The 72089-nt window shown below is 38.0% G+C and overlaps 4 protein-coding genes and 1 pseudogene across 4 annotated transcripts in view; 4 read left to right on the plus strand and 1 right to left on the minus strand.

Moving 5' to 3' along the window:
- Window positions 1-8005: 8005 nt before the first annotated feature.
- On the minus strand, window positions 8006-20317 carry LOC140549558 (NLR family CARD domain-containing protein 3-like). The gene is made up of 6 exons (XM_072673298.1): window positions 20198-20317; window positions 18262-20038; window positions 17530-17703; window positions 15325-15498; window positions 8737-8910; window positions 8006-8180 (listed from the first exon to the last, which is right to left on the minus strand). The coding sequence occupies exons 1-6, from the start codon at window positions 20241-20243 to the stop codon at window positions 8006-8008; spliced, it is 2520 nt and encodes an 839-aa protein (XP_072529399.1). The 5' UTR covers window positions 20244-20317.
- A 12179-nt stretch (window positions 20318-32496) lies between these two features.
- LOC140549560 (uncharacterized) lies at window positions 32497-36051 on the plus strand. The gene is made up of 2 exons (XM_072673301.1): window positions 32497-32567; window positions 34317-36051. Exon 2 carries the CDS (start codon window positions 34336-34338, stop codon window positions 35833-35835), a length of 1500 nt encoding a protein of 499 aa, XP_072529402.1. The 5' UTR covers window positions 32497-32567; window positions 34317-34335; the 3' UTR covers window positions 35836-36051.
- Window positions 36052-38482: 2431 nt separating this feature from the next.
- LOC140549566 (uncharacterized) lies at window positions 38483-47444 on the plus strand. Its single transcript, XM_072673312.1, has 2 exons — window positions 38483-38530; window positions 43433-47444. Exon 2 carries the CDS (start codon window positions 43528-43530, stop codon window positions 44689-44691), a length of 1164 nt encoding a protein of 387 aa, XP_072529413.1. The 5' UTR covers window positions 38483-38530; window positions 43433-43527; the 3' UTR covers window positions 44692-47444.
- A 3013-nt stretch (window positions 47445-50457) lies between these two features.
- LOC140549749 (uncharacterized) lies at window positions 50458-55430 on the plus strand (annotated as a pseudogene).
- Window positions 55431-59587: 4157 nt separating this feature from the next.
- Window positions 59588-72089, plus strand: part of LOC140549580 (uncharacterized) — an 85765-nt gene continuing 73263 nt past the window's right edge. Inside the window, 2 exon segments of the mRNA XM_072673332.1 lie at window positions 59588-61784; window positions 67744-68784. Coding sequence (XP_072529433.1) covers window positions 60116-61784; window positions 67744-68784 — 2710 coding nt within the window. The 5' untranslated portion in view covers window positions 59588-60115.

Genomic DNA, 72089 nt, shown 5'->3' on the forward strand with positions numbered 1-72089 from the left:
AATGTCTATAATGTAAAAGTCTAATCCCTTCATCATGCTGCACTCGAAACTGAAAAAAAAAATGGAAACTATTATGTATCCATTCAAATCATAGGAATTAATAATAACCATCAATAATTAATAAGTGATTCTCTGTATAACGGTGGAACAGGTTAATTCAGTTTCTGAAGATCCTGGACGTCTTTACAGTTCTCTTAAGCAGCTACATTTAGAAAAACACTAAAATATTATTTACATAATTTTATTACAGTTCAGTGATTAGATTAGATATAAAATATTCATTGATTAATTCATTTTATTCATGTATTTTCTGATTAAACATTAGAAATGTTAAAATATAAAATCAAACACTGCAATTATTCTAAAATAAGGACTTTATTTAGGAGATATTAAACGTTTATTTTCAATAAGATTTAAGAGCTTTAAGAGATAAAACCGTTAGTATAGAAAATAATAATCAGTGAAAGAGAGCAGATCTTTGTACTGAAACTTTATTCTGAAGATCAAAAGATCAGATGAACATTAGAGCATTAAGCAAAACCATGTTTGATTACACTGAAGATCAAGAGGAGCTCTAGCAGCTCCAACACAGGCGTGGATGCTCACTGCCCAGTACATTGCTCTCTCCTCAGTGTTTGAGTGACAGGACTGTGAGAGGCCATGCTGGCCTCACAGCTCACTGTCTTCTTTAGCCACTGCTCCTCTGGGAGGGTCACGGTGCTGCTCCAGCTGTAGAGGCCAGTGTCCTTCTGTAAAAGCCCGGGGCTCTGGCTAACCTCCGAGCTCCAGCTGCTCCCATCCACCTTCCAGCTCAGCCTCCAGTCTGAGGGGAAGCCTTTGTTGGCCAAACACACCAGTGTGGCCTTCCCCTGCTGCACCTCCACACTGGAGGGGGGAAGGATTGTCAGGGTGGGTGGAGTCACACCTAGGACACACACACACATACACACACACACACACACACACACAGGTGTGAGTTTCATTTCTCTTATCTGTAACAGAGCAGAACTGAGTTCAGTGATGCATTAAAAACCACACTTTAATTCTAATCTTAAACTGAAGTGTTTCAAATATAAAGTCATATTTAGAATTACATTAATAGCTGGATTTCATTTACATTTTTATTCATGAAATAGAACTTTTTCATTTCATTCTTTAAACTCTGATATTTTCAACATCCTGTGATGTGAAATATGATCTGGAAGATGATTTGATTTCCTCCAAAACAATAAATAATCAATAAATGAATGAAGCTGCAGTCTCCATGTACTTTGACTTCAAAGCTTTAGATGAGAAAACGCTGCTCATAATAAGCTCCACATTGTGGTTTACAGATGGGGACAGAATTACTGTAATGGAGCCCAACACTGACACTACAATCCAGCTCTCCATTTGATCTTCTCCAAAAGAAATATCATTCCTGAACACTTCACAGGAAACCTTTAGGAAATATTTGTGTTTGAAAGAAAAGAAATCCAGTTCAGAAACAGGCGCTCATGGTAAAGCCTAAAGCTCCAAGCTCGCCACACTTCAGAAAAGTTCTAATGAAATCCATTCAAATTTGGATCATCATTTATTTACAAGAACATCAAGTTCATCTCTACTGTTGTCCAGAATCATCTGAATAAAAGATTCCTTCTGAATATGGAGGAAAAGTGGACTTACTTCCAACTGCCAGTTTTGTTCCTCCTCCAAAAGTGTACCACAGTGATACAAACTGGTTTACTGGCTGTACAAAAACCTCCTGCTCTAAACACAGCACTCTCTTCAGCTTTTACACACACTATTTCTGACCTACAACACAATATTAATGGATTCTACAATCATCTAATAATGGGATCAACTCCAAACTGTAGATCCTACACACCTTCTGCCTTTTATTCCCAACTAGGATTATTTTTGAAGCAGTAAAAGATCTAAACCCAGCTCACGCTCACTTCTCTTCAACTTCCACAACAGACCAACATCCTGAACTGCCTAAAGCCTAAATCTCCACTTTTAAAAGTGTAGAATTCATCAGACTTTCTCTCACTGACTAATGGAAACCTTATTGGATGGAAAAATGTGCAGCTTCCAAAGTCAACATTATTTAACTCCATCCATTTCACACTAGACTTCAACAGAAAGGTTCAATAGAAGATCATTCAAAATGACTAAAAGTAGATTTAAACAGTATGTGATGAAATGGTTCTTACAGTTTTCATTGAGTTTCCTCCAGCAGAAAGTTATCCAACCCTGATCTAGACAGATTGGGAATCAGAAGAGATTTCAATTCCCCACATCTATATAAAAAGCTGCATTTTAAACATGAGATTCCAGACTGAGCTCAAATGTTTGATCCAACAATATCAAATAAATATGATCATCTTTACTCAGTGTTGTTAGAAAGATGATTTCCATAGAGAGGTTCCACTTTGCATTATCAGCCCATGCTTCAGTGCTCTGCTAGTGTTTATAGTCCTGTGAGTTTAACACTTCATGACTGAGAGCTGCTGCCCAGCATCTTCACCCACAGCAACCATGACTTTGATCTCCATCTTCATCTGGACACTCACCCTCTGGACTCAGGGTAACTCACTCATTTAGCTCTTTGAGAAATTATCCATGTCATTCAATTATCCACTTTTTTACCATTTTTTACATTCATGTAAATAAATATTAATAACTTCAGACTTTATTTAATTTCATCCAGGATCCAGTGGTCAGGTGACTGTGACTCAGCCAGCAGTGAAAACTGTTTCTCCAGGAGACTCAGTTACCATCAGTTGTAGATCCAGTCCTGCAGTTTATGGTGGTACCTACTTACACTGGTATCAGCAGAAACCTGGACAAGTTCCCAAACCCCTGATCTACAGGGCTACCAGCAGACAGTCAGGAATTCCAGCTCGTTTCAGTGGCAGTGGATCTGGATCTGACTTCACTCTGACCATCAGTAATGTCCAGCCTGAAGATGCAGCAGATTATTACTGTCAGAGTCTCCATGAGATCAGTAGTAGCTGGGTGTTCACACAGTGTTAAAGAGTGGTACAAAAACCCCCTCAGTCAGACTGCACAGAGACTGCACTGCTGCAGCTGGACCTACTGCAGGTGCTAAGGGGGAGGATGATACACACACTAACACACTCTGTGGAGGAAAGGATACACACCTCACTAACACACACCTCAACATACACTAACACACTCTGTGGAGGAGAGGATACACACCTCACTAACACACACCTCAACACACACTAACACACTCTGTAGAGGAGAGGATACACACCTCACTAACACACACCTCAACACACACTGACACTCTGTGGAGGAGAGGATACACACCACACTAACACACACCTCAACACACACTAACACACTGTGGAGGAGAGGATACACAACTTACTAACACACACCGTCGACACACACACACACACACACACACATACACACTTACTTTCACAGTGGGTTATGCTCCAGGTTCAGTAGATTTTTCCAGCAGATAAATCACCAGACAGTGCACAACTCTAACTCCCAGTTCTCCCTATCTATTTAAGGACACTTTCACGTGTTCAGTCTAGTGCTGAGAATGAAGTTCTGCATGCTGGGGGAATGTTCTTTAACCTGGATACAACATCGGACCTCTTGGAGAAACAGATGTTGGTTTTTCCTAGTTATTGTTGAAGGTAACACTGTTCAGATAAACACCCACATATTCTCCCACCCTCTCCAGTATCTTTTCCATCAACCATTTGATTTGGTCTGGTCTGTTCACTCATGTAACCCAAAGCCATCACTATAAACTTTTACATCCCATATAGTTCTAAAAGCTGTTGCTCAGGTGTATCATTGTGTGCACTCAGGACATCAGATATTAACAGTATGTTCAAGTTTATTTTAAATGTTTAGTTTAGGTGTTTTTGTATAGTAGGAACATCTTTTATTCATCCATTTAAAAGTCTAGCAAACACTCATGTATTTTTATCCAACAGTCGAGACTGTAAACCCATGGGCCCCTACCTCCCCTGACTTTAGTTCATTTTAATATGAAGACTTCTTTAACAGAGACACTGTGAAGTTATGCATTTTCTGAGTTCACTGGAGCCTTTCTTTTTATGCTCCAAATTTGGAGGAGACAAAAACTGAAGAGATTTGCATGGTCTTCTGTCATGTTCAGAGATGAGGAAACTGTCTGAACATTTGCAGAGCATTTGTGTTTCTCAGGAACTCTTTTGGAGGGAAAGGCAGCTCTTACAAATGATAAACTGAATAATAGCAAAGAAGAACTCACACCTGGTTCCTCAAAGAACAATGCTCACAAAAAAGATGTAATGCAAGTATGAAGACCTTTTTACAGTCCTAAAGAACCTTTGCTTGCTTTAAAGGCTCATTACACAAATAAAATCAAATCACGTTTATTGTCACATCACATTACACAGGTGTAAAGGTAAGTTAGCATAAAGGTAAGAGTGCATCATCCCTCACGGTAGTAAAAACACATATTTACAAAATACAGAATACAAGCAGGTAACACTGACTGTCTTTGGAACAGGGACTATGGTGGCCAGTTTAAACCTGCTGGCTTGACTGAGAGAGCAAGAGAAGTATTTAAGATGTCCATAAAGACTCCAGTTAACTGATCAGCACATGCTTTAAACTCTGTTCTGGGTGTTTATAATCCAGAGTGCAAATGGGGATTAGATGGGAATGGGACACCCTAACTGCACCCTAACATCAACATACTCCATTTTTGCTTCAGTCTTTGACATCATTCATCCTTGAAGCAACCTACCTTCTTAAACAGTGACTCTGATTATTTCAAGACAGTAAAGAAATAAAGTATTCTGAAACACCTTTTCAAACATTGTCTACAATAATTTATTCTGTGTCAAAATCAGTTGGCAGGAGTCTTCTGTCCATACTTCACTTTATAGAGGCACTTCCCATGCTATAAAAACAAGTAAATTCACTATTCACTCTACAGACATTTTCATGTAAAGGCTACCTACATGTATTGCTTTTTAACTTGGGTTTCATATTTAGCTTTTAAGGTAGGCTGATTTTTGAATAATATTTTAACTATATCCTGCTAATACTCTTGTCTTTGGGTTAACATAAAAGCTTGGTGCTCATTAGTTGATTGAAGTGCTGATCAGGTGTAGTTTTAGGTCAGCTAAAAGTGTGATGGGGTGAGAGGGAGTGATTGTCGTGACAGATTTGAATATTATTGGGGATGTAGGATCCCCAAATCTGATATAACCTTTATGTTCAACAAGCATAATTTGGTGAGTATTAAATAATTTATGTTTATAATAGAAATGGAGTGTGAATGTACTATTCATGAATATAAGATAAACACTAAATGTATGTAGATTTACTGTAAAATGTGAATATAAAAAGATGTCACATCTACATATTATTTATTATTTCCAAGATTAAATTATCAGCTACATTTAAAGAATCATCTACATTTAGTTTAACTGAAATATTAATTTACATTACAAATATTAATATTAATTAATTGATATATCTAATTGTCTATTCAAGCAGAGAGATTTTTGTATTGAGACACTGAATGTATTTATTTTCTGATCAAACATTAAAACTTCAAATCTATATTCAATCACTGCAGTAATTCTGAATTGAAGTCTTTATTTAAGAAAATTTAAAATTTTCAATAAGGTAATTTAAGACCTGAAACACATCAGTGTGGCCTTCCCCTGTTGCACTACCACACTGAATGGTGGCAGGACTGTGAGAATGGGTGGGTTCATGCCTGGGAGACACATACACACATGTGTAAGTTTCATTTCTCGTATCTGTAACAGAGCAGAACTGAGTTCAGTGATGCATTAAAAACCACACTCATTCTAATCTTAAACTAAAGTGTTTCAAATATAAAGTCATAAAGTCACAGTGATATTACCAGTCTCTGGATTTGTAGTGCTTTGTTGTTGTTTCTTTCTGGTTTTGACCCTCAGCTTTGTGCTTTTGTGACATAAAAAAGTGGAGTTGTTGGAGATACAGCTGCTTACTGATTTGAAATTTCTTTATACAGGAGGAGAGTGTAAGAACTGGCAAACCTGCATAATGTAGAAATATAACCTGATACTAAATCAACTGGATATTTCAGAGCCACAGACTTTCCCATTTTGCCTTTGACCTCCATCTCAAATGATGAGAGGGAGAGGAGAAACTGATAAAAACGTTAGCAGGATAGGTTTAATCTGGTTATGGCACACTGAGAAGAGCTGTGGTATAAAGGAAGTGAGGAACTGAGCTCATTTCTAGGCTGCATACTGTAATCAATGGTTCATTTAAAATCATGATATATAGAAACACATGAGGATCATACGTTTAATGAAGACTAATGTAGCATAGCTAAAGAACATCAGCACATCAAATTCAATATTATTATAAACACAGAAAGTATTAATAATCAGCATAAATAGAGGTGTTATAAATAATCTGCATAAACACAGAAAGTATTAATAATCAGCGTAAACACAGGGATTATTCATAATTGTCATAAACACAGGGATTATTCATAATCGGCATAAACACTGGGATTATTCAAAATCATCATAAATACAGGGATTATTCATAATCAGGAATCTGGGTAACAGAATCAACATGTGCTAAAATAAGTCTAAACTAAACTAAGCAGCATTTTCAAATTCTGGGTTAAGCCCTGTGTGTGGTGGAAAGTTGATGGAAGATAAACTACAGAATATAAAAGTAGATTCAGAGCTCTCTAAACCAGATTCCACAATTTAGACCACAGCCCTGATTTAGAGCACAGGGTATTTACCCAAGAGTCTGAAAATGCTGCTCTACCTCTCTCTGACTTTCAGTAGGAATGAAGAATCTTCTGGAACCAAAACATCATGGGTGAAGAGTTCCTGACAGACAAGACCCCCACTGTCCCACTAAACTACACACCATACATATCAAAGCCCCCCTGTTTCCACTGTTCTGATAATGAGCGGTTACTGCTTAGTTCGGCTATTCCAGCTACTGAACAGCAGGATCTCACTTCAGCTCATTTGGACATTTTTAAAGCAGGTGATTGGACACTTCTAGACTCCACAGAAGTTTTGAATGAAGTGCTGATGAAGAAGTGCTGACATGGTGTGTGTGATGAATGAAACCGGAGCTGTAGTCACTAGTAAACCGGAAGTGATATCAGTGAACTCAATTTTGACCAATAGGAGCAGATCAGGTGTTCAGATACTGTAAAACAGAAAACAGTACAGAATGATCAGACATGAAAACACACTCATCGCAGTCAGTACTCAGACCACACACACACACAGTATCAGAGTGTGAAAACCTCCACAAGCAGCAGAAATCCTATAAAATCCTCTAAATATAAAACTCTCATTCTCTGTCTGACTGAAATACTCTGAGCACAATTCCACACACAAGGTGTTTTAGAGAAGCTTTATTAAACAAACTACAGCTTAAACCTGTAAACCCACACCTTCACATATCACACACTTTACACCTCACACACACTGTAGGGGTGGGCACTCTGGGCCATTCTGTGGTCGAGTTCTTAAAAAACAATGAATCAGTTACCCAAAATGAAAAAGAACAGTCTGTGATGGGCATCAAATTCACACTGTAATTTATTGTAAATTATAAATTCTATAATTGAGAGATTCATGTTTTTTCCTCCAAGGTAAATTAAGTGTCTGATCAAAACTTATATTCAAATGATCACTAAAAAACATCACTAAAACACCTTCCTTTTAAACAGGAAGTTATTGGTCTTGCTGTGATGCAACTCTCCTGACTCTCAGCTACAAGCAGTGGTAACTTAGCAACACCATCACACCATATAACTCAGTTATAACTTTAAACCCTGTTTCTTGGGATCAAGATTCTTCTTTGATCAAAGGCAGAGCAGCATTAATCTGTGAATACTGAGTAGTATTCTACTAGTCTTCTAAACACAGTATTTACTTAACGAATACTTACGTGTGTGTTTTGTGTGTGTGTGTTGCAGAGACAGTAATTCAGTAACTCACTACAGTGTCTCCAGTTTTAAGTGTGGATCCTTCTGTAGATCAGAGAGAAGCCTTACTCCTGACTTTCCTGCTTCATTGAAGTTCAGATTCAGCTCTCTCAGGTGGGAGGGGTTTGATTTCAGAGCTGAAACCAGAGCAGCACAGCCTTCTTCTGTAATACTGCAGTGAGCCAGTCTGCAGAGAGAATGAGCAAAAAGTACAACAGATGAGTGTACAGTTAAAATCACACACGAAGAAAACAAATTTACACAATCACTAACATCCTTTAGTCCAATCTGTCATCACATTTTTAAACCTCTAAACACCTTTAGCTCATCATCCGTCTGTTAAAGATTATACCTCTCACACAGTTCACATTGTTTTCACACAATATGCAGTATATATGCTGTTTCTATAATTTTCTGTACACACAAGTTCACCCAACACCCAAACTCTGGATATTCTTTGTTTCATACACAAGTGCTTGCACACAGCAGGTCAGAAATAAAACCTAACGTTCAAAACTACAGAGACATATATAGTATACTCAATTATACTACAGAGACATGTACATTGTACCAGTGTACAACCCAAACACATTGGGTTGTGTATTTCATACAAAGATATGAACACATCAATGTATGTTATTTTAACTGAACTGAATCACTTCTAATTTTGTAACATAATAACAATCTGAAAAAGGCTCAGCAGGCAAAAAGTTTGTGAGTTTGTGTGAAGGTGATGGTCTTACTCTAGTTTCTCCAGTTTACAGTGTGGATTCTCCAGTCCAGCAGAGAGCAGCTTCACTCCTGAATCCTGCAGTTTATTATCACTCAGGTTCAATTCTCTTAGACTTGAGGAGTTTGAGCTGAGAGCTGAGGCCAGAGTTGCACAGCTTTCCTCTGTCAGATTACACCAACGCAGCCTGAGAGAGAAATTATGATCTATCTTAAACACACACACTGACGCCTTATGGAGGATGAGTAGCGAATATACATGTGAGAAATTTAATAATTTGTTCCAGGCTGTCTTATAATACCAGGGTGTCAGTCATATGCAGTGCTATAAAAATCAGAGCGTACATTGTATACCTTACTGTTTACTACAGAGTGTAAACAGCATATGAGGGGTGTTACAATAAGCATGTTAATGTTAATTTTTCAATGCAGATGTTGAGATGTTAAGCAAAGTTTGGGCTGGAGTAGTTCAAACAACAAAATTCAAACATAAAGGGTCAGCTGAACACATATTTGGGGCACAAGAAAAAGTGTATATGACTATGCATCTCGCTGACCACAAAGAAGCTGATCAGTTGAGGTGCATTACCTCCACCAGCTCAGAACCACCAACTGCTTTGAACCCCTCAGCATTTAAGCACTGGCCCTATGCCTGGCAGCACAGGTCCCTTCTATCCTCAGAAGATCAAGAAACCCCAAGTCTAATACTGAAGATGGACTTTGGCAGCCTGGACAAAACAGTGAAGAAAAAATTGCCACTTCTCAAGACAGTCATCTCTGCACCTCTTCTGATGTACAGGCAAGGAGATAAGTCATTTAGCAGACTGGCAGTGCAAACCTTCCACACAATATGCTGACCAGATCCTCAAATTTTTTAACTACTGGAACTTTTTTTGGGGAAGACACAAATTTTCACACAAATAGACCTTACCACAGTGGGACTGGGGCAACTGTTCAACTGTTCAGATTACCTCACCAAAGCTCTCCAATGCTTCCGCTGCCACTGCTGATGTTCTAGGTCATACTTTAGATGTACTTTGTGTTTTAAGGCAGTCTGATGAACAATGTGGTAGGGAAAAAGCAGGGAAAATGTATTGAATATGAAAACAGGAGAGATGCAAAAAGCCATGAAATGTCATGACACCACATGAAATCTATCAGTAATTAGAAAGAAATCCTGCCACTTAGTGCAAATTAATATCAGCTGCTTCAACTGATGGCCCATGAAAAGGAGTCTTATTACCCAGGTGCCGCACAAGAAACCAGTGAGCTCTTTCAAAACCTTTACAACCTTATTGTTGCAAAACATACTGATAGCAATGGTTAAAGAAGAATTTCTAAACTGAAGGTTCCAGTGAGTGCCTTTGGGGCCGTAATCCAGAAGTGGAAATAACATTATTTCACCATAAACCGACCACAAACAGGTCATGGACCATAGGATGAAGAAAGGATGACTGGAGCAATGTACCAAGACATTCTTGATACAAATCTGGTGCTCTACCAGGATGATGAAGATGAAAAGAGGGTGGACATTTTAGCAAGACAATTCTAAAACCTCAGCCAAGGAAACTCTCAACTCAGAGAAATAAAAAAAAGCTGCTAGAATGCGGCACCATGAAAGCGGCCTGCTAGAATGCGGCATTTTTGAAAAACAAAATAAACAAACAAAGGACACCAGGGGAGAGCTGGCTACCTCTTTAACACTAGAGGGAAATACAACTAAGGGCAAAAGGATCTCCCAAAAGAAACCAGAAAACTGACACTCCTGCCTTCCTCTGTAACACTAGTGTATGTGTGCAAACACACACACACACACACACACACACACACACACACACACGGGAAGACAGACACTCCTGCCTTCCTCTGTAAAACTAGTGTATGAGTGCTACACACACACACAGACACACACACTGCACAGACACAGGGAGACAGACTCGGGAGAGACACACGAAGGGGAGTGACACACACTCAGCCTTCACCTTGAGATCTACACAGGCACACAGACACACAGACCACCAGAATCAAAAGATCCAGCAGTGGGGCAACTTGATCTGTGTGCCTATATAGCCTACTGCCCAGGTGTAGGGAATTGGGCTCAATCACTAGCTGGGGTGACTCGGGGCCTCCCCCTGGTGGCAGGAGGAGGCCTTGCCCTAGAGCTACCCCTTACAATAAGTGGCTGGAAAAAGGAAATTGAGCATATAAGGAACAGCTGGAAGACCAATTAACACTAATTGACAACTGACAACATGATTGGGTATAAAAAGAGCTTCTCAGAGTGTCAGTGGCTCTCTGAAGCCAAGATGGTAAGAGGATCACCAATTCCACCATTTTTGCTCAGAAAGATGCAATACCAGAATGGTGTTACCCAGCGTAAAATAGCAAAGACTTTTAAATTATCATCATCAACCGTGCATAACATCATCAAAAGATTCAGAGAATCTGGAACAATCGCTGTGCGTAAGGGTCAAGGCCGTAAAACACTACTGGATGCGCGTGATCTCTGGGCCCTTAAACGTCACTGCACCTCAAACAGGAATGCCACTGTCAAGGAAATAACAGAATGGGCGCAGGAATACTTCCAGAAATCATTGTCAGTGAACACAATCCACCGTGCCATCCACAGTTGCCAGCTGAAACTCTAAAGTGCAAAGAGGAAGCCATTTCTAAGCAAGCTCCACAAGACGTTTGCACTGGGCCAGGGGTCTTTTAAAATGGAGTGTGGCAAAATGGAAGACTGTTCTGTGGTCAGATGAGTCACGATTTGAAGTTCTTTATGGAACACTGGGACGCCATGCCATCTGGACCAGAGAGGACAAGGATAACCCAAGTTATCAACGCTCTGTTCAGAAGCCTGCATCACTGATGGTATGGGCAGCTTGCATGTCTGGAAAGGCACCATTAATGCAGAGAACTATGTTCAGGTTCTAGAACAACATATGCTCCCATCTAGACGTCATCTCTTTCAGGGAAGACCCTGCATTTTTCAACAAGATAATGCCAGACCACATTCTGCAGCAATCACAACATCATGGCTATGTAGGAGAAGGATCCGGGTACTGAAATGGCCAGCCTGCAGTCCAGATCTTTCACCTATAGAGAACATTTGGCGCATCATAAAGAGGAAGGTGCGACAAAGAAGGCCCAAGACGATTGAACAGTTAGAGGCCTGTATTAGACATGAATGGGACAGCATTCCTATTTCCAAACTTGAGAAACTGGTCTCCTCTGTCCCCAGACGTCTGTTGAGTGTTGTAAGAAGAAGGGGGGATGCCACACAGTGGTAAAAATGGCCTTGTCTCAACCTTTTTGGGATTTGTTGACGCCATGAAATTTTGAAACGACATATTTTTCCCTTAATTTTACATTTACTCAAATTAAACTTTTGATCTGTCATCTATGTTCTATTATGAATAAAATATTGACATTTGCCATCTCCATCATTGCATTCAGTTTTTATTCACAATTTGTTTAGTGTCCCAACTTTTTTGGAATCCGGTTTGTAGTACTCAACCAGGTGGTCCGGGTTCACAGACTCCCCTCTGACATTGTGTCAGACCGTGGGCCCCAATTCACCAGCCGGTTCTGGGGTGCGTTTTGCCGACTGTTGGGGCAGAGGCCAGCCTCACATCTGGTTTCCACTCCCAGTCTAATGGCTAGACAGAGAGGGTCAATCAAGACCTGGAGCGTACCCTCCACTGTCTGGCCTCCTCCTCACCGTCTACCTGGTCTGACCAACTGATTTGGGTGGAGTACACACATAACACTCTCTGGCACTCGTCACCCTTTGAGTGCAAGTACGGGTATGCTCCGCCCATGTTCCCAGGATGCGGACGGGAGGCGAAGGCTAGCTCCGACCTATCGTCCTGGGCAACGGGTTTGGCTTTCGGCTAAGGATCTGCCCTTGCATGTTAATTCCCGCAAGTTGGGTCCTCGTTATATCGGACCATTCAAGATCCTTTGCTGGATAAATCCTGTTGCCTACCGCCTTGTCCTTCCCCCTTCAGTGCGCATTAACCCCACCTTCCACGTGTCCCGCATCAAGCCCATCTTGTGTTCCGTGGGTCCCGCCGATCCGCTGGGCCCATGGACAGTTGGCGGTGCGCCGGCATACACAGTCAGGCGCCTTCTGGATGTCCGGCAGGTCTGGGGCGGGCTCCAGTACCTAGTAGACTGGGAGGGTTATGGCCCAGAGGAATGGCCAGGGTGCTCTTCCCACCACACGCAGCTGGGTTAGGGATGTTGGGGCGGGGTCCTGTAAGGGGTAGCTCTAGGGCAAGGCCCCCTCCTGCCACCATGGGGAGGCCCCGAGTCCCGCCAGCCAGTAATTCAACTCGACTCACAACACCTGAGAAAATGGCTATATAAGCACACAGATCCAGTTCCCCCACTGCTGGATCTTTGACTCTGGTTGAGTGCATGTGTCAGCCTTTGGTTGCCATTTTCCTCAAGCTTTTCGAGGTAGCCAACGTTCTCCCCTGGCATCCTTTGTTTATTTTCCCGCCTTTTCCCCACGTTAGACACAACGTTTGCTTTGTTTACACACGTTATTAAATCCACCTCTTTAAAGTTTCGTTTTGGCTGCTCTGAGATTAAGTGCTCTGCAATTGGGGCCATTCGCCGACCCGCCAACGTGGCGGCATGGTTTCAAACCCCGCTGTAGGTGAGCACCACATTACAGGCAGTCAATGAGAAGTGGAGGCTTCGTAGTTAATGTCATTAGCAAGAAGTAAATATCAAGTCAATATATCTAATGTTTAAAGTGTGATTATTTTGTAGACTATTGTGTAGACGTTTTGTGTAAATATGTTATAAAATTATTTAGAATATTAAAGTCAGTGAAGCTTAAAGTTAGTTTCTTTTTCTCTTTATGGCGCTGTTATCAGAAGTTCTTTCTCCTTCATTGTAACTAATGTAACTCTATCAGTCCATAGGATGGTACCAAGGTGGTACCCTAGGGCTAATCTTTAGTAGCTTTACGTAAAGAACATAGTTGTAAATAGGCCTGTGTAATACGAAAAATAATTATCTTGATATTTTGAGAGGTTTTGTTCATATTAGTAAGTAAACAATACTTTGATATCCTTTGAAAATTTGTTAGTAAAAGTATTTATTGCACTAGCTCACTCTTGTTAACACGACAATTGTTGCTTATTAATAATATGAATCGTAACTTACTCACTCATGGTAGTCACAAACTGGAGCATTCTAGTAAAACAAAAACAAAAACACTGACACTGACATCAACAAGATTGTACTATTTGAAAAAAAAAATGTTGCGCTTAACTTATAATCTGTCAAATACTGTAATAAGGAAGCTTCCCGCCAGCACAGAACACATTTACATTTATGTAAATAAAGTCCACAATTTACAGAGAAAACAGTCAAATAGTCATTTCTAATCTAATTAAGAGCAGTCACTAAAACAGACAGAGGAAACAGGCTTTCAGTAACTTAACAATGTAAATTTTTTCTTTAGATTTACCTCAATTTGTGTGACAAATATACCAGCCTGTCCACAGCCCCTGACTCCACAGCTCCTTGTTAAAACACTTCCTCTAGTGCTGAAAGCCCTCTCTGAAGGGTAGCATGAGTCAGAGCTGCACATGGTCTGCAAGTTTCTCCAGTCTGCTTTTTTAATGGCAGAGTGCAGAGACTGTTCTCATCATAAGGCGCTTTCTCTATAAAATCACTCCACTAAAGTTTGCTGAGTGTGTTTGTGTGCTGGTACCCTGGCTGGTTTAGGCTGGCTGTGGTCAGCTGAGTCTCAAAGCTTATCATGTTCTTCATATTGAGTTGAGGTTAGTTCACAGATGCTGAATCAAGTTAGCTGTAGAGTTGTATTAAACATAAATTGTTCAGACATTGTGTGCAGATTGACGGCTTTTGAGCAACATCTGTCTTTTCAGAGTCCAAACCACCTCATTGTAAGTGAAGAAGATCCATGTCTATCAAATAAACCTAACAATGTAGATTCTGAGACCAGAGGTGTTCTGTATGTTGTCTCCTGGTCCAGTTCACTCCCTCTTTTTAACTCCAGTAATGCCTTTTTCGCTAGGCTAGCAGCTATGCTAGCTTAATGTGTTTAGTAGCTTTAGTTATGCTAGCTTAATGTGTGGTGACCATGTATGCTTATGTGAGTACCCTGCATGAACTCTCCATGCACATGTGGAGTAGTCTATCCTACTACGCTACAGGACACAGCAAATGCACAGACTCTCAAGGTGTGTTTTTAAATGTTTTTCCTAAGTGGGCGACCTCATACTCCATAATATTAGTTTGCATATCCTTAAAATAACAACTAAGACATTATTGTAGACGACACACATCACACATTCATACTGTATCTTATTCATTTACAGCTGTAATTTACAGCATACTCTGTTTACTCTGTCTGACTCCAGCACTTGTATTCTATTTTTAAAAAGATTGAAGCAAATGTCTCCTGGGAAAGTGAATATAATGTTCACTACTGGACATTAAGGACATCTGAGTGGACATTTAGATAATGTGATCCTTAGTAATTAAAATGTACAGAACCTTTCCATTCTGATAGTGTACAGTAAGACCACAACTATGTGTGTGAGTAGTGATCTTACCTCAGTTTCTCCAGTTTACAGTGTGGATTCTCCAGTCCAGCAGAGAGCAGCTTCACTCCTGAATCCTGCAGTTTATTACCACTCAGGTTCAGTTCTCTCAGACTTGAGGAGTTTGAGCTGAGAGCTGAGGCCAGAACTGCACAGCTTTCCTCTGTCAGATTACAGTTCCTCAGCCTGAGAGAGAAATGATGATCTATCAGAAACACTCACATCTCAAACACACACACTCTCACACACACACACACACACACACACACACACACACACACTCACAGCTGTGTGTAACATAATGGTTTTAAGCTGATTCTGATTCCTTTATTAATACATTATGACTGATTTGTATTCATTCATTTTTTAAAGAATCAGACATGAATAGTTTATTTAGCTGAAGCTCAAACTCTGCAGCTTCATCTAACACTGACCTTTACACTCAGATACACACACATGCATGTACTTCTGACAAAGCCCTCAGAGGAGAACACGCTTCCACAGAGAACATGCTCTACTGACATGCTTCTTCTAGCCTATAGGAATATATCCGACTGGTTCCCATCAGCTTTCTAGTAGAGATCAGTTACTGTGCAGCGTAGAACAGCAGAGAAAATGCAGTAATGCAGGAATATTTACAGACTAAATCCTTATATCACACTGCACAACTCCACCTCTACTGAACCAGGACACATTCTCTATCTGAGCCCTGAGAACAATGATACTAATATTTAACTCAGACTCAGTCTAGTCAGTGTGTCTGATTCTCCTTATGACACTGTTACACTGTTATAAGAATGTTATAAGAGTATTCAGTCTATTAATGCAAGGGTCTGTGATTATGATGATGTAAATATCATAATAGTAAGTATTTTTCTCCTTCACTGTACCTAATGTAACTCTTTAAAAAAAAAGGCCCCACACTGTCGCTGGGTTGGTACCCCTTAAGTTACTAGGGTTATACCCTCAGGGCTACATCTTCAGTACCTATACTTAGGAAACACTACTGTACCATATTCATTTACAGCTATTTTTAACTGCATACTCTGTTAACTCTGTCTGACTTAAGTTTCCTTCAGTGAAATGATAATTGCCCTTAAATGTCCTTTAAAGATATGTGTGTTGCATAAGAAATGTTCATAAACCCTTAAATGTTCACTTAAGTATCAAATGTCCCTTAGGTTCTCCCTTCAAAACTTTTAAGTATTGTATAAAGTTTCTTTTTAAAGTTTCTTTTTTATGGTATGCAAAGCCTTACTGTGATCATGGAGAATATGGCTGGGGTTTTTCTTTTTTTTTTTGGAGGTTTTTGAAAATTACCATGTACCTAGGCAAGTTGTTTAGAGAAAAACCTTTAAAACAGACTGAGTGATGAACTGCTATTAAGCTTCTTTTTCTGGAGCTGGAGAATCTCCTTCTGCAAGTCTAAAACGACCTTCTTGAACTGTGGCATGATCAAGATTGGTTGATTTTCTAGAACACATTCCTTAAGTTAAGTGGGTATATTGTGTGTAAGGAAAATGTAACAAATCCTCATTTAGCCCTCTCTTCAAAATAAGTATTTTTAGTATTGCTGGAGGCAGAGTCACTGCCTGATGTCCTGAACAACGTATTGAGAATTGATCAATGCATTATATACACACTCGTAACCAACAGTTAATATAGGCAAGATAGCTAAGTAACTATACCATGTGTGATCATGCAGTTTCTGTAGCTCAATCTGACTTTCTAGTCCACCCTCAATTCCAGTGAGACCGGGCAAATCTGCTGTGATTATTTCTCTGACCAGTTTTATGGTGTCTGAGAGCTTGGCTGGGGATGACCCTTCTCCTTTAGTTACAGTACATATTTCTCACCTGAACAAACTCAGCTCTTTTTTTAGCAAAGACAAACAGTTTTTTTAACTACCTCCTGTAGGGTACATTTTGTTTCTGCAGTTTATTTTTGTGTTATTTCTTGCCACATGTTTTTGTTTGTTTTTTGTTGTTCAGTTATTGCTTGATTGAATTGACTCTTTAAAATTGCCTTTCTTTCTAAAATTACCATTAGGGCATCTTTTAAACAGCGCTTTTTCCCAGGCAATGTCATGATAACAGTGGAACCGAGAGAGAGAGAGAGAGAGTTTTTTGTGTGTGTGTATGTGTGTGTATGACTGTGTGTGTGTGTGTATGTGTGTGTGTGTGTGTGTGTGTGTGTGTGTGTAGGTGATGGTCTTACCCCAGTGTCTCCAGTTTACAGTGTGGATTCTCCAGTCCAGCAGAGAGCAGCTTCACTCCTGAATCCTGCAGTTTATTATAACCCAGGTTCAGTTCTCTCAGACTTGAGGAGTTTGAGCTGAGAGCTGAGGCCAGAGCTGCACAGCTTTCCTCCGTCAGATTACAGTCCCACAGCCTGAGAGAGAAATGATGATCTATCAGAAACATTAACATCTCAAACAAACACATAAACAGACAGACACAATGCATTACAACCAAATGAACTTCAGCAGCCATTGTGCCACTGTAGGCTGTTCTGTTCTGTAGGATCCTTCAAACACAAAAATGTGTCCTTCATTTCTGAGAAAGTAAAGGATGTAACTGGTGTATCCAGTGACCCACAATTCTTCACTGGCAGCACAGAATTGTTTAAAAGAGTGGATACCTGCGTGAGTAGTGGGAAACTGCAGCAGTTTGTAGAGGAATTTTAATGGATCAGACCGATATACGTGTGCTGGCTAGGTCTGTCAATTGATTGGATGCTTAGTAAATGATTGACAGGTGTCTTTGAGTATTAAAGAAGTGGGAGAGAAATATCCAGCCCAGACAGAAGAGGAAGGCAGGTCTCAGAGGGCACGGAGAGTGAAGGAACACAAACTGGTTCTGGTGATTTGTTATATAATATGTACTGAGAGGGAGTAAACCATCAGTAAACCAGTATAAACCAGAAACACATAGGAATAAAAATACTCACTCAGCTCTTCTGGATAATCTGACCACTGGCATCAACCTCAGAAGAAATTCCTCTGATTGATCATATTTCCTCAGCTCAAACTCATCCAGCTGTTCTTCTGAATTCAGCATCACAAACGCCACAGCTGACCACTGAGCAGGAGAGAGCTCAGCTCCACTGAGACCACTGAAACCTCCTCTGTTCAGGTATGTTTGGACTTCCTGCACTAGAGAATGATCATTCAGTTCATTCAGACAGTGGAACAGACTGATGGTTTTCTCTGGAGAGGGGTTCTCCCTGATCTTCTGCTTGATGTACTTGACTACTTCCTCTTTGCTGTGGGAGCTGTTTCCGGTCTGTGTCAGAAGACCTCGTAAGAGAGTCTGATTGGACTCTAGTGATAGACCCAGAAGGAAGCGAAGGAGAAGGTCCAGGTGTCCGTTCTCACTCTGTAAGGCCTTGTCCACTGCTCTCTTCAGGAAGTCAAACATTGTTTTCTTTTTGGTGAAACTAATTAATCCAGAGTCTTTCTGTTGCAGCACATTAGTCTTGTTGGAGATGAAGGACAGGAATGCATATAAAGCAGCCAGAAACTCCTGAACACTCAGATGCACAAAGCTGAAAACCTTCCCCAGGTGCAGCCCAGACTCCTGTCTGAAGACCTGGGTGCACACTCCTGAGTGCACTGACACTTCTCTCACATCAATGCCACACTCTCTCAGATCTTCCTCATAGAAGATCAGGTTGCCTTTTTCCAGCTGTTGGAAAGCCAGTTTTCCCAGAGCCAGAATAATCTTTCTAGTCTGGTCAAGATCAACGTCACTGTTTCTTTTGTACTTCTGGCTGCTGTGTTTGATCTGAAAGATCAGGAAGTGTGTAAACATCTGAGTCAGAGTCTTGGGGATCTCTCCTCTCTCTGCTTCACCCAACATCCTCTCTAGAACAGTGGCTGCAATCCAGCAGAAGACTGGGATGTGACACATGATGTAGAGGCTTTTTGAGGACTTCATGTGTGTAATGACTCTCTCAGCAAGGCTCTGATCACTGATCCTTCTCCTGAAGTATTCCTCTTTCTGAGGGTCACTGAACCCTCGTACCTCTGTTACCTGGTCAATACAGTCAGGAGAGATCTGATTGGCTGCTGCTGGTCGAGTAGTTATCCATAAGAGAGTAGAGGGAAGCAGGTTCCCCTTGATGAGGTTGGTCAGCAGCACATCCACTGAGGCTGACTGTGTTACATCAAATATGCTCTCATTGTTCTGGAAATCTAGAGGGAGTCGACATTCATCCAGACCATCAAAGATGAACATGACTCTGTAGTGATGATAGTCTCCTGGTTTTAAATCTTTTGTGTCTTTGAAAAATTGATGAAGAAGAGCGAGAAGACTGAGTTTTTTAGTCTTCATCAAATTCAGCTCTCTAAAAGGAAGTGGGAATATGAAGAGGACATCCTGATTGGCTTTTCCTTCAGCCCAGTCCAGAATGAACTTCTGCACAGAGACTGTTTTTCCAATTCCAGCAACTCCTTTAGTCAGCACACTTCTGATGGACTGGTCTTTAAAGAGGTCGTTGCATTTGATTGGTGTCTCATGTGTTGCTGGTCTCCTGGATGCTGCTTCAATCTGTCTGACCTCATGTTCATTATTGACCTCTCCACTCCCTCCCTCTGTGATGTACAGCTCTGTGTAGATCTCATTCAGAAGGATTGAGGTTCCAGGATTTGCGATTGCTTCATTAATTTTCTGGAACTTTTCCTTCAGTCTGGATTTGAGCTTCTGGTGACAGGAAGGAGCCAATTCTTAAAAAAAGAGGAAGTAAAAACTTAAATATTAAAATGTAGTTTTTACATTGCCACACATGTAATCACTAAAGACTGTTCATTAAATTATCATAATTAAAATTTCTGAAATTTATTTACTAGTGATAATTAGTAATCACATGACCCTGATCTCATTACTTGTCTGTAATATGTTAGCGAGGTCTGTCAGGTTCATGTTCCTCATGGCGTGTAGTGTGATCTTCAGCGCCCCCTCTCTGACACCACTCTGATCGTCCTCATCCTCCAGTTCTCTCTCAGAGCATGCTGGGTAATCCAGACTCAGGAGCTTTACAAACCTCTTCAGCTGATTCTTTACCAGAAAGATGACTTTGTTCTCCAGCTCCTGATTAAATAAATGGTAACAGAAACAGGGTCCTGTTAACCAGCACAAAGACATTTACTGAAAGAGAATTTACTGGATGACAATTTTAATGAAATACTTATTATTTTATTTAAAATATTTCATATATACTATTTTATATATAAAATAGATTGTTCTCATCCTAAAATTTGATTGGCTGAGCCCTGGCTTGCTTAATGGTAATGCTAATGAAGATCTATGGCTCTCCTTTCTGTTTGGCCAATGTTACATGCATTTTGAGTTCTTGAAGCTAAATAAATGAAAGACGTGTTGAGAAAGTCAACTCGGACTCACATGCACACATGCAACTGTTCCTAATGAAATGGTGAATGAAACTACGAGAAGACAGCACAGTTCAAGCAGATCAGCTAATGTTACGAATGAGGGCATTACGAGAGAGTAAACACAAAATAGTGGAAGTGCAGAGAGAAAGCACCACCACAGAAGCCAACCTTAATGCAAATTCCACAAACTATAACCCATTTATGTCCTTGATAACAGTCAGTGAAAGTCAGCATCCACAAATGAGCCGTCACAAGCAGCAGAGTAGTTCTGACTGTGAAAATTCTAAGTTTAAATGCTCCTGCAACCCTTTCATTGAGAAGCTAGATTTCCCCATGCACAGACACGCACAGAGAGAGCAGCCTGAGCTCTTTTTAAATGACAGAGTTTTGCCCGCGCACTCACCATGTGCAAATCCCTTCATTGTTGGCACAGACATGGATGTAAACAGCCCTAAACAAATGTAACCTGACTGCAGAGTGTTCGAAGCCCTGGTCACTGTAGAGTAGTGCATCCAAGATGTCAGCTAGCAAAAATGCCATGCGCTCTTGGTGCCAACCCTTTCACTCCCGTGATGTGCACATGTAATGCTGAAAGTACACACATGGCTTACCTTGATGTGTCTGGCCAAAATCCTCTAACTGTGTGCACGAGTTAAGTGGCATGCAAAATCAACATGTACTGCCACCTGAGAAACTTAGTTGTCCAACATGCCAAACTCATCCACCTCAAGTCTGCAATAATATGCAAGTCGGATACAAATGCACCCCCCATAATTTAGATTGTTCCACCTTGTGTAATAAACCACCTAGTTAGCTACAAGGTGACAGGACCCCCACCAGCAGTGGTGATGAATATAGCAGCCAAAAAGAAAGAGTTCCTGTTTTACGCCCAGGGCAGTTTGATGGCTCTTCCTCATGAAAAGAAGGCTTAACATGCTCTCAGAGATGACATTTACAAGAAAGTGTCCATCAGAGTGCTGGTGGCAAGAGTTGTTGTAAAGGCTCATTCCACTAATCATATTCCCATCTGAATGTACAACCCTGGAGCTTCACCTGTTACAATAAGGAGGGGTGCAGTAGCAGGGGTCCTCCAAACTGCAAAGGTAGTTCAAGCCCATTCTACTATGACCAGAGTACCAGCCAGTTAGTTCAACTGTTGTTCCAGTACATCTACAGAATCTATGACGGTGTATCAGTGTTAAGCCCAGAGGAAAAAACAAGGCTAGCCCAGCTCCTTCAGACATATGGACACGTCTTTTCTACCGGATCTGGAGACCTAGATGTGTGGTATCTCATCATAGATACTAAGTGAGTCAGAAACAAAGTGAGGAAGTTCCTACTCTCCTACGAAGGTCCCTACTTCATTCTTGACCGACTTGATGACTTAGTGTATGGAATTCAAAAGAGCCCTAAAACAAAATGGAAAGCAGTGCATCACAATAAATTGAAAGCTTATCACTCCTGCGAGCTGCTGGGTTTTTAAACAAATTGAAACATGGAAACCAACAGAAATTCCACCACCAGCACCTGATACAGAACCTAAACTAAATCTTTCCCACTTGTTCAGAGATGAGCAAACCGAGCAAGAACCACCCAACCTCACTCAAGACATTGAACAAGTCTCAGCAGACAACTTGGACAACTCTTTCAACAGCCACCGATCTCCTACAGGCAGTGATGCAAAAAACCCACAATGGTCACAGAAATAACTTGAATCTGACAAAAGTAATAATAAATAAAAATGCTATGAAAATTACCCAATGAAAGTCAGACATTGTTTTTCAACCGTGCATTTACAGAATTAAAAAAAATAAATGAAACAGGTCTGGACAGAAATTATTGTTCCCTTAACTCTATATTTTGTTGTACAAGCTTTTGAGGCAATCCCTGCAATCAAACAATTCCTGTAACTGTCAATGAGATTTCTGCACCTCTCAGCAGTTATTTTGAGCAAACTCCTCATGAGCAAACTGCTCCAGTTGTCTCAGGTTTGAAGGGTGCCTTTTCCAGACGGCATGTTTCAGCTCCTTCCAAAGATGCTCAATAGGATTTAGGTCAGGGCTAATAGAAGGCCACTTCAGAATAGTCCAATGTTTTCCTCTTAGCCATTCTTGGGTGTTTTTAGCTGTGTTTTGGGTCATTATCCTGTTGCAAGACCCATGACCTGCAACTGAGACCAAGCTTTCTGACACTGGGCAGCACATTTTGCTCTAGAATCCCTTGATAGTCTTGAGATTTCATTGCATCCTGCACAGGTTCAAGAAACCCTGTGGCAGATGCAGCAAAGCAGCCCCAGAACATAACAGAGCCTTCTCCATGTTTCCCAGTAGGGACAGTGTTCTTTTCTTGATATACTTTACTTTTTTCGTCTATGAACATAGGGCTGATGTTCCTTGGCAAAAAGTTCAATTTTTGTCTCATCTGTCCATAGGACATTCTCTCAGAAGCTTTGGGACTTGTCAACATGTAGTTTGGCAAATTCCAGTCTGGCTTTTTTATGATTTGTTTTCAACAATGGTGTCCTCCTTGGTCGTCTCCCATGAAGTCCACTTTGGCTCAAACAAAGATGGATGGTGCGATCTGACACTGATGTTCCTTGAGTTTGAAGTTCACCTTTAATCTCTTTAGAAGTTTTTCTGGACTCTTTTGTTACCATTCATATTATCCGTCTCTTTGATTTGTCATCAATTTTCCTCTTGCGGCCATGTCCAGGGAGGTTGGCTACAGTCCCATGGATCTTAAATTTCTAAATAATGTGTGCAACTGTAGTCACAGGAACATCAAGCTGCTTGGAGATGGTCTTTTAACCTTAACCTTTAACATGCTTGTCTATAAGTTATTTCTAATCTCCTGGGACAACTCTGGTCCTCTGGTCCATGTTGAGTGTGGTAGCACTAAAGGTAAGGATAAAGGAGCACGTATTTGTCACTGTACAGTGTGCACTGTACAGCGAAATGTGTCCTCCGCATTTAACCCATCTGGTAGTGAACACACACTCACACACACACACACACACACATGTGTTAGGGGCAGTGAGTACACACACACACCCAGAGCGGTGGGCAGCCAACTCCAGCGCCCGGGGAGCAGAGAGGGTAAAGGGCCTTGCTCAAGGACCCAACAGTGGCAGCTTGCCGAGCCCAGGAATCGAACCCACAACACTGTTATCGATATCCCGGCGCTCTAACCGCTGAGCCACCACTGCCCGCAGTAACTACCTGTAGCCCTATATATAGGCCCACTGACTGCTTACAAGATTGTAGACACCTGTGATGCTAATTAGTGGACACACCTTGATTTAACATGTCCCTTTGGTCACATTATTTGCAGGGGTACCATCATTTTTGTCCAGGCCTATTGGGTTTGCTTTTTAAAATAATTCTGTTGAAGCATGGTTCAAAATTGATGTCAGATTTTCATTTGTTCATTTTCATAGAATTTTTATATACTTGCTCACATATTGAGCAAGTGGAGTTTTATATCACACAGGCCCCCCATCTTCAGATGGTGTTGGGGTACCAGATGGTGTTAATTGAACTCCATAACCCTTGCACTGACTGGTGTACTAGGTCGGTGTATGCATGGTGGCTAAACTGCAAGGGAAATTGCTTGGGGTTTTCAGCACGCATGTCCAAGGTAAAGGCCCCTCAGTCTCCTGCTCCAGCTGACAGCTTGTGTTCCATAAGTGTACTGGGACCCTAAGGAAGTGAAGCAAAGAAAAGGCCAATGCTATACCTCTACCTCCACATAGGCAGTTTGATTGTGCCATCAACCTTCTTCCGGGCACCACACCACCCAGGGGAAGGTTGTTTGCTCTCTCACCTCCTGAGTGTGGCGCTATGGATGCTTATGTCTGAGAGGCTCTAAAATTTGGCTTTATAACAACCTCCTCTTCTCCTGCAGGGGCAAGCTTTTTCTTTGTAGTAAGGGCTCCGCCCTTGTATTGATTACCATGGTCTCAATGCGATAACAGTTAAATACCCCCTTATGCCCACTGCCTTTGAGGCGCTCCATTTTAATTTGCAGCCAGTCCCTCAAGGAACAAGCAGGACATAGCCAAAGTCAAGGCAGTTATTGACTGGCCACCTCCCTTAGACAGGTCCAACATTTCTTGGGGTTTGCAAACTTCTTCTGGAGGTTCTGTGCGGAATTTCAGTTCTGTGGCAGCTCGCCTCACCGCTCTTACTCAGAAGACCCCAGGATCTTTCCCTTGGACCACAGAGGCTCAGAAGGCCTTTGAAGATATAAAGGTTTGGCTTACTTAACCACCAGTTCTTCAACTACTTGACCCAAAGGACAGATTCAGTGCTGAGGTAGATGCCTCAGATAGTGACGTAGGTGTGGTGCTTTCCCAGTGCCAAGGGCCCAAACAGAAACTCCACCCCTGTGCCTACTACTCTCACCGGCTGAGTGCAACTACAGCATCAGCAACTTGGCTGTTAATTGGCTTTGGAGGAGTGGAGGCATTGGTTGGAGGGACCAAACACCCATTTGTGGTCTGGACTGACCACAAGAACCTAGCCTATATACAACAAGCTAAGCGTCTCAACTCTTGGCGTGCCCAGTGGGCACTGTTCTTTGGTCGCTTTAACTTCTTTTTGTCATATAGGCTAGGTTCAAAGAATGCTAAACCTGATGCCCAGTCAAGGCAAGGGGAACCACAGGGTTCTGCTTTTTTGCCAGAACCCATCCTTCCCACTTTTGAGATTCGAGCGCTGCCCAAACTTCCTTCTGCCAAGGAGACAGCAGAGACCTCCTTCTCCAACAGGGTTCACAGGATGCCTAATGAAGTGGTGTCTGACAGAGGGCCTCAATTCAGCAGCAGATTCTGGAAGACCTTTTGCCAGCTCATGGGGGTCACCATGAGTTTGTAATCTGGCTTCCACCTAGAGTCCAATGGTCTCAATGAGTCAACCAAGGTCTGCCCTGCTCTGTGTATTATTGATGGCACCCCAGCCTTCACAGTCTGCCACCTGCTAGACACTCGCCGAGTTCGGGGCAGTACCCAATACCTTGTTGACTGGAAAGGCTATGGACTTAAGGAGTGGTTGTGGGTTTCCACCTGCCACATTTTGGATCCAGAGCTCATCCGTACTTTTTGACGTGACCGTGCTGCAGACTTGGGGACTTCTGGAGCCTTGGGGTGGGGGGGTCCTGTATGGATTCAGTTTACACCGCCAGTCGCTAGCAGGGGGCCAAGGCGGTGTAGTAAAACAGCAGCTGGGAGCAGATCTGAAAATTTCTATTCCCCAAGAGGGGCAGATGGTAAACCGGTAAAAAGAATTAGAATAAAAGAAAAGGAAAGGAAAAGATATTAAAAAAAAAGAAAAGACAAAGAAAACTAAGAACAAGAAAAAGTGGAAAGAAAAAAAAGAAAATACAAGGCAAGTGAAGTCTTGATTTAGGAAGGAAACTGTGTAATAAGGCTGTAACTGAAATGTTTTACAGAAATTAATAAACTTAAAGGCAGTCAGCTGAGCCCTTTAGCGACAAAAGCATTATTGAGGTCAGGATGTTGTATGATCCCCACCACAACTCATTCCCAACTCATCGTAAAGGTATTGGATAAAGCACCAACATCATTCCAGAGAACACAGTTTTTCCACTGATCCACAGCCCAATGCTGAGGGACTTTTTATCCCTCTAGCACACGCCTGGCATTGGAAATGGTGCAAATAGATTCATGGACTAGACAAGCCATGTGTGTGTGCATTTGTTTCAGCTGAGTTCAGTCATTAGAAGGGGTGTCCACAAACATTTGGGTACAATGAATATGTATGTGCTTTATATTAAGTATTTAGACATATAAAGAAAGTTTGTAGGTGAGAGTGATCTTCCATGAAATAATTAAGTATAATGACATAAAACAGTTGAAATAGTGGGAGAATAGTGAGATTTTTCCTGATTAAAGTAGTTTATCATATAAGGAGAATCTGGAATCACTGCTCTGTACCACACATTAAACTGAACATTACTCTGCAGTTTAAAACTTTCTTAGGAATAAAACAGTGTATTTCTGTCTTAAACAAACTTGCTACAAACAGAACCGTCAGAAAAAGTGGGAATTCAGCTTTCACTGCAATTATATTATTTTAAAACCGTTAATATTAGTTTCACACACACACACACCTTCAATATGAATTCCATATTTTTTCTTGTGGTGTCTGATGCCTCCTGCTGGTCTCTGTTGGTAAATATAACATTGTGTTTATAGGTAGAATATTGAGGATAATGACACATTAAATACACTCTCACATATTACATTATATTCATTCCAGCTTTCAGCTCCAGCCACTGTGCAGCATACCATACTTGCATTATACTATTATTAGTATCATGAGTGTTAGATCACAGCGTAGATCATTGTTAGAGTTCACAGCTGTTTACAGTCTGACTGTAGATGACAAGATTCAGTATAAACTCAACAACATCCAGCTGGAGGCTTTACCTCAGTTCAGTAGAACAGTCCTCCTCTCTGAAGGCCAGTGGAGGGTTCATAGACCAATCACTTTTCATGGACACATGGCTGGGCTCAGGAGAGTCTGCTCTCTCTCTCTGAATCACACTAAACCATACAGATGATGAACAAAGTCATAAATACAAGTAATATTTATATTATTGAGTGTAAAATGTGTAAATACTGGGATTTTAAGCTAAAGTTTGGGATGGAAAATCCTCTGTTTATGGTTTTAATAATAATACAGTAAATAGTTTACTGTTATTCTACATTATGAATCACACTGAATGAAGAGCTGTATGGAATCGGTCTGTATCTTCATTCTTTATGTAGAACCTGTTAGAAACTTCAGAAACTTCAACCATTTACTAAAAAGTATCTTCATTCTCCAGAGTCACACCATCCTTACCTGAGCTCAGTACAACTGTTATCCTCTCTGATGTTTATTTTTTGACCCATTGACCAGTCACTCTTCATGGACACACAGCTGGGTGATCTCTTACCCTGAACCAGTCTAGAACACAACCAGTATCAACAGACATGATCTACAACTTTTCCAGCATGTTGGTGTGAGAACACACTCACTTTACACCCAATCCCCTTATTCTCTCACCTCTGAGCTTTCTGTGTGTCCTGTTTCCCAGAGACACTAGTTGTGGAGGTCATCCTCCTCCTTCACCTAGTCTTGTAGAGACACACACACACATATACTAGTCAAGTCTACATATTGACTTTACCTTAAAGCTGATATCCAGTTCTATCAGTGTTGGTTTTGTGTTCTGATTTTTTTGCCTCTTTGTCTAAAACATTTAATCATCCAGTAAATTCATTTTTTAAGTTTATTACCTTTCAGGACTTTTTCTCCAAACGCTGTTTTTGATTCTCTCTCTAACGATGCTTCTAAAGATTTTACTTTCTCTTTAAACTAGTTAAACTGGTTTACTCACCAGGAAGAAGTGCTGGAAGCTTATGTCTGACTAATCACAGCACTCTCCCCATCTACCTGACCAAACAGGTGTGACTAGAAATTTCAGAGAAGAACGTCCTTATGGGAAAACTAGCTCTGTTGTCTGATGGTCATGATCACCCATATATGGATCATATCTGTAAGCTGTAAAGCCCTCATGCAATAACACTCTGTGAAGGAGAGAATACACACCTCACTAACACACTTTATGTTATTTGAGTGTGTATAGCTTATTATATAATCTTCACTTCATGTAAAGAGTCCTAACCATTTTAAAGGTTCTTCACACTCGCAGATCTCTTTTACAGAATTGATTCTCTCATAGCAATGCTCCAAGAACCTATTTTAGCACCTTTATTTGAGCTGTGGCCCTTGTTACTGTGACCCAGAACTCCATTCTGGAAAATAAATGCATAACTACAACATTTTTATATCTATATATCTATATTCTGTAACAACAAGTTTAAATAATAATTAAATAATAGATTTTAGATTTTCTTTAGATCTACATATCAGTGTCATTTTCTTCTTTTTGCATTATTGGTTTTTAAAATACAAAGGTGTTTTTTTAATGCAATGTTAGACATTCTTTGGTGACATCTAGCATGAGGAAATCAAATGTCACCTGTCATGAGGTGTCCCTTGCCTTCCATAAAGGAGATGAACCAGTTTGTGGCCTGTAGATAAAGTGATGAGTCACATGGGTCAAATCTTAGAGGCAGGGGGGGAAAAAATAGAAGAAGACTACAAATGTTAAGGTAATAATAAAGGGAAACTCTGATCAGGAGAATGTAAAAAGTTAGGGCAAGCAAAAAGTACATGGATTAATAATAGGACAGTGTAATGAGCCAATATTCTGATATTCACAGAGATACTGAGAATCTATCAGGTGTTTCTACAATCTGCTTTGTCTACAGATTTACTATACAGGTACGTTCCTCACTCCTGTAGTTCTATCTCTGCACAGCAGGGGGCAGTAAGTTAAACAGTATCTCCTCTTCATGGTTTACTGGCTGTACAAAAACCTCCTGCTCTAAACACAGCGCTCTCTTCAGCCTTTACACACACTATTTCTGACCTACAATACAATATTAATGGATTCTACAATCATCTAATAATGGGATCAACTCCAAACTGTAGATCCTACACACCTTCTGCCTTTTATTCCCAACAAGGATTATTTTTGAAGCAGTAAAAGATCTAAACCCAGCTCACACTCACTTCTCTTCAACTTCCACAACAGACCAACACCCTGAACTTCCTAAAGCCTAAATCTCCACTTTTAAAAGTGTAGAATTCATCAGACTTTCTCTCACTGACTAATGGAAACCTTATTAAAACAGGTTGGATGGGAAAATGTGCAGCTTCCAAAGTCAACATTATTTAGCTCCATCCATTTCACACTCATATTTAAACCAGAAATGCGAACAAGACAGCGTATATTGGAATACCTCAGTATTCCAAAGTAACTGTATGAACATTGATAAACAGTGTCAAAATTGATTTAAAAGACTGTGCTATGTGGACTGTTGGATGAGTAAATAACTCTTGTAACTCTTTGCGACCAAGCTGTCAATCTTGCTATTAATTATAATTTGTTAAAACTCTTACATTTAGACAGTTTTGATAGTCGTGTTATGCAGTTGGTCCCATTAACAGACACTCTGTAAGTTTGTTGCATTTTTTCTCTGTGTGTGTGAGGATAGTGTAAAATGGCCAATGTGATCTAATTAGTTAGCCAGGCAGCTAATGTTAGCCTAGTTAGAAAGCAGCAGCTTTGGGGTTAAACTGGACTGTAGCAGCATCAGTTTGTCTCAGAGGCCAACAGAGCTGAGCTCCGGTAGTGTAATTTGATGGAAATCTAGAATGAGGAATACCCCTAACCCTATCTCACAGTGAGCAATCTTCTCTAGTCACACACCCTTTATTTTTTCTGCTGTACATTCAAGGTTGTGTTCACCTGGCTGCACAAAAAGCATGTGCTGCCATTTCTGCCATTTTGTGATGCTTTAACTTTGTAAACAAATGTATTCTGTTTATGTCTCAACAAGTAACTAGAGAATGTGCTAATAATTATTCTGTTAAACCAGAAGTTATCTGAAGCATGAATTAAATGTCTCAAGCTGAAACTATTTAACCTCTGGACAGGAGTAATAAAGAGTTTTTGAGAGTTGCCCTCTGGTGGCAGTAGGTGGAACTTGTCTGGAGCCAGTCCTTAAACAGAGGTCATGATGAACTTACATTAATGTTAAACCATTTGTGTATTAAGATGCTCATTATCTGAATAATTTTTCATTTTAGTAAAATAATGAATTATTTTACTAAAATGAAACTGATAACTATTTCCATATGTATCATTTAAGGTGGATCTAAGACATAAAAAAAACATTCTGATTCATATTAAGTGGTTCATTTTAATGTACTGTTCAGTTTTAAGTAATGTTCTGTGGCTTTTTCTGCCAAGACTAATGGCATATTACAGTTTCAATATGAACAGTAAGATCAATACCAATCAAAGCAGTATGGTCAGGGACTAACAGCTGGGTGTGCTATGTAATTTACTGTCCAAAGAAAGGGTTCCTTAAATGTATAGAATTCTGAAAAAAAAAAAAACACATATAGAATGAGTGGCCTCCACCTGTAAATCAGATTTAAACCAGATCTGTAAACACTGTTTACACTGTATAGAACTCACTGTTACAGAAATGGGTGGGAAAATGCTCTCTTTTTAAAGAAAGTGTGGCTGGGGACAGGTTCTGAATTTTATTTTTCTATGGTTTAAAACAACTAAACACATAAATAAATAACTGCAATAGTACGAAAGCATAGTTTATTAAAATAAAATATCTATGTAAACATCTACACAGTTAGCATGAGGGGCCATGAGCTAAATATGTGAATGTTTAATAGCATTTATATTTAAGGCAGACGCTCTTATCCAGAGCAACTTACAAAAGTGTTTTGCTGTTTACCCAAGAATAACCTTAGCTAATAACTGGCATGTAATTATAGAGGCTTATTTCTTTATTGAATATCTGCTGATCAAATGCATGGAACATTCTAAACTTAGCCAAAGTCTGTTCCTCTTTCAGTGCATCAGGATCATCTGGTATGCGGGAGTTGAAAGAGGTAAGATTGTCAAGTAGTAAAGTGATTGTTAAGTTCTTCTCTTATGCAGGTAAGAAAAAATATAAACAGTAAGAATGAATTTTGTTAGATCTTAGTTTATTATTATTATTATTAGTCAATTAGCAAACATACAATGAATCAAACCTTACCTTGAATGAGTGAAAACAAATAACACCACATTGTGTTTTGAGCCTTGGCTAAATTATTTGACTTAACATACCTCTGTGTTTAAATGGTGTGTGAAATGTGTGTAATCATTCATCAATATAGCAGGAGCTGTTAAGATTTGTGAGTAAAAAAAAAACTTTAAACTCCCTAAAGCTTTAAACACACGTGTATAGTTATAAAATGTAGGATTCTGATCTTTCAAATATTACTAAACCCATTTCAGGGAAGAATTTGAGAAAGAAAGTAAAGACATTGAAGCTTCCAGAACAAATGTTGCTTAAGAGAGAAATAACAGTAATCAGTGTTGTGAATTTGCCTGTTCAGATTAACCATTCTTTCATATAAAGCTCCCTAATTAAGAACAGTTGCATTAATCACCAGTTAAAAACCTGACAATGGCACCTCATCTACAGCTTTGTAAAGGAGCCTTTCATATGTAAGTGAGGACAATTCTGGCTAAATAATTTAAAACAAGGTCATGAGGAACTCTGTGTGTTTATTTAGATATGTGCTTAGATGGGGTCTGCAGTAGAAACATAACCATCACCTAAATAAAAGAGTAACATGAGTACAAATAATTAAAGCAGCATCAGATTTTTACATTTTATATTTTTAATCATCATACTTCAAGCATATGCACAGTAAACAGCCATTTCCACTGCACTGTTAAATTCTAAATTTAACACACAAGCTATTAAGACAAATACACCAGAGACTATTATTCAGTGACAATTGGTAGAAAAAACATAAATGCTGGTGTTGAAATATTGTTTAAATCAGAATATGTTAAAGTAATACTCTCATGATAACTAATTGTACTTTTAAATGAGAGCCAGTGAAGCTGGGGAAAACACAATAAACTCCAAATATTTTAGGTGCAACATAGGTATTTTTAAAAACTCCAGATAAACATGATTTTTAAAAGAATTATATTTAATTTCTGTGAAGAAATAAAAAAACACACAAGCTTCCCGCCAGTGACAAGAGGCGGGACCTTTCTGCTGACATCACCATGCAGCCAGACCAACAGGCTGCTAAGAAGTAGTTTTCATAGGACAGTCCTACTGAAGACTCTGCCTACCCTGGTTGCAGTCTAGGCTTCAGGAAGCAGATATAGAGATACAGGAGCTGCTCTACCGAAGGTAAAGAACTCTTCTACACTCTTACTCTTACAAACACTGAATGCTCTGTTTTTGAAGACAAGTTTGTTTGGGGATGGATTATAAATTTTGAGAATAAGAACAGATAAAACACCCATAACTAGAGCAATGCAATTCTTTATGGTTATATTACATTATATGGTTAGAAATAAAAGTAATCGAAAGAAAGCATAGTCTATTAAAATAATTAAGTATGTTAATGTAACCCCCTCTCTTCCTGCATTCACTCTGCATTGTGATTTTAGATGTAATGAAAAGACCAGGCAGCCCATTTCTATGTTGCATCAGCTGGTGGCGCTGTTTTATTAGTCGTTTTAGACAGCAATGGCCATCCTTTAGAAAAGAACACAATATTGTCTCAAACAAGTTCAATTTGAGCCTTTAACATTCGTTAAATTAAAGAATTGTTTACAATCACTAGTCTCTTCCATTTACAATATCCATTCACAAAAAACACAATAGTGCTTGAGCAATGTTCAAATCTCCATACTTATATCTAAAACAGGCCACTAAATAAAAACACTGAATATAGCAGCTGGCATGACACCAAGCAGCTTGCAATATACTCAAAACATACGAACACAAAAATGGCCATAAATGTTGACTTGTAAACTAAGATAACACATCCTACAATGTTTAATTGTACAAAATACTACTTGATGGCTGATATTTTAAAAGGATTAATTCAGATTAGACAGAGGCAAATTCAGCACGGATCACCTTCAGAAAACAACACAATACTGTGCCTTTCTTGAGCAGCAATCCCAATACGGAGCTGAACACGGGTACCGTGTGTACTGCCACCTGGTGGCCTGAACTAGGACACCACCTTACATTATCATCTACCAAGCTGTGCCAACAACATAGTTAGCATGAAGGTTTGGAAGCTGAAATATGTACATGTTTAATTACTAATGTAACTATTGAGGCATTTTTATTTATTGAATTTAATACTAAATGGTAGCATTGATTCCTCTTCTTTACACCATACACTCTTCAAATATTTTGCTTACTCTTATCTGCTGAGCAAATGCATGAAACATTGTAACCTTAGCTAAAGTCAGTTCCCTTCTCTGTATATTTCTGTAGGCCTTAATTCAGTTCAGTTGTTCAATTGTGAACAAACTCTTTTCACAAAACCAGAACACTCCGGTATAGGGGGGGAGGGTAGAAAGAGATAAGACTGTCTAGTAGTTTGATCCTCCAGTGATCCTCCATCTTTTTTGAGTAAAATATGCTAAAATGTGTTGCCAGATATACTTTGATGACCATTAATATACCTGGACTGAAAGCACAAGTAAAGTCTATGTGTATGAAAACACTAATGTAGTTTAGCAGCCCGCTTTTCCTTAAGCTGTCATAGAACGAAAGACTGTTTACATTGTTATAGCTGTATAATGAGAGTACTGTAAATGAAAATAACAAACTGTGAACCTCAGACACTGTTGTTTCCTTTCCCAAAAAGAACAATCCATATAAATAAAACAGGTGTAAAATTAGAAATCCCTCAATCAACATCCACAAACATTTTTTTGTTCATTTTTATAAAGAGTCTGACCAGATACTTTCAGAGCCCACCGTTTTCAGTGAAGGTTCATTTTAAGTGTATCTCTATGTTGGAATATTATATGTTGAATTTTATGTTTGCTTGTCCACAATAGAATGACCTCTTATTGCAAGTATTCTGCTGCTTAGGGATTATTTTATATATATCTTAAAAATTTCTTCCAGAAACATTTCAAGAAACACCATGAAGAGGAATCACACAATGTTGTCATCACAGGGGATAAGATGTGAGGATAAAGTTTCCAGAAGCTCCAGAACTAAGAACAAATCAATTCATTGTCATTCCTCTTCACAAGAACAACCCCAAAAGAATAAAGGCAAAGGGACATCTTACCACTGCTCAGACTGTGAGAAGAGTTTTATGAAACAAAGTGCTCTCCAAAAACACCAGCTAGTTCACACTGCAGAGAAACTATATTACTGCTCAGAGTGTGGGAAGAGTTTTAGAAAGCGTGATCACCTCAAAACACACCAGCGTATTCACACTGGTGAGAAACCATATCACTGCTCAGAGTGTGGGAAGAGTTTTAGAGAGAATGGTACTCTCAAAACACACAAGCGTATTCACACTGGAGAGAAACCGTATCACTGCTCAGAGTGTGGGAAGAGTTTTAATCATCAGAGTGATCTTCGAAAACACCAGCGCATTCACACAGGAGAGAAACCATATCACTGCTCAGATTGTGGAAAGAGTTTTAGAAACAGTGATACCCTCAAAACACACCAGCGCGTTCACACAGGAGAGAAACCATACCACTGCTCAGAGTGTGAGAAGAGTTTTAGAAACAGTGATACCCTCAAAATACACCAGCGTATTCACACTGGAGAGAAACCTTATCACTGCTCAGAGTGTGAGATGAGTTTTAAAGAGAGTGGTGCCCTCAAAAGACACCAGCGCATTCACACTGGAGAGAAACCACATCACTGCTTAGAGTGTGGGATGAGTTTTAAAGAGAGTAGTGCCCTCAAAAGACACCAGCGCATTCACACTGGAGAAAAACCGTATCACTGCTTAGAGTGTGGGATGAGTTTTAGAGAGAGTGATACCCTCAAAACACATCAGCTGATTCACACTGGAGAGAAACCATATCACTGCTCAGAGTGTGGGAAGAGTTTTAGAGTGACTAGTGCTCTCAAAAAACACCAACGTGTTCACACTGGAGAGAAACCGTATCCTTGCGCAGAGTGTGGGATGAGTTTTAAAGAGAGTAGTACCCTTAAAAGACACCAGCGCATTCACACTGGAGAGAAACCATATCACTGCTCAGAGTGTGGGATGTGTTTTAGAGATAATGAAACCCTCAAAATACACCAGCGTATTCACACTGGAAATAAACCGTATCACTGCTTAGAGTGTGGGATGAGTTTTAGTCAACAGTGTATTCTTCGAACACACCAGCGTATTCACACTGGAGAGAAACCGTATCACTGCACAGAGTGTGGAAAGACTTTTAGAAGGAGTGGTACCCTCAGAACTCATCAGCTTATTCACACTGGAGTGAAACCATATTACTGCTCAGAGTGTGGAAAGACCTTTAGAAAGAGTTTTACCTTTAAAAGACACCAGCGCATTCACACTGGAGAGAAACCATATTACTGTTCAGAGTGTGGAAAGAGTTTTAAACAGCAGAGTGGTTTTCAAGCACACCAGCGTGTTCACAAAGGACAGAAACAGGATCACTGAAAGTGTAGGAGGAACTTCCCACATTCAGATTTAAAGACACACAAATGTAGTGACAAGGAGTTTAATGCTTCACACAATATAATGGTTGTACTAGAAATGTGAAACAAGGCAATGTATTTTACAACCTCTGAAAATATATATATTTTTGTACACACATTAAAGCCTACAGTGAGTAATAAAATGCTGCATAATCCATATAATGCTGTTTATATTTTACCTTCGGTTGCTCATGTGTGTACTTTGTGTTGCTTCTTATGTTTTTGACCTGAACAAAGGATAAAAAGTTTAAATAAAAGTTAAAAATATCCCTTTAAAATTATTTAACATCATTCAAATTATTTTTTATAGATTTGTGATTTAGAACTATTGATAATACTTGATAGTACATAGTAAATAATATTAGAACACAATATAGAGTGTTTCAGTAAGAGTTTTAGTTTCTCACCATAAAGTTTTATTACTACAGTAATACAATAATGTGTTACATCTGCAAGTTTATTGTTGTTGTTGTTATTATTAATATTATTATTATTAGAGGTGGTGGTAGTAGTAGTCAATTAACTTGCATACAATGAATGAAACATTACCTTGAATGAGTGAGAACAAATAACACTTGGATTGTGTTTTGGCTAAACTATTGAACTTAACATTGTGTTTACATTTACGTTTACATTTATGGCATTTAGCTGACGCTCTTATCCAGAGCGACTTACAGGGTTACTCATATTACAGAGGTGGGCCAATGTAGTGTTAGGAGTCTTGCCCAAGGACTCTTATTGGTGTAGCGCAGCATAGTCACCCAGACTGGGAATCGAACCCCAGTCTCCCATGTGGTGAGGTAGCTCACTAGCAGGTAGTGGTATTATCTGTTGCGCCACACCAACCACCATTAAACCATTCTTGTTTAAAGGGTGTGTGAAATGTGTGTAAATTATATCAATTAATATAACAGGAGCTGTTTGTGAAGGTTTAGGACTTTGTAGTTAAAACTCATTCGATTCAGATCCGTATCTTTCACATATAACTAAATCCATTTCACTTTAGGGGAAGAATTCAGGGACGCAAAGTGAAAAAGAATTAATAATGCATCCAGACCAAATAATGCTTAAGAGAGAAATAATGGACAGTAATCAGTGTTGTGAATTTGCCTGTTTAGATGAACCACTCTTTCATATAAAGCTCCCTAAATAAGAACAGTTGCATTAATCACCAGTTAAAAACATGATATTGGCACCTCATCTACAGCTCTATGGAGGAACCTTTCATATGTAAGTGAGGACAATTCTGGCTAAATAAATGAAAACAAGGCCATGAGGAACAAGGCCATGTTTATTTAGATGTGTGTTAAGATGGGATTTGCAGTAGAAACATAACCATCACCTAAATAAAATAATAACATAAGAGTAAAAATTAAAGCAGCATCAGAGTTTTGCATTTTATATTCTGAATCATCATACTTTGCTAACTGAGTTATATAATATACAAAGGCATTTCCACTGTACAGTTAAATTCTTAATTTGCTAATCAGCCAATAACACAAGCTATTTAAGATATATTAAGAGCCATTATTTAGTGACATGTAGGTTTTATCCAACAAACAAATAAACATCATCAATATTGCTTTAGAAAATGTTTAAATTAATATATGTTAAAGTAAGTGAAGAATTAGTAGGTAGAAGAATTACCATCACCTAAAAAATAAGAGTAAATAAATAAAGCAGCATCAGATTTTAACATTTTTAGATATTTTTTGCAGTAAAATTCTTTTTAAAGTTATATTTTGCTAATCCAGCTACAACAACACACAATCTATTAAGACATATAAATATACTAGAGACCATAATCCAGTGACATTTGGTACTCTTACAGAACTTTATGGAGAAATGTTTTCTTTTTGGAGAAAAGTTTGGGTGTTGAAGGGTTTTTAAATTTAAGGTAAATAAACCCTTTATATACTACTTCATTGCAGTGTTTAAAGGAAAAACTGGATTATAAGATATTAAACACAATAAAAAAGTCTCAACTGAACTAAATTAATCCATCCAGAAAATCATATTCTAGAAACTGATACCTAAAATAAAAAGAATGCTTTTTAGTATTGATTAGCAGCACATCTTATCTAAACTGTGTTGCTGTATTATTAATACTATCACAAAGATCAGATCAGGGGACAAAATAACAGGGATATCCCTACAAAAAATATTGCTTGAGAAACCTGGAAACTCTTTTAAAGTTACACTTTAATGATAAACTAATATTAATTATAAATAAGAGCCAGTGGAGCTTTAGTCAGAGTGAAGCTGGTGAACACTAGCCTCTCTACACTCTAAAAACATTTAAACTGATGTGTTTGGGCAGAAACAGGTGTGTTTCTGGGAGGAGTAGAGTGTAGAAGTGTCCCGCTGAGCTCAACTGGGACAAATCACTCCTTAGATCTTAGGTAGATCTTTATATTTCTAACTGCTATAGATCTTCTCAGGCTGGTTGCTATGGTAACATGAACGCATCAGTCGGACAATCATTCCGGAATACAGGTGGGATTAACAACCCCCTGAGTGTTCCAGTGTGAGTCCTCCTGCAGTCCAGGTGGGGGCACTACTTCTACAGTTGGGTCTCTCCAAAGACAGTTAAGTGAAGAAGAGGAAGATCGGAAGCCGAAGGTTCTTCTGGAGGAACGGGAGCTGCTCAGCTGAAGGTAAACAGCTTTTCTACACCTTCACACACTGTTTACTGCTCACCTCCAGAGAAATGGGTGCAGAAATGCGCTACTTCTGAAGACAAGTTTGGGTGGGGAAGGGTTCTGAATTAGTTTTTCTGAGATTTAAAGCAGATAAACACACTCCTAACACATTACTGCATCCTAGTATTCACAGGAATATTATATTATATTATATTATATTACATTTTATTATACTGTCGGAAATAAATGAAATGGCAAGAAAGCATTAATCATCTACTAAACCATACCAAGAACACAGTTAGCATGGAGGTTCATGGGTTACATATGTAATAACTGATGTAATTATTGAGGCTTATTTATGAATTAAATTTCATGCTAAATTGCAGCATTGTTTTTTCCCCTCTTCCTCGTGCCGTATTCTTTTAAAATATTGGAAATAAGTGGAAATACTCATATCTCATATTCTTAGCTAAAGTCAGTTCCTCTCTCAGTGCTTATTTAAAGAGGTTGTTTGATGGTCAGGACTCTTTTCACAATCAGAATGATCCGGTATCCGGAGTAGAAAGAGGTAAGATCCAGTAGTTAATTGATCCTTGAGTTCTTGTCTTTTACAGGTAAGAAAAAAATATATGCTAAAAGGTCACCAAATAAACTTTGACCTTGGTAGAGACAAATTGTGAACCTCAGACACTGCTGTGACTCAAAAGCAACACCTACATTTGCAAACCAGGCCGGAACAGGCACAGAACTGGTGTTTATGAATCAGTTAAAAAATGACTCCAGCCCCAGACCTTACAGAAACCTAGCCAATTAGTCCTCAGAGGCTAAATGCAGCAGATACTTGTGAAGAATGTAGTGTCATAATTTAGAAAAAGGTTAAAAGTTAATGCTTGGCTGGCTGGAGAAAGGAGAATGGCTGGCCAGAGGCTTCGCTGCACAGGAGAGGGAAGAATCACTGATTGGAGGCTACAAGCTGTGAACCATTTCTGTGATGTTTCCCAGCTGAGGTGACCTGTTAGTCTCTTGAAGAATTATCTGATGCAAATCATCAAGTAAACAATTTTAGCACAGGCAGTATATAAGAAAGACTAGTGCAACAATAGTAAAATCCAACACCTTTCAAAATACAATTGAATTAACAAAAAAATATAAGTACTGTTGTGGTCTGGAGGTTTACTGACATTGATGTATGCCATATGATGTACGTTGGGCTTTCAGTCATTCCTTTGCACTGTTCTGTTTCTGAAATTGAGTTACAACATAACTGTTGTAGAGAATTTTCTGCAGAAAATGGGATTTAATTCAGGCACCACTAGAGGGCAGTCTCGGGCAAGTATAGAAGAGCTCTGAGGGGACCTAGCACAGTGTGTAGCTTAGCATTGTGTGCAGCAGTAGCAGATCTGTACATGGAGTTCAGTTCCTGTGTTTGTGAAGTTTATTTATTTGTTGCCATCATTTTATTTATTTATACCATTGTCTAAAACGTCACTTTATTATCAATTATCAATTACATGTCAGTTTAATTTAACATGTGATTTAAGCTTTTTTAATCTGTACATGCAACTTAGAAATCTAATTTATGAGAAATGCATTTCTTTGTATAATTCGGTACCCAAGTTGTCTAATAGGTTCTTTAAGCTTGATATCTTCACCCACTGTGGCGTAAGGCAGAGCAGGGAGCAGCAGTAGCTCACCACAGCATTTCATCAGGACATATGAGAAGCATGCACCTTCCAGCATATCTACAACAATACCAGATGATGTAAACTTCTTTCTTGGTGACATCTTTGGATCCAGTCAGTCACCATGGCGTCCAGGGCAGTTTCCAGAGGACAAGTACACCCTGCTGCTGTCAGTGTTCTGTCCAAGTCTGTTACATTGGGTTACCAGCCAGTGCAGTGTTCCTCTCCCCATCTAGGCTTAGATTAGTGACGAGGTAAATCAATGGAATTCTCATGCTGACAGCCATAACTTCTCTTTCCTGCTGAATGGGGCTATGCGACCAGTGACCATTAGAAATGTAGAGTCATTCTAAAAGCAATGGAGAAACTGAAGATGAGTGATGGGGATAGCAGCTCAACTGTAAGCGGATTAGCTTCAGATTCTTCTTATCATGCCCAAATTGAAGATCTGTTAACTTCACTTGCAGCACTACTCTCTTAATTCACAGTGATTAAGCCATACCTCCAACTGTGCCATCCACTTTTTCTCTCATGACACGTCCTGGTCAGCCTGCTACCTTTAGCGGAGATCACAGCTGTACCTACACATGAACCTGTTACACCAGGGATAACATCACAGCTCTTTCAACCTCAGTCAGTGGCATCAGGCTATCCAGGCTTGATCAGGCTTGTTCGTTCTAAGCTGTCTGTATGCCACAGCCAGTATATATTAACCAAAGAGCTCAGCCATCTCATCTTCTCTAATCAGTCTCATTAGTTCCTTAGGTGTATCACCCTCAATCTGTGCCATCTGCTCAGCCTACATATTAAGGATCAGCTCATCCTCCTGCTTTGGTGAGTGATCAGTTAGCACCTCCTGTTGGGCCAGTCCAGTCTTCATTACCGTCGGCCGAATATATGCCACCATATTTTCTGTAAAAGCACTAAACGTTACCTGTCACATTGTCCAGTTATCACTTCCTGTACCACTGACCAGGTAGAAGATTGGATCACTAGGGGTAAAAGATGTTCAAGTCATGTGCTGGAGGCATTCTCTCTAAAGAAGGCATCCAATGAGTACCAAGAGATTCAACTTAAGGTTCTTAAAGGTATCGCTCAGCTAAGCTACGGCATGTACCTCATCACTTCAGTGGAGAAAGCTACACCACCCCAGTCAGACAGGGCGGAAGGGTATTTCTAATGGTTTTGCCAGTCTCCCATAAGGCATGAATGCAAGTTGCTGCCGACCCATTCAATTTCAATGGTGGAGCAGAGCAAACAATAGTCCTACCTGCAGCTGTACAGTACTACAGGCCTCCGAGACAAAGCTGAATACTTAATCCTCAGAACATTTTGCCATGCGTAGCTCTCCTCACTATGTGAAACATCTCTGACTTTCCGATCTAGACAGGACCATGAAGCAGTGGGTGTGTTGGAGTCACGCAGCATCAGAGTTAATGTCTGGAAAGTCCCAAGATACGCCACACCTTTAGTTTGTGGTAAAAGGGCACCACCCAGTTAAAGCATGAATCTCTGAATCTGAGATACAGAAATTAATGTGTGGATGTGTGACCCGACTCCACCCAGATGAGGTACATAAATCAAATGAGTCTTGGGTTATATCTCATCGCCTTGTCCAGCAAACAACAAACACTGATTGGTGTTAGACTGCTTAATCTCCTACCCAGGCCTCTCACTCAACAGACAACTGCTTCCAGGTCAAATCCTTGGACCATCACTTATTGGGGTCATCTTATGGGTTAGGCAGTACCCTGACTTCTTACTTCATAAAGACTTCGGATTTCATCTGGTATGCCTGCCACCTAAAGACCAGCACCTGTTAAGGGTTGCCTGAATGAATCTACGGAGGGAATGGAAATTTTTGCTAGTTGTTAGTACTTGCTGTCCATGCAGTGCAACTCTTTGCATTGCATAGGCATATCAGAGACAATTTGTAAGACAACAAGGCCATTATGCAGTCATTGGAGCAGTCATTTTATGTGAGCAACTGTCTCCAGAGTCTTCCAACCACAGAGTCAGCAAAGCACCCGGTGGACAAGGTGCATACAATTCTTGTTGTGGGGTTCTTGCAGCATCAGAGAGCACTGAATTATGGCTTATGGAAAAGCACACAGATCCACATGAATCTGCTTGAGGTAGCATTGCGTCACTGATCAGCTCGGAAACAAAGGAAGACCTCAGGAGCCACAACTCCCCTCCATGAGAACTATATAGGGAGTGCTAGCCAGTCAGTATGATCCCTTGGGTGTGATCATTCCCTATACAACACATTGAGGAATGCATTTGTGGGGCAGTGGTGGCTCAGCGGTTAGAGCGCCGGGATATTGATAATAGAGTTGTGGGTTCGATTCCCAGGCTCGGCAAGCTGCCACTGTTGGGCCCTTGAGCAAGGCCTTTTACCCTGCGCTGGAGTTGGCTGCCCACCGCTCTGGGTGTGTGTGTGTACTCACTGCCCCTAACACGTGTGTGTGTGTGTGTGAGTGTGTGTTCACTACCAGATGGGTTAAATGCGGAGGACACATTTCACTGTACAGTGTACACTTTGTCACTTTGTCACCTTTACCTTTTTTATTTTTTGTGCTTGGCTTATCTATCTGATGTTCCAGAAAACCATGCCTCTGTTACCCTGTACATTCCTGCTGAGCTGCTGATTTATATGAAGAGCACAAAACCAAGTCAAGAGGATTTTGTCATTTCATCTGTATACACATACATAGTAGAGTGAAATTCTGTTCCACCTGGACACATAGTACAATATAGAACAAAACAGTACAGTACAGACTACATAAAGTGGACATGTGCAAATAGAACAAGAATAATACAATAAACCCAACAGACAGAACAGTGCAGCGCTGACACAGCACCCAGTACTGAATGTGTGTGGTGGGGTGGTGTGTATATATATATATATATATATATATATATATATATATATATATATATATATATATATACCACGAGGTGCAGAGCTATGTAACATGCTGTGACATATAGGTATATGTGGACAGCTCATTACAAACAGTGAGCAGTTACTGAGTAACATTTTTGTCAGTCATTTTTTGTTTGTTTGTTTGTTGTTTTTATTTTAATTTGTCCATCAACAAACTTTTGTTTTTATTCATTTCTATAAATATGCTGACCAGTTTCAGAGTCCCCTCCCGTTTACAGTGCAGACCCATTTTCACTGTCACTACGTTGATGTACTTTATATTGAATTTCACTTTTTCTTCTCTAGAATGGAATGACCTCTCATTTCAAGTCTTCTGCTGCTCCTACTGTCCATTTTCTCATATATATGAATTTACTTCCACAAACACCTCAAGAAACACTATGAAGAGGGATCTCACAATGTTGTCACCAGAAGAGGTAAAATGTGAAGATGGAGTTTCCAGAAGCTCCAGTTCTAAGAAAACATCTGTTAATTGTTTTTCATCTCAGCAAGCACAAACTCAAAAGAATGCAGGAAAAGTGACCTCTCACCACTGCTCAGACTGTGGGAAGAGTTTTATGAGACAGAGGGCTCTTCAAACTCATCAGCGCATTCACACAGGAGAGAAACCGTATCACTGCTCGTACTGTGGGAAGAGTTTTAGAGATAGTGCTAACCTAAAAACACACCAGCGCATTCACACAGGAGAAAAACCATATCACTGCCTGGAATGTGGGATGAGTTTTAGAGAGCGAAGTACCCTCAAAAAACACCAGCGCATTCACACAGGAGTGAAACCGTATCACTGCTCAGAATGTGGTATGAGTTTTAGAGACAGTGGCACTCTAAAAAAACACCAACGTATTCACACTGGAGAAAAACTGTATCACTGCTCAGAGTGTGGGATGAGTTTTAGAGACAGTGGTACCCTCAAAACACACCAGCGGATTCACACTGGAGAGAAACTGTGTCATTGCTCAGAGTGTGGGAAGAGTTTTAATCAACAGACTCACCTCCGAACACACCAGCGCATTCACACTGGAGAGAAACCGTATCACTGCTCAGAGTGTGGGATGAGTTTTAGAGAGAGTGGTGCCCTCAATAGACATCAGCGCATTCACACAGGAATGAAACCGTACCACTGCTCAGAGTGTGGGATGACTTTTAGAGAGAGTGGTAAACTCAAAAAACATCAGCGCATTCACACTGGAGAGAAACCGTATCACTGCTCAGAGTGTGGGATGAATTTTAGAGAGAGTGGTACCCTCAAAAAACACCAGCTCATTCACACTGGGGAGAAACCGCATCACTGCTCAGAGTGTGGGATGAGTTTTAGAGAGAACGGTACCCTCAAAAGACACGAACGAATTCATATAGGGGAGAAACCATATCACTGCTCAGACTGTGGGATGAATTTTAGAGAGAGTGGTACCCTCAAAAAACATCAGCTAATTCACACAGGAGAGAAACCGTATCACTGCTCAGACTGTGGGATGAATTTTAGAGAACGTGGTACCCTCAAAAGACACCAACGCATTCACACTGGAGAGAAACCGTATACCTGAAAGTGTGGGAGGAACTTCCCACATTGAAATTTGTAGAAACACAAATTCAGTGAGAAGTAGATTAAAACTTAACAAATTAAATAATAACAGACTAGTGCATATTACAGTGTTTGAAAATGTAAAATGTGTGTGTGTGTGTGTGTGTGTGTGTATATATATATATAGCAACTCCTGTCATTCTCTCTTATCTTGGAGTTAGATCAACATGTTTGTATATAAGTGCATAAACTGCTCATTCTACTCATGATTAAGTTGACTTCCATATCATTTTTGGCCACCAGTTTGAAAATACAGAATGAGTGGGTAGAAAACAGCATTTGTGAAGGAATTGTCCAATATTTCTTAGCAATGAGCTTCCAGAAGTCATTTCTTGTTATGTAGTTAACATATGTTAGCTGCAGATGGTAAAGAAATAACATATTGTTGCTCTAACACAAAAGCTTTTTATCTCCAAAATGGCAACTTTACAGAAGGGCGAAAAAAAAAACTTAACTTTCAATGGACATCGGTGTGAAAAAATGTTATTCAAAGTGATTTTGGAACCTTTGTTGGTCCATTCACCATGAATTTTGGACACAATGTACACACATGTCGGAATCCTATTTTGTTCAAAAAGGGTTTTTTCCATATTCAAATGCTTCACATACATACTTTTTTTAATCATGTTTCTATTTCTATCATATTACTGTTTATATACATATTACAGCTTGATTATGCTTATTAAGCAATGGTTTACAACCCTAAGAAAAGTTGACATTATTGTTTAGTTGTTCAACTGTCATAAATATTACTGTAGTTTATAAGCAAATACTTACACCCCAAGTGTTCTTGTTAAGATGTCATAGCATACTGTCCATAATGTCTTAATTTGTGAAGTAAATATTAACAAAATGTAGATTTTAGGAATTTAATTTGTTTTGCATATTTCAGATGTTTTGTTTCTGACAGTGTTGTGTGTTTTGCATTTTCCTTGTTAATTAGTGTAATACTTAAGGTTTTCTGAAATCTTTGTTGTTGTTTTTTTTACATGAAATCCTGGGTTTTCTTGATGCATGTTTTTCTTTTAAAATGCTTCTGAACACCCTAGATGTGTTTTTGTTTTGCTGTTGTATTTATCAATTTTGTTGTGGTCTTGAATATCTGTTTGTTATTAGTGTATATTGTGTTTTAAACATGTTCCTGATGACTTCTTATATTTCTGGTGTTTTTGCTGTTACCTGGTGTTTGTGATTTTATTTATTTATTTTTATGTTTTGTGTTTCCTTTTAATTTATTATTCTGGTTATTTTATTTTTTTTCAAATTGTGAAAAATCTATATCTGTTATGTTTTTTTTACTGATATGAATTGATTCCTGCCCTTACCTGAAATAAAGCATTTATTATTATTATTATTATTATTATTATTATTATTCAATTTGGCTTTGATATTTGAAATGAAATGTCATTGTTTGGACCTATGGTGCAACACAATTTTAGCACATTACCCAGGACAATATAGAGGGCAGATAGACAACACAAAAGGGTAATACATTACTGAATGTTGCTGATGTGTTTTTGTTTGTCTGTGGTGTTTTGAATGTTTGATTTAGGAGTTCCTGTTGTTGTGTTTTCTATTTTTTTCTATTGTGTTTTTTAACTGTTGTATTTTGAAAGTTCCTAATACATGTATTGTCTTAATACATGTCATCATGCTTAGTATTGACTTTCTGTATTGGCGTTTGTGTGTTTGTGTCAGTTTTTATTTATTTTTATTTTTTTCCTGACACATTTTATTGCTGTTCTGTACCACATTTTTATCTGATGTTTGTGGCATGTTATTGTTGCCTTTGTGCTTTGGGAATGTTGTGGGTTTTTTTTTTATTGTTTGTTGTTTTGTTTTGTTTTTTATGTGTTTTAATAATGGCTGATCAATGTTGGTAAAATGTGGAAATTATGTCCACCTACCTCTTTCCATCTTTTATGCCTTGTTCCACCTCAAAATTCAGTGCTACTTAAATGCAATTTCACCTTAAATCAGTTCCACCTTAAATGCATTGTATGTTGATGCTGAACATTAGACTGTAAGACTGTGTGAGTTAAGGGCCTATTAAATTATTGGCCACTGTAATTTCAGTGCTATGTTAATTGAAGTTCCACCTTAAATTCAGTGCTAACATAAATGCAGTTCCACCTTAAAAGCAGTTCTGTGCAACTTTGCTGTAACGTCCCAGGCGGTTGCTAGCAGGTTGCTAGGTGGTTGCTTGGGTCTCTCAAGTCATTGCCATGGCTTCCTGTGAGATTACTATGGTGTTGCTAGGCAGTTTCTATGGTGTCAAAGGTGGTAGCTGTGGTGATGCTAGGAGGTTGCTATCATGTTATGGGTTGTTGCTATGTTCCTCAAGGTGGTTGCTAAGTAGTTGCTAGGTGGTTGCCATGGTGTCCCAGGTCATTGCTATGGTGTTGCTAGGGGGTTGCTATGGTATCCCAGGTGGTTTATATGGAATTGCTAGGTAGTTGCCGTGATGTCCTGGGTGGTTGCTAGGTGGTTACTATGGTGTTGCTCTAGTGTTTCTAGGCAGTTGCTATGGTGTCTCAGATGATTTGTATGGGGTTGCTAGGAGATTACTTTTACATCCTAGGCAGTTGCTGTGGTGTCATAGGTGGTTGCTTAGTGGTTGTTATGGTGTCCTAGGTGGTTGCTATGGTGTTGGTTAGGGGGTGTGGGGTTGCTAAGTGTTTGCTATAAAAGTTCAAATAAAAATATTTCTTTAAAGTCTGTGTCAGGGTAAACTAAAACATTCAGTGCTACTTAAGCACAATTCCACCTTGTGTGCTGCTGCTGCTGCGCATTGGACTGTGGGCTCTTTGTGTGTGTGTGTGTGTGTGTGTGTGTGTGTGAGTGTGTGTGACATCACGCTGTCAGTTTGAATTCAAATCTAAACAGTTCGTCAATGCATTTCTATGGGAGATTTTTCATTTTTAATATTAAATTTATTAAAATCGATAAATCGGATCGGCTTCAACAATACATAGCAGGCCACATTAGAATATGTTAAAGTAATAAGTAATATTTATGATAAAGTAATAATATTTTTTCCAATAAGAGCCAGTGAAGCTGGGGTTCGGTTTGAACAGAAACAGGTGTGTTATAAAGATTAAAATGCTTTGTTTTATAATTCTAATTAACTTCTGTAAAATGACAAAGCACACAATAACTTTCTGGTGACCTCACTATGCAGCCTGGTTAGACTGTTGTATTTGTGTGCCCAACAGGCTGCTAAGAAGTAGTTTTCATAGAACGGTCCTAACGAAGACTCGTCCTACCTTGGGTGCACGCTAGGCATCTGAAAGCAGATATAGAGAAACAGGAGTTGCTCTACTGAAGGTAAAGAACTCTTTTCTACACTTCTTTTTTATACAGTGTTTACACTGTTTTTACAACTCAGTCTTATAGAACTTCATGGAGAAATGCTGCCTTTTTAAAGACAACTTTGGGTAGACAATGAGAGTACGGTATATGAAAGTAACAAACTGTCAACCTCAGACATTTTTGTGTCCTCTTCCAAAAAGTATAATCCATATAAAACGATGGAGAAAGGATGGAGTTTCCAGAAGCTCCAGTTCGAAGAAAAAATCTATTATTTGTTAATATGGACACAGTCATGTCCTTTTTTTCAGATTACAGTCTACAGCAATTATTAAAATGTTGCATAATCCATATTCAGCCTTCATTTCTTTTTTTTAATACATAATAAAATTATGAAATACCTATGTTTATGTACAGTTCACATTCTGGATTAGCTGTTTATATTTTACCTTCAGTTGCTTTGATGTGTACCTTACATGTGTTGCTTCGATGTTTTTAACTGAGCCATGGATAAAATGTTTGAATAAAAGTTCAAAATTGCCCTTTAAAACCATTTAACTTCATTAAAATTACTTTAGGTACGTGACTTAGGAATATTGCACGCAAGGGAGTAGGAAGTATTGGAACACAATATAGAGTGTTTCAACAATAGTCAAGTCAAGTCAAGTCAAATTTATTTGTATAGCGCTTTTTACAACTGTTGTCGTCACAAAGCAGCTTTACATAACTAGAACTTAATAAAGAACAGAGACAGAGAAGAAAGAAGGATAGTTCTGTAATTATTATTATTATTATTATTATTATTAGTCAGTTAGCTGGCATACAATGAATGAAACCTTACCTTAAATGAGTGAGAACAAACAACAACTGGATTGTGTCCGAGCTTTGTTTAAGCTATTTAACTTTAGAATTAGAAATACTTTTATTGATCCCAGGTGGGAATTTGCAGTTGGTACAGGTGCAACCATTTGTGTAAAAATAAACACTCTGTAAAAAAAATATATATATGTACATGTTTATGAATTATGTGAAAGTAATATTGTGGCAATGTCAGAGTAACTGTGATCATAAATATAGAACATGCTGTGTCAAGCAATTTAAATATTGCACCCCTGAAATTATTGTGCATGAGTATTTCGTAGATTAACCATATTGACACACATTGAGGGAGGGGTTATAGAGTTTGATGGAATGACCTCCTGTGGCTCTCTGTGATGCAATTCGGTGGATTGAGTCTTGTATTGAATGTGTTCCTGTATCTCTTCGCCGTGTTGTTGAGTGAGTGGGAGCCATTATCCATAATAGCATGCAGTTTAGACAGCATCCAGTTTAAAAAAGTACTTAAAAAATAATGAAGAGCTGTTAAATTCTGTAATCAGAAATCTGTACTTGTACAGAATACTGCATATCCATATGTAGCCTAAGTAGACATTTATACACAAACTATGATGAACAGATAAAATTATATGCACATTTACAGAAAATTAACATCTGTACAGCTGTCCAAATATCAGTTAAAATGTTATGCATGTTATGTATCAGAAATGTGTTGCAGTTAAATAAAAAACTAAACATTTATAAACAAATAAACAGTTTTTATAATTATAATTAATTTCCATTAAGAAATTACAATGCACACAAGTCTCCCGCCACAATTACAAGAGGCGGCACCTTTCTGGTGACATCACCATGCAGACTGGTTAGACTGTTATATTTGTGTGCCCAACAGGCTGCTAAGAAGTTATTTTCATAGGACAGTCCTACTGAAGACTAGGCATTGGAAAGCCCATATAGAGAATCAGGAGCAGCTCTACTGAAGGTAACAAACTCTTCTACACCTTTACACACTGTTTACACTGTATTTACATCTCACTCTTACAGAACTTTATGGAGAAATGCTCTCTGTTTGAAGACAAGTTAGGAGATTTTAAACAGATAAACACACCCTTCATATACTACCACACTGCAAGTCTTCACAGTAATATTACATTATATGGTTATAAATAAAAGTAATGGAAAGAAAGCAAAGTTTCTTTAAAAAAATATATGTATGGTAACATCTACCATGCTATACCACTGTACAACATAATTAGCATGAAGCTTTGTGAGTTTAAATATGTACATGTATTATAACTGACCTAATTACTGAAGCTTTTTTAACTAAAAAAATAAATGAATGCATTGATTCCTCTTCCTCACAGAATCAATTCATAAAATCAGAACAATCTGGGATGGTGGGTAGAAAGAGGAAATACTTTCCAGTAGTTAATCAGTCCTCCAGTGTTTATTTAAAATTTCTAAAATGTGTAGATAAATATACTTAGACAACCATTACTATACCTGAACAGACTGTCCAAGTAAAGCCTATATGTGGGGAAACACTGAAGTAGTTTAGCATCCCCATTGGTATAGTTGTAAAATGAGAGTAAGGTATATGAAATTGACAAATTGTGAACTATTGTGTCCTGTCTCACAAAGAAAAATCCAATGAAATAAAACAGGTTTAAAATGGATCAATTAAAAACACACAAGAATGTAATTAGCAATCTTTCCAGAAGCTCCGGTTCGAAAAATAAATGTATTCATTGTCATTCCTCTCCACACGAACAAACTCAAAAGAATACAGGTATAGGAACATCTTACCACTGCTCAGACTGCGAGAAGAGTTTTATAAAACATAGTGCTTTCCAAAAACACCAGCTCATTCACACTGGAGAGAAACTGTATTACTGCTCAGAGTGTGGATTGAGTTTTAAAAAGAGTGGTACCCTCACAAAACATCAGCGCATTCACACAGGAGAGAAACTGTATCACTGCTCAGAGTGTGGAAGGAGTTTTAATCAATAGGGTGCTCTTCAAACACACCAGTGCATTCACACTGGAGAGAAACTGTATCACTGCTCAGGCTGTGGAAAAAGTTTTAAACAGCAGAGTGGTCTTCAAAGACACCAGTGCATTCACACAGAGAAACCCTATTGCTGAAAGTGCTTTCCACATTCAAATTTAAATACACACAAATTAGATTAATGCTTCACAAAATATGAGCCAGAAAACTGAACAAGGCAATTACAGCGTCTGGAAATGTAAATATATGGACAAAGTCGTATGTCTTTGTCCATATAAATATAAAATAATGGGCAGTAATCAGTGTTGCAAATTTGCGAATTGTCCTGTTCAGATTAACAATACATAAATTTCCCTAAATCAGAGCAGTCGCATTAATCACCAGTTAAAAACCTGACAATGGCACCCCACCTACAGTAGAGGAGCCATTCATATGTAAGTTAGGACACTTGTGGCTAAATAAATTCAAACAAAGCCAATTGAAACTGTGTATTTATTTACAAGGGATCTGCAGTGCAACAAGCACTTAAACATTTAAACTTTTTACATTTCATACTTCATTAAGAGTTTTATCATATGCCCCGTAAACAGGCAGTTCCACTGTAGAGTCAAATTCTTTATTTGCTAATCATCCAACAATGTGCAAACTATTTAGACAGATACATATACAAAAAAGTAATAAAAGGCATGTGGATTTCATCCTACAGACATATATAAACAAATAAACATTGTAAAATTAGCTAAAATCAGAATATGTTAAAGTAATACTGTTATGATAAACTAAAAGTATTTTTTTAAATAAGTAAAATAGGGGAACACACTCTACACTCCTAATATTTTGGTGTAACTGATGGATTTAAAAAGAAACAGGTGTGTTAAAAACACTCCGGATTAAAAGGATTAGTTTTATAAATATGGAATAGCCCTTATTGCAAGTGTCCTGCTGCTCTTAGTGTTCCACTCAGACTGTGGAAAAAGTTTTAGAAACAGTGATGCCCTCAAAGCACACCAGTGCAGTCACACAGGAGAGAAATCGCATCACTGCTGGTATTATATGGGGTGTCCGTGTGGGATGAGTTTTAAAGAGTAGTGCCCTCAAAAAACATCAGTGCATTCACACTGGAGTAACACTGGATTACTGCTCAGAGTGTGGAAAGAGTTTTAATCAACAGAGTGGTCTTCAGAAACACCAGCTCATCCATTGAAAAATGTTACATCAAAGTAAAAGCTGGAGAACTACAGGAAATGATTAATTCCATAAAGTTTCTGCCATGAGAATAGATGAGTATTCTTTTTCCAGTATGTCTTGATAATGAACTTCCATTAGTCATTACCTGTTAGGTAGTCAGTATCGTTAACTTACCAGTAGTACATATTGTTGCTGTAACTCAAAAATCTCCAAAATGGCAATTTTGTTGCAGAAGGAGTAAAAAACCTTTGATGGAAGTCAGTGTAACAAGATTTTTTTCCAAAACATAATTTCTATTGGTCCATTCATTTTTCTAATGTGTTTTCTTTACATTCCTAATGCATGTTTATGTAATATATATGTATTTTTATTTCTGATGTGTTTCTAAACTTTCCTTTTACTGGTTTACCTTTTACTTAGTTATTTAGTTGCATTTTTGATTTGGTAATGTATTTTTATGTTGTGCTATTTAATAATGGCTGTTTTTTAATAATCAGCTTTTGGTAAAATGTGAAAATCCTATTTAATGACCTATTTTGGTCTATTTCGTGCCTCTCCACAAATGTTATTCCCCACATCATACTTCAGCAAGTATTAAAATGCTGCATAATTAATATTCAGCCTTTCTTTTGTTTTTTAAACAAATAGAATAATGTATATTTACAAACAATATTCTAGACTAGCTGTTTATATTTTACCTTTAGTTGCTCCCATGAATACTTTACATGTGTTGCTCTTTATGTTTTTAACTGAACCATGGATGAAACAGTTAAATAAAAGTTAAAAACTGCTATTTAAAGCAATTTAATATAATTAAAATTATTAATTATTTCTATATTTCATTTAGTAACAAGGAAGTAGAAAGTTTTAGAACACAATATAGAGAGTTTCAGTAATATTTCTATTTTGTTCACTGTAGAGTTTTATTACTCTACAGTAAAAAATTTTGTTAGTTTTTTATTAGTAGTAGTAAATTAGATTGCATACAATGAACCAATCCTTGCCTTGAATAATTTAGAACAAATAACACCTGAATTGTGTTTTGAGCTATTTAACACCGTGTTTAAATGGTGTGTGAAATGTGTGTAAATTATATTAATTAGTATAACGGGAGCTGTTTGTAAAGGTTTTGGGAGTTTGTAGTTAAATATCAGTATAACATTTAACCCTCTAAAGCTTTAAACACTATAAACGTGTATAGTTATAACATTTCTTGTAGGGTTCAGATCTTTCAAATATTACTGAATGCATTTCACTTTAAGGAAAGAACTCAGGAAGGCAAAGTAAAAAAGCTTCCAGAACAGATGTTGCTTAAGTGAGAAATAATGGACCTTATAGTATATGTAAGTGAGGACACTTGACACTTAATAAATTAAAACAAGATCATGAAGAACAAAAGGGTAACATACGACAAAAAAAAAAAGCAGCATCAACTTGTTACATTTGATATTTTTTATCAGCATACTCCAGTAATAAGATATTTATTATATGCACAGTAGACAGGCAGTTCCACTACATTTACAGTTACATTCTTCTACAAACAAATAAACATCATAAATATTGAAATTAGAATATGTTAAAGTAATACTTAAGTTAAACTAATAGTATTTATATACATTAGAGCCAGTAAAGCTCTATGCTTTTTAGGTGTAAAATAGCAGATATAGAGAATAGAGGAGCAGCTCTACTGAAGGTAAAGAACTCGTCTACACTTTTACACACTGTTTTGCACACAAATTAATTTGAGTGACATCCCATTCTTAATTCATAGGGTTTAATATGATGCCAGGTCACCCTTTGCAGCTATAATGGCTTCAATTCTTAGGGGAAGACTTTGCACAACGTTTAGGAGTGTGTTTATGGGAATTTCTGATTGTTCTTCTAGAAGCACATTTGTGAGGTCAAACACTGCTGTTGGACGAGAAGGCCTGGCTAGCAGTCTAAACTCTAATTCATCCCAAAGGTGTTCTGTCGGGTTGAGGTCAAGTTCTTTAACACCAAACTCGCTCATCCATGTCTTTATGGACCTTGCTTTACGCAATGGTCCACAGTCCTGTTGGAACAGGAAGGGGTCATCCCTGTTTGCGTGAAATTGATAAAAATCTCTTGGTATGCTGAAGCATCAAGTACCGTTCTCCTGGCAACGTCCAAACCCAACAAGCTTTAAATTGTGCATGGTGATGTAAGGATTAGATAGAAGGCAGCTGGACAGCCATGAAAATCCATTCCATGAAGCACTCTATGCACTGTTCTTGAGCCACATGTAGTTTGGAGTTTGGTCTGTTGCAGTACCACACTGGAATTCACTGAGTTCTGGAGAGAGACATAATCTTTCACAGATGTTTATAGCAGCAGTCTGCATGCCTAGGTGCTTGGTTTTATACACCTGTGGCCATGGAATTGATTGGAAAATCTGAATTTAATGAGTTTGATGGGTGAGTGAATACTTTTGGAATGACCTCCCATTTAATGAGTTTGATTTGTGAGTGAATGCTTTTGGAATGACCCCCCCCATTGCAAATATTCTGTTGCTTAAAGTTTACTTTCTCTCAAACATTTTAAAATGTACTTCCAGAACACCTTGAAGAGGAATCTCACTATGTTGTCAGCAGAAAAGACAAGAAGTGAGGATGGAGTTTCCAGAAGCTCTAGTTCAGAAAAAAAAAATGTTTATTGTTTTTCCTTTCTACAAGAACAAACTCAAATCAAAACAGGAAAAGGGACATCTTACCACTGCTCAGACTGCGAGAAGAGTTTTATGGAACATGGTGCTTTCCAAAAACACCAGCGTATTCACACTGGAGAGAAACCTTATGACTGCTCAGAGTGTGGAAAGAGTTTTAGACAGAGTAGTGATCTCAAAAGACACCAGCGCATTCACACAGGAGAGAAACCATATCACTGCTCAGAGTGTGGAAAGAGTTTTAATCAACAGAGTGCTCTTCAAACACATCAGCGCATTCACACTGGAGAGAAACCGTATCACTGCTTAGAGTGTGGAATAAGTTTTAGAGAGAACAGTACACTCACAAAACACCAGCGCATTCACACAGGAGGGAAACCATATCACTGCTCACAGTGTGGAATGAGTTTTAATAAACAGAGTTCTCTACAAACACACCAGCGCATTCACACTGGAGAGAAACCATATCACTGCATAGAGTGTGGAAAGAGTGGTTTTCAAAGACACCAGCTCATTCACACAGAGAAAGTAGTTCAACAGACCACTCCATAAAAGATGGCAGATGCCACCACTGTGTCAAAGAAACACACAAATAAGATAAATGCACAAAATATGATGGTTAAACCAGAAAAGTGAACATAGCAATGCATATTACAGTCTCTGGAAATGTAAATATATGGACAAAGTTTGTCTTTTTTATTATTATAGCCTATAGCAAGTAATAAAATGTTGCATAATCCATCTTCAAACTTCATTTTTACCTTCTCACGTGTACTTTACATTTGTTACTTCATGTGTTTTATCTGAACTATGGATAAAATATTTGTTTTTAAAAAATCTAAATTCCCATTTTAATTCATTTTACATCATGTAAAATTGTTTTTATAGGTTTGTGATTTAGGAATATTGGGAGTAAAAGGGAGTAAAAAATATTTGAACAAAAATGTTTTTTTCTTTACAGTAAGATGTAGTTTTGTAAGATCTGTAATTTAGTGTTGTAATTATTTATTGGTATTATTATTATTATTAGTCAATTAGCTTGCATACAGTAGTAAGTAAGTAAACCTTACCTTGAATGAGTGAGAACAAATAACACCTGGATTGTGTTTTGAGCCTTGGTTATGGTGTGTGAAATGTGTGTTAATTATATTAATATAATAGGAGCTGTTTGTGAATGTTTTGGAGTTTGTAGTTTGGAAATAGGTTGATGTTTAACCCCCTAGAGCTTTAAACACACATATAGTTAGAACATTTCTGGTAGGATTATGATCTTTTAAATATTATTGAATCCATTGCATGTTAAGGAAAGAATCAGGGAGGCAATATAAAGACATTGAAGCTTTCTGAACAAATGTTGCTTAAGAGAGAAATAATGGACAGTAATCAGTGTTGTGAATTTGCCTATTCAGATTAACAATACTTTAACATAAAATTCCTTAAATCAGAGTAGTCGCATTAATCACTAGTTAAAAACCTGACAATGGCACCCCACCTACAGCTCTGAGGAGTAGCCTTTCATATGTAAGTGAGGACACTTGTGGCTAAAAAAAAATCAAACAAAGCCAATACACAGGAGCTCTGTGTATTTATTTACAAGGGATCTGCAGTAGAAACATAACCATCACTTAAACAAAACTGTAACACATCAGCTTTTTACATTTTATATTTTTAATCATCATACTTCATTAAGAGTTTTATCATATGCACAGTAAACAGGCAGTTCTACTATTAAGTTAAATTGTTTATTTGCTAGATTTCATCCTACAAACATATATAAACAATTAACATAATAAAATAAGAAAATCTGAATATGCTAAAGTAATACTGTCATGATATGTTTTTTTATGATAAACAAATAGCATTTTTAAATAAGTTAAGCAGAGGAAAACACTCTACACTCCAAATATGTGTGGTGTAACTGATGGGTTTGAACAGAAACAGGTGTGTTAAAAACATGATTAATGAAAAATGATTAGTTTTATAAATATGGAATGACCTCTCACTGCAAGTATTCTGCTGCTCTTAGTGTTTACTTTCTCTTATTTCTTAATCAGAAACACTTTGAGAGAACACCATAAAATGGATCTCACTATGTTGTCACCAGAAAAGATAAGATGTAAGGAGTTTCCTAAAGCTCAACAAAAATATATATTTTTATTGTTATTCCTCTCCACAAGACCCAAAAGAAAACAGGAAAAGAGACATATTAGCACTGCTCAGACTGCAAGAAGCACTAACATAGTGCTCTCCAAAAACACCAGTTCATTCACACTGGAGTGTTGAAAGAGTTTTAGAGAGAGTGTTACCCTCAAAACACACCAGTGTATTCACACTGGAGAAGCACTGTATCAATGCTCAGACTTTGGAAAAAGTTTTAGAAAGAGTGATACCCTCAAAGCACACCAGCGCATTCACACAGGAGAGAAACCAAATCACTGCTTGGATGATACAGTGTATATGTGTGGGATGAGTTTTAAAGAGTAGTGCCCTCAAAAAACACCAGCTTATTCACACTGGATAAAAAACGCATTACTGAAAGTGTGGGAGGATCTTTCGACATTCATATTTGAAGACACATAAATGCAGTGAGAATGAGGTTAAAGTTTTATTAAATATTATTCACTGAGAGAACCAGCATATCCATGGAATTATGTATGTTCTGTGGCAAATAGTTTAAAATACTTTAAACTAAGCACCCTCCTACTTTAAACCAGATTTGCATGTTTTTTGTATTCTTTTTCTGTTCTGTTTCTGAACGTTTGTGTTACTCGTTACTTAGATATTGTTGCCTTTTTGATTCTGCAATTGTTTTATTTTATGCTTACTACAGCAAGTATTAAAATGCGGAATAATCCATATTAATTATTATTAATTATTTCTATGGGTATTTGATTTAGGAATATTACACACAAGGGAGTAGAAAGAATTAGAACACAATATAGAGAGTTTCAGTAATATTTCTATTTTGTTCACTGTAGAGTTTTATCAGTAAGAATTAGTTGTGTTATGTCTGTAGGTTTTTTATTATTATTATTAGATTGCTTACAACAAACCAAATGAGAACAAATAACAACTGGATTGTGTTTTGAGCCTTGGCTAAGCTATTTAACTTTTTTAAACTATTTAAAACTATTTAACAGAACACTATCTTTAAATGGTGTATCAAATGTATGTATATTACATTAATGAGTATAACAGGTGCTGATTGTGAAGGTTTTGGGAGTTTGGGGTTAAATCGTAGTAAGACATTTAACCCTCTAAAGCTTTAAACACTATAAACGTGTATAGTTATAACATTTCTTGTAGGGTTCAGATCTTTCAAATATTACTGAATCCATTTCACTTTAAGGAAAGAACTCAGGAAGGCAAATTAAAAACACTGAAACTTCTAGAACAAATGTTGCTTAAGTGAGAAATAATGGACAGTAATCAGTGCTGTGAACTTGCCTGTTGAGATCAACAATACTTTCATATACATTTCCCTAAATTAGAGCAGTCGCATTAATCCCCAGTTAAAAACCTGACAATGGCACCCCACCTACAGCTCTGAGGAGTAGCCTTTCATATGTAAATGAAGACACATGTAGCAAAATTAATTAAAACAAGATCATGAGGAACTCAGTATGATTATTTAGATATGTGGTTAGAAGGAATCTGCAGTATAAACATAAACATCACCTAAACAAAAGGGTAACGTGAGAGTAAAAAAATAAAGCATCTTTAGCTTGTTACATTTTATATTTTTCATCAGCATACTTCAATAATCGAGATATGTATAATGTGCACATAAAACAGGCAGTTCCACTGAACAGTTACATTCTTCTATAAACAAATACACATCATAAATATTTAAATTAGAATATGTTAAAGTAATATTAACAGTATTTATATATATATTGGATTCATTTATATTAAGAAATGCAAATCACACAAGTTTCCCGCCACAGTTTTAAGAGGCGGGACCTTTATGATGACATCATATCCTGATTAGTTCTATTTGTGTGACCAACAGGCTGCTATGAAGTAGTTTTCATAGGACAGTCCTACTGAAGACTTGGCTTACCTTGGATGCAGCCCAAGCTTTGGAGCACAGATATAGAGAAAGAGGAGCAGCTCTGTTGAAGGTAAAGAACTCGTCTACACTTTTATACACTGTTTATACTGTATTTACAACTCCCTTTTACAGAACTTTATAGAGAAATGCTCTCTTTTTGAAGACAAGTTTGGGTGGGGAACAGATAAACACACCCCTAATATACTACTGCACTGCAATTTTGTACAGTAATATTACATCAAATGGTTAGAAATGTAAGAAATGGGAGGAAAGCACAGTTTATTAAAAAAATAATGTATGTTAACATTTACCAAACTGTACCAAAAACATGGTTAGCATGAAGGTTTGTGAGCTAAAACATAAGCTATATTGCCAAAAGTATTCACTCATCTGCCTTTGCACGCATATGAATTTGAGGGACATCCCATTCTTAATTCATAGGGTTTAATATGATGTTGGGTCACCCTTTGCAGCTATAACCGCTTCAACTCTTCTGGGAAGGCTTTGCACAAGGTTTAGGAGTGTGTTTATGGGGATTTTTGACCATTCTTCCAGAAGCACATTTGTGAGGTCAGACACTGCTGTTGGCTAGTCAAGTTCTTTTATACCAAACCCGCTCATACATCTATTTTCTTTGCTTTACGCACTGGTCTGGAGAGTGACTTAATTTTCACAAATGTTTATATTGAACAATGCATGTAAAATATGAACCTTAGCTAAAGTCATTTCCTTCCTCAGTGCTTTTCTGGACACCCTGTTCGAATGTCAGTAGACTCTTTTCTGACCAAATCAGAACAATCTGGTATGGTGGGTAGAAAGAGGTAAGATTGTCCAGTAGTTAATCGACCCTCCAGTCTCCAGTTTATATTTCTTGGGTGAAAAAAATAAAATGTGTTGCATATTGTCAATACATTGATAGCCATTAAATAGCCATTAAAGTAAATTAAATAAGTCGATTTTATGGCTAGGGAGACACTGGAGTATTCTAGCGGCCCCTTTCTCTTTGAATATCATTCTGTTTACCTTGGTATAGCTGACTATATGAAACTGACAAATTGTCAACCTCAGACACTATTCTCAAAAAGAAAATTTCAGTGAAATAAAAGAGAGAAAAACTCCAAAACCTAAATACTATTCTAAAGACTGTAACAATCTTCACTCCTTTTTTGTCTCATTGAAATTAAAAATCCCTCCATTAACCTCTACAAAATGTTTTTATTCAATTCTATAAAGAGTCCTCCATTTTCAGTTTGTCACTTTGTGGGTGTATTTTCTATTAAATTTCATGTTTTCTTCTCCACACAAGAATGATCTCTCATTGTAAGTCTTTTGTTGCTCTTAGTGTTTACTTTCTCTTATATCTCTTAAAATTTAATTCCAGAAACACCTCAAGAAACACCATGAAGAGGAATCTTACTATGTTGTCACCAGAAGAGATAAGATGTGAGGAGGGAGTTCCCAGAAGCTCCAGTTCTAAGAAAAAATCTATTCATTGTTATTCCTCTCCACAAGCACAAACCAAAAAGCATACAGGAAAAGAGTCATCTCACCACTGCTCAGACTGTGATAAGAGTTTTATGAAACGTAGTGCTCTCAAAAGACACCAGCTCATTCACACTGGAGAGAAACCATATCACTGCTCAGAGTGTGGAAAGAGTTTTAGGAAGAGTGATCACCTCAAAACACACCAGCGCATTCACACTGGAGAGAAACCGTATCACTGCTCAGAGTGTGGGATGAGTTTTAAAGACAGTGGTACCCTCTATAGACACCAGCTCATTCACACTGGAGAGAAACTGTTTTGCTGCCTAGACTGTGGAAAGAGTTTTAGGAAGAGAGATCACCTCAAAACACACCAGCGCATTCACACAGGAGAGAAACCTTATCACTGCTCAGAGTGTGGAATGAGTTTTAGAGAGAGTGGTACCCTTAAAAAACACCAGCGTATTCACACTGGAGAGAAACCGTATCACTGCTCAGAGTGTGAGATGAGTTTTAAAGAGAGTGGTGCCCTCAAAAGACACCAGTGCATTCACACTGGAGAAAAAACGTATCACTGCTCAGACTGTGGAAAGAGTTTTATGAAACATAGTGCTCTCAAAAAACACCGGTTAATTCACACTGGAGAGAAACTGTTTTGCTGCTTAGACTGTGGAAAAAGTTTTAGGAAGAGTGATCACCTCAAAACACACCAGCGCATTCACACTGGAGAGAAACCGTATTACTGCTCAGACTGTGGAAAGAGTTTTAGAGAGAGTGGTACCCTTAAAAAACATCAGCGCATTCACACTGGAGAGAAACCGTATAACTGCTCAGAGTGTGGAAAGAGTTTTAAAGAGAGTGGTGCCCTCAAAAGACACCAGCGCATTCACACTGGAGAGAAACCGTATCACTGCTCAGACTGTGGAAAGAGTTTTAATCAACAGAGTGGTGTTCAAAGACATCAGCGTATTCACACTGGAGAGAAACCTTATCACTGCTCAGAGTGTGGGATGAGTTTTAGAAAGAGTGATACTCTCAAAATACACCATCGTATTCACACAGGAGAGAAGCCACATCACTGCTCAGAGTGTGGGATGAGTTTTAATCAACAGAGTGCTCTTCAAGCACATCAGCTCATTCATACTGGAGAGAAACCACATCACTGCACAGAATGTGGGATGACTTTTAGAAAGAGCAGTACCCTCAAAGCACACCAGCGTATTCACACTGGAGAGAAACCACATCACTGCACAGAGTGTGGGATGACTTTTAGAGAGAGTTGCTCCCTCAAAAGACACCAGCGTATTCACACTGGAGTGACACCGTATTACTGTTCAGAGTGTGGAAAGACTTTTAGAGAGAGTGGCACCCTCACAAGACACCAGCGTATTCACACAGGAGAGAAACCGTATCACTGCTCAGAGTGCGGGATGAGTTTTAGAGAAAGTGGTGGCCTCAAAAGACACCAACGCATTCACACTCGAGAGAAACCATGTCGTTGAAAGTGTGAGAGGAACTTCCCACATTCTAATTTTAAGACACACAAATGCAGTGATAAGGTGGTTAACGCTTCACAAAATATGATGGTTAAACCATGTGAACAATGCCTGTATTACAGCATCTGAAAATGTAAATATATGGACACATATCCACGGGATGCAATGTTAATATCTCTCTTACTTAAGAATGAGCTCAACACATTCAAAGGTGGTTAAGCATAAACTGATTATGACATTCACTGACATCACAGAGAGAACCAGCTAATGCATGGAATAAGGTTTAAAAAATTGAGTATCCTCCAGCTGTAAACCAGATTTTAAATGGGTAGAAAGCAGCATTGTCTATGGGGGATCTACACTGGGTTAACAAACAAGAAATACACAGTGGTGCTTTGACCTTCAATTGACCTTCAAAAAAAGACATCAATTGAAAGATAATAAATCAGACGTCAAAGTAAATGTTGAAGAACTGCAGTGAATGATTCCTTCCATAACGATTTGCTGCTGTGAGGAGAGATGAGAGAATGTCCAACATTTCTTTGCAAAGTGAATTTTCATTTGTCATTACTTGCAGCTAACTAGTAGTACATAGTGTTGCCGTAAATCAAAAACCTTGTATTTCCGAAAATTGCAGGTCAGTGTGCAAAACATTGCATTCATGCATTTCTATCATGAATATTTTTCTAATGTGTTTTTTTTAACTGTAGTATTCAGTAAGTTTCTAATGCATGTTTCTGTATTAGTTTTGTCTTTCTGAAATATACTGATGTTTGTTTTTTTATTGCTATTGTGTTTGTGAACTGGTTACTGGTTATTGTTTATTTATCAGATTTAGCAATGTATTTTTATTTCATGGTTTTCATTAACGGCTGATCCTCTGTTGCTAAATGTGAAAATCCTCATAAACTCAAGTTAGAACACACAGTCCCTTCTTTATAAATTACAGCCTAAATTTCAGTCCACAGCCAGTATTTAGATGCTGCATAACCCTAATTCAGTCTTCATCTAAAATTTTAAACATATAGTGAATCACACTTCTGTCAATCACACGTTTGTCAAATCAACCCTTCCAGTTAAGAAGGAAAACTGATTGTGAATCAGCTTCACCTGCTGCAGTGCAAATGGAACAGACAACAGGTAGAAACGAGAGGCAATTTCTATGAAACATAGTACTTTCCAAAAACACCAGTTAATTCACACTGGAGTGTGGAAAGAGTTGTGGAGTGTTACCCTCAAAATACACCAGTGTATTCACACTGGGGAAGCACTGTATCAATGCTGAGACTTTGGAAAAAGTTTTAGAAAGAGTGATACCCTCAAAGCACACCAGCGCATTCACACAGGAGAGAAACCAATTCACTGCTTTGATGATACAGTGTATCTGTGTGGGATGAGTTTTAAAAAGTAGTGCCCTCAAAAAACACCAGCTTATTCACACTGGATAAAAAACGCATTACTGAAAGTGTGGGAGGATCTTTCAACATTCATATTTGAAGACACATAAATGCAGTGAGAATGAGGTTAAAGTTTTACTAAATATTATGGTTAAACCAGAAATGTGAACAATACAGATATTACACCCTCTGCAAATGTAAATATATGGACATATATCCACATGATGCAATGTTAATATCTATCTGACCTAAGAGTGAGATCAACACATTTAAAGGTGGTTGAGCTAAAACTACTTATGGCACTCACTAATATTACTAAGAGAACCAGCATATGCATGGAATTATGTATGTTCTGTGGCAAATAGTTTAAAATACTTGGAGCACCCTCCAACTGTAAACCAGATTTGCATGTTTTTTGTATTTTTTTTTCTGTTCTGTTTCTGAACTTTTCTGTTACCCGTTACTTAGATATTGTTGCCTTTTTTCGGCCTTTTTGATTACTACAGCAAGTATTAAAATGCTGAATAATCCATATTAAGCCATTTCATATCATTTAAATTATTTGTAAGGGTATTTGATTTAAGAATATTGCACATAAGGGAGTAGAAAGAATTAGAACACAATATAGAGAGTTTTGGTATTCTATTTTGTTCACTGTAGAGTTTTATTAGAGTTTTATCAGTAAGAATTAGTTTTGTTACATCTGTACGTTTTTTATTGTTATTGAGTTAGATTGCATACAACAAACCAAACCTTGCCCTGAATAAATGAGAACAAATAACAACTGGATTGTGTTTTGAGCCTTGGCTAAGCTATTTAACTTAACAGAACACTATCTTTAAATGGTGTGTCAAATGTATGTAAATTACATTAATAAGTATAACAGGTGCTGATTGTGAAGGTTTTGGGAGTTTGGGGTTAAATCGTAGTAAGACATTTAACCCTCTAAAGCTTTAAACATTATAAACGTGTATAGTTATAACAGTTCTTGTAGGGTTCAGATCTTTCAAATATTACTGAATCCATTTCACTTTAAGGAAAGAACTCAGGAAGGCAAATTAGCTGATGAGAACACCATAAAATGGATCTCACTATGTTGTCACCAGAAAAGATAAGATGTAAGGAGTTTCCTAAAGCTCAACAAAAATATATATTTTTATTGTTATTCCTCTCCACAAGACCCAAAAGAAAACAGAAAAAAGAGACATATTAGCACTGCTCAGACTGCAAGAAGCACTAACATAGTGCTCTCCAAAAACACCAGTTCATTCACACTGGAGTGTTGAAAGAGTTTTAGAGATTCACACTGGAGAAGCACTGTATCAATGCTCAGACTTTGGAAAAAGTTTTAGAAAGAGTGATACCCTCAAAGCACACCAGCGCATTCACACAGGAGAGAAACCAAATCACTGCTTGGATGATACAGTGTATATGTGTGGGATGAGTTTTAAAGAGTAGTGCCCTCAAAAAACACCAGCTTATTCACACTGGATAAAAAACGCATTACTGAAAGTGTGGGAGGATCTTTCGACATTCATATTTGAAGACACATAAATGCAGTGAGAATGAGGTTAAAGTTTTACTAAATATTATTCACTGAGAGAACCAACATATGCATGGAATTATGTATGTTCTGTGGCAAATAGTTTAAAATACTTGGAGCACCCTCCTACTTTAAACCAGATTTGCATGTTTTTTGTATTGTTTTTCTGTTCTGTTTCTGAACGTTTGTGTTACTCGTTACTTAGATATTGTTGCCTTTTTGATTCTGCAATTGTTTTATTTTATGCTTACTACAGCAAGTATTAAAATGCGGAATAATCCATATTAAGCCATTTAATATCATTTAAATTATTTCTATGGGTATTTGATTTAGGAATATTACACACAAGGGAGTAGAAAGAATTAGAACACAATATAGAGAGTTTCAGTAATATTTCTATTTTGTTCAGTGTAGAGTTTTATTAGAGTTTTATCAGTAAGAATTAGTTGTGTTATGTCTGTAGGTTTTTTATTATTATTATTAGATTGCGTACAACAAACCAAATGAGAACAAATAACAACTGGATTGTGTTTTGAGCCTTGGCTAAGCTATTTAACTTAACAGAACACTATCTTTAAATGGTGTATCAAATGTATGTATATTACATTAATGAGTATAACAGGTGCTGATTGTGAAGGTTTTGGGAGTTTGGGGTTAAATCGTAGTAAGACATTTAACCCTCTAAAGCTTTAAACACTATAAACGTGTATAGTTATAACATTTCTTGTAGGGTTCAGATCTTTCAAATATTACTGAATCCATTTCACTTTAAGGAAAGAACTCAGGAAGGCAAATTAAAAACACTGAAACTTCTAGAACAAATGTTGCTTAAGTGAGAAATAATGGACAGTAATCAGTGCTGTGAACTTGCCTGTTGAGATCAACAATACTTTCATATACATTTCCCTAAATTAGAGCAGTCGCATTAATCACCAGTTAAAAACCTGACAATGGCACCCCACCTACAGCTCTGAGGAGTAGCCTTTCATATGTAAATGAAGACACATGTAGCAAAATTAATTAAAACAAGATCATGAGGAACTCAGTATGATTATTTAGATATGTGGTTAGAAGGAATCTGCAGTATAAACATAAACATCACCTAAACAAAAGGGTAACGTGAGAGTAAAAAAATAAAGCATCTTTAGCTTGTTACATTTTATATTTTTCATCAGCATACTTCAATAATCGAGATATGTATAATGTGCACATAAAACAGGCAGTTCCACTGAACAGTTACATTCTTCTATAAACAAATACACATCATAAATATTTAAATTAGAATATGTTAAAGTAATATTATCAGTATTTATATATATTGGATTCATTTATATTAAGAAATGCAAATCACACAAGTTTCCCGCCACAGTTTTAAGAGGCGGGACCTTTATGATGACTTCATATCCTGATTAGTTCTATTTGTGTGACCAACAGGCTGCTATGAAGTAGTTTTCATAGGACAGTCCTACTGAAGACTTGGCTTACCTTGGATGCAGCCCAAGCTTTGGAGCACAGATATAGAGAAAGAGGAGCAGCTCTGTTGAAGGTAAAGAACTCGTCTACACTTTTACACACTGTTTATACTGTATTTACAACTCCCTTTTACAGAACTTTATAGAGAAATGCTCTCTTTTTGAAGACAAGTTTGGGTGGGGAACAGATAAACACACCCCTAATATACTACTGCACTGCAATTCTGTACAGTAATATTACATCAAATGGTTAGAAATGTAAGAAATGGGAAGACAGCACAGTTTATTAAAAAAATAATGTATGTTAACATTTACCAAACTGTACCAAAAACATGGTTAGCATGAAGGTTTGTGAGCTAAAACATAAGCTATATTGCCAAAAGTATTCACTCATCTGCCTTTGCACGCATATGAATTTGAGGGACATCCCATTCTTAATCCATAGGGTTTAATATGATGTTGGGTCACCCTTTGCAGCTATAACCGCTTCAACTCTTCTGGGAAGGCTTTGCACAAGGTTTAGGAGTGTGTTTATGGGGATTTTTGACCATTCTTCCAGAAGCACATTTGTGAGGTCAGACACTGCTGTTGGCTAGTCAAGTTCTTTTATACCAAACCCGCTCATACATCTATTTTCTTTGCTTTACGCACTGGTCTGGAGAGTGACTTAATTTTCACAAATGTTTATATTGAACAATGCATGTAAAATATGAACCTTAGCTAAAGTCATTTCCTTCCTCAGTGCTTTTCTGGACACCCTGTTTGAATGTCAGTAGACTCTTTTCTGACCAAATCAGAACAATCTGGTATGGTGGGTAGAAAGAGGTAAGATTGTCCAGTAGTTAATCGACCCTCCAGTCTCCAGTTTATATTTCTTGGGTGAAAAAAATAAAATGTGTTGCATATTGTCAATACATTGATAGCCATTAAATAGCCATTAAAGTAAATTAAATAAGTCGATTTTATGGCTAGGGAGACACTGGAGTATTCTAGCGGCCCCTTTCTCTTTGAATATCATTCTGTTTACCTTGGTATAGCTGACTATATGAAACTGACAAATTGTCAACCTCAGACACTATTCTCAAAAAGAAAATTTCAGTGAAATAAAAGAGAGAAAAAAACTCCAAAACCTAAATACTATTCTAAAGACTGTAACAATCTTCACTCCTTTTTTGTCTCCTTCAAATTAAAAATCCCTCCATTAACCTCTACAAAATGTTTTCATTCAATTCTATAAAGAGTCCTCCATTTTCAGTTTGTCACTTTGTTGGTGTATTTTCTATTAAATTTCATGTTTTCTTCTCCACACAAGAATGATCTCTCATTGTAAGTCTTTTGTTGCTCTTAGTGTTTACTTTCTCTTATATCTCTTAAAATTTAATTCCAGAAACACCTCAAGAAACACCATGAAGAGGAATCTTACTATGTTGTCACCAGAAGAGATAAGATGTGAGGAGGGAGTTCCCAGAAGCTCCAGTTCTAAGAAAAAATCTATTCATTGTTATTCCTCTTCACAAGCACAAACCAAAAAGCATACAGGAAAAGAGTCATCCTACCACTGCTCAGACTGTGATAAGAGTTTTATGAAACGTAGTGCTCTCAAAAGACACCAGCGCATTCACACTGGAGAGAAACCTTATCACTGCTCAGAGTGTGGAATGAGTTTTAGAGAGAGTGGTACCCTTAAAAAACACCAGCGTATTCACACTGGAGAGAAACCGTATCACTGCTCAGAGTGTGAGAGGAGTTTTAAAGAGAGTGGTGCCCTCAAAACACACCAGTGCATTCACACTGAAGAAAAAACGTATCACTGCTCAGACTGTGGAAAGAGTTTTATGAAACATAGTGCTCTCAAAAAACACCGGTTAATTCACACTGGAGAGAAACTGTTTTGCTGCTTAGACTGTGGAAAGAGTTTTAGGAAGAGTGATCACCTCAAAACACACCAGCGCATTCACACTGGAGAGAAACCGTATTACTGCTCAGACTGTGGAAAGAGTTTTAGAGAGAGTGGTACCCTTAAAAAACATCAGCGTATTCACACTGGAGAGAAACCGTATCACTGCTCAGAGTGTGGAAAGAGTTTTAAAGAGAGTGGTACCCTTAAAAAACATCAGCGTATTCACACTGGAGAGAAACCGTATCACTGCTCAGAGTGTGGAAAGAGTTTTAATCAACAGAGTGGTGTTCAAAGACATCAGCGTATTCACACTGGAGAGAAACCTTATCACTGCTCAGAGTGTGGGATGAGTTTTAGAAAGAGTGATACTCTCAAAATACACCATCGTATTCACACAGGAGAGAAGCCACATCACTGCTCAGAGTGTGGGATGAGTTTTAATCAACAGAGTGCTCTTCAAGCACATCAGCTCATTCATACTGGAGAGAAACCACATCACTGCACAGAATGTGGGATGACTTTTAGAAAGAGCAGTACCCTCAAAAGACACCAGCGTATTCACACTGGAGTGACACCGTATTACTGTTCAGAGTGTGGAAAGACTTTTAGAGAGAGTGGCACCCTCACAAGACACCAGCGTATTCACACAGGAGAGAAACCGTATCACTGCTCAGAGTGCGGGATGAGTTTTAGAGAAAGTGGTGGCCTCAAAAGACACCAACGCATTCACACTCGAGAGAAACCATGTTGTTGAAAGTGTGAGAGGAACTTCCCACATTCTAATTTTAAGACACACAAATGCAGTGATAAGGAGGTTAACGCTTCACAAAATATGATGATTAAACCATGTGAACAATGCCTGTATTACAGCATCTGGAAATGTAAATATATGGACATATATCCACGTGATGCAATGTTAATATCTCTCTTACCTAAGAATGAGCTCAACACATTCAAAGGTGGTTAAGCATAAACTGATTATGACACTCACTGATATCACAGAGAGAACCAGCTAATGCATGGAATAAGGTTTAAAAAATTGAGTATCCTCCAGCTGTAAACCAGATTTTAAATGGGTAAAAAGCAGCATTGTCTATGGGGGATCTACACTGGGTTAACAAACAAGAAATACACAGTGGTGCTTTGACCTTCAATTGACCTTCAAAAAAAGACATCAATTGAAAGATAATAAATCAGATGTCAAAGTAAATGTTGAAGAACTGCAGTGAATGATGCCTTCCATAACGATTTGCTGCTGTGAGGAGAGATGAGAGAATGTCCAACATTTCTTTGCAATGAATCTTCATTTGTCATAACTTGCAGCTAACTAGTAGTACAGTGTTGCCGTAACTCAAAAACCTTGTATTTCCGAAAATTGCAAGTCAGTGTGCAAAACTTTGCATTTCTATCATGAATATTTTTCTAATGTGTTTTTTTAACTGTAGTATTCAGTAAGTTTCTAATGCATGTTTTTATATTAGTTTTGTCTTTCTGAAATATACTGATGTTTGTTTTTTTATTGCTATTGTGTTTGTGAACTGGTTACTGGTTATTGTTTATTTATCAGATTTAGCAATGTATTTTTATTTCATGGTTTTCATTAACGGCTGATCCTCTGTTGCTAAATGTGAAAATCCTCATAAACTCAAGTTAGAACACACAGTCCCTTCTTTATAAATTACAGCCTAAATTTCAGTCCACAGCCAGTATTTAAATGCTGCATAACCCTAATTCAGTCTTCATCTGAAATTTTAAACATATAGTGAATCACACTTCTGTCAATCACACTTTTGTCAAATCAACCCTTCCAGTTAAGAAGCAAAACTGATTGTGAATCAGCTTCACCTGCTGCAGTGCAAATGGAACAGACAACAGGTAGAAACGAGAGGCAATTTCTATGAAACATAGTGCTCTCCAAAAACACCAGTTCATTCACACTGGAGTGTGGAAAGAGTTGTAGAGTGTTACCCTCAAAATACACCAGTGTATTCACACTGGGGAAGCACTGTATCAATGCTGAGACTTTGGAAAAAGTTTTAGAAAGAGCGATACCCTCAAAGCACACCAGCGCATTCACACAGGAGAGAAACCAATTCACTGCTTTGATGATACAGTGTATCTGTGTGGGATGAGTTTTAAAAAGTAGTGCCCTCAAAAAACACCAGCTTATTCACACTGGATAAAAAACGCATTACTGAAAGTGTGGGAGGATCTTTCAACATTCATATTTGAAGACACATAAATGCAGTGAGAATGAGGTTAAAGTTTTACTAAATATTATGGTTAAACCAGAAATGTGAACAATACAGATATTACACCCTCTGCAAATGTAAATATATGGACATATATCCACATGATGCAATGTTAATATCTATCTGACCTAAGAGTGAGAACAACACATTTAAAGGTGGTTGAGCTAAAACTACTTATGGCACTCACTAATATTACTAAGAGAACCAGCATATGCATGGAATTATGTATGTTCTGTGGCAAATAGTTTAAAATACTTGGAGCACCCTCCAACTGTAAACCAGATTTGCATGTTTTTTGTATTTTTTTTCTGTTCTGTTTCTGAACTTTTCTGTTACCCGTTACTTAGATATTGTTGCCTTTTTTTGGCCTTTTTGATTACTACAGCAAGTATTAAAATGCTGAATAATCCATATTAAGCCATTTAATATCATTTAAATTATTTGTAAGGGTATTTGATTTAAGAATATTGCACATAAGGGAGTAGAAAGAATTAGAACACAATATAGAGAATTTGGGTATTCTATTTTGTTCACTGTAGAGTTTTATTAAAGTTTTATCAGTAAGAATTAGTTTTGTTACATCTGTATGTTTTTTATTGTTATTGAGTTAGATTGCATACAACAAACCAAACCTTGCCCTGAATAAATGAGAACAAATAACAACTGGATTGTGTTTTGAGCCTTGGCTAAGCTATTTAACTTAAAAGAACACTATCTTTAAATGGTGTGTGAAATGTATGTAAATTACATTAATAAGAATAACAGGTGCTGATTGTGAAGGTTTTGGGAGTTTGGGGTTAAATCTTAGTAAGACATTTAACCCTCTAAAGCTTTAAACACTATAAACGTGTATAGTTATAACAGTTCTTGTAGGGTTCCGATCTTTCAAATATTACTGAATCCATTGCACTAAGGAAAGAACTCAGGAAGGCACATTAAAAACACTGAAACTTCCAGAACAAATGTTGCTTAAGTGAGAAATAATGGACAGTAATCAGTGCTGTGAACTTGCCCGTTGAGATCAACAATACTTTCATATACATTTCCCTAAATTAGAGCAGTCGCATTAATCACCAGTTAAAAACCTGACAATGGCACCCCACCTACAGCTATGAGGAGTAGCCTTTCATATGTAAATGAGGACACATGTAGCAAAATTAATTAAAACAAGATCATGAGGAACTCAGTATGATTATATAGATATGTGGTTAGAAGGAATCTGCAGTATAAACATAAACATCACCTAAACAAAAGGGTAACGTGAGAGTAAAAAAATAAAGCATCTTTAGCTTGTTGCATTTTATATTTTTCATCAGCATACTTCAATAATCGAGATATGTATAATGTGCACATAAAACAGGCAGTTCCACTGAACAGTTACATTCTTCTATAAACAAATACACATCATAAATATTTAAATTAGAATATGTTAAAGTAATATTAACAGTATTTATATATATTGGATTCATTTATATTAAGAAATGCAAATCACACAAGTTTCTCACCACAGTTTTAAGAGGCGGGACCTTTATGATGACATCATAGCCTGGTTAGTTTTATTTTTGTGACCAACAGGCTGCTATGAAGTAGTTTTCATAGGACAGTCCTACTGAAGACTTGGCTTACCTTGGATGCAGCCCAAGCTTTGGAGCACAGATATAGAGAAAGAGGAGCAGCTCTGTTGAAGGTAAAGAACTCGTCTACACTTTTACACACTGTTTATACTGTATTTACAACTC

The sequence above is a fragment of the Salminus brasiliensis genome, chromosome 2, assembly GCF_030463535.1.
Source record: "Salminus brasiliensis chromosome 2, fSalBra1.hap2, whole genome shotgun sequence".
In the NCBI taxonomy this organism is placed as follows: domain Eukaryota; kingdom Metazoa; phylum Chordata; class Actinopteri; order Characiformes; family Bryconidae; genus Salminus; species Salminus brasiliensis.

Coding starts and splice junctions, on each gene's coding strand:
- LOC140549558 (XM_072673298.1), bottom strand. CDS start 20,243: ATGAGGAACATGAACCTGACAGACCTCGCTAACATATTACAGACAA. Junction 17,704..18,261: donor AGATTATCCAGAAGAGCTGA/GTGAGTATTTTT, acceptor TTTCTCTCTCAG/GCTGTGGGACTGTAATCTGA. Junction 8,181..8,736: donor TGTAAACTGGAGAAACTAGA/GTAAGACCATCA, acceptor TTCTCTCTGCAG/ACTGGCTCACTGCAGTATTA.
- LOC140549560 (XM_072673301.1), top strand. CDS start 34,336: ATGAAGAGGAATCACACAATGTTGTCATCACAGGGGATAAGATGTGAG.
- LOC140549566 (XM_072673312.1), top strand. CDS start 43,528: ATGAAGAGGGATCTCACAATGTTGTCACCAGAAGAGGTAAAATGTGAA.